Genomic DNA, 72,089 nt, shown 5'->3' with positions numbered 1-72,089 from the left:
TCCGATGCCACGCTACTGGCCGGGCATGACAGCCTTTCAAGGGCAAATTCAGCTAGTTGGGGCCAAAGGTCAAGTTTCGTTGCCCAGTAGTCAAGGGGATTGTCTACCTCGGTTGGCAGGGTGCTGTCCAAGTAGGCCTAAGCCTGTTGTTTGAGGTCCTGCTCCAGGTCCACCTGATGCTGCTGCTGCTGCTGCTGCTGCGGCTGGTTAGTAGTTTCCTCACTGCGCTGGTGAAGAAAGCTACTCATCATCGACTGCAGACTGAGGCAGCCGCTGCTGGTGGAGCTGCCACTGCTCCTACCACCCCACCCCTCCCCTGCTGCCATGGCAGCGGAACGCGAGCGCACAGGGCCCACAGTGTCTGAGGATGGACGTTGGCGCAGACAGGCAGAGACCAGCTGACTACATAGGTGGTTTTTATAGTACGTTATTTTGGCCTCCCTCTCAGCAGGTGTGAAAAAGGCCACCATTTTTGAACGTTAGCGAGGGTCCAACAAGGTGGACAGCCAAAAGTCATCCCTCTGTCTGATGGTTATGTTAGGAATGGACTGGCCAGCAATGGTGGGACTCACCTGCCTTTTGATCTGCAGTACCAGGGCTGGCCAGCGGGTGCTCCCAGCAATCAGAGACTCAACCTTTCAGCCAGCTAACACCTGGAACTGATGATACTGGGGTATTTAAGGGATGGCCAGACTTGCAGACTCTGCCTTGGTGTTGTGTTTGTCCTGGGCCCTGTATCTGTCCTGCATCCTGTTTCTGTTCCTTTGCTGACCCTGATCTGAACTGCTGCTGACTTCTCCTGCTCTGATCCTGGCTTGTGACCCTGACCACCCCTCTGTCTGACCCTCTGTACCTCGCTGCTTGCTACCTGCTGAACCTGGCCTGTGACCCCGACCATTCTCTGCTTGCTCCCCCCGTACCTACCTGCCCAATTGATATTGACCCGGCCTGCCTGACGACGCTTGCTTGTATGTACTGTTATCTGTGGGTGGTTGGTTTGGTTTGTTTGCACTGTAGTATGTTTAGTATTGCCCTGCGTTTATGTTTGTATGGTTAGTGTTAATAAATTATATTGTTTATCACATTTCTGAAGTCTGCGTTTCCCTGCATCAGTCACACACCTCTGGTCATACCTGGGAGCCCTGACATTACACCAAGGCCAATCCTGACCAGAAGTGGCTGCACAGGGAAGCCATCTTGGCTTGTTGATGGGAAGGATGGATCTTGATGAGGTTGAGTATTTATATCTGCTAGTGTTTGATGACAGGGAGTATGCTGATCAAACTCTGAAGGAGTATACCCGGGATGAATTGCTAGAATGTATACGGCTCGCTCATGTTCTAGTAGATCAGGGCACAGTGTTCTCTGAGGTGCAGCCATTGATTGAGGTTTGTGCAGAGTTGGTTTCATCTGGTTCCCCCGAATGCAGGGATGAATTTTTGCCACCATTTAGTGCAGACCAGGTAGAGTCCCTGGTGTGGTTATTAGAGGATGATGTGGGTTACCTTTTGGAGCGTTACTCCACATGTTCACCACAGACACTAAGAGATTGTATCAACGCAGTGCAGTCATTGACCAGACAGACTTTGTGTAAGCTCAGCTTTGTTCAACCCCTACTGCAGACATGGACAGATTTGTTGCACCCAGCCTCAGTCAGCTTACAAAGACCCAGTCCTGCTTCTAACTCTACTCCTGTATTCCCACCAGCTCCTCCTGCCCTGCTATCTACCGCATGTCAGTACCCTGTTCCCACTCGCTGCACCTATCCTGCCTTTAACCCTGTAAAAGAGCCCTCTGTAGCAACTGCTCCCTCTCCTGTTCCATCCTCCAGTTTTTCTCTGTCTCCAGGTGCTCCATTCGTTTGCAGACCTGCGTTTACTTGCAGTGCTCCAGTAGTTAAAACCAGAAAAAAGCGAAAATTCTTTCCAACCAATACCATCCTGCCAGTATCCAAACCGGTGAGCCTGCCTTCCGTGACTCGGCCTGAAGCCTCTACTCGGCCTGAAGCCTCTACTCGGCCTGAAGCCTCTACTCGGCCTGATGCCTCTACTCGGCCTGATGCCTCTACTCGGCCTGATGCCTCTCTTCAGCCGGATGCCTCTCTTCAGCCGGATGCCTCTCTTCAGCCTGATGCCTGCATTCAGCCTGATGCCGCTACTCAGCATGATGAACTGATCCAGCCCGACGATCCTATTAGGCCAGTTGACTCGATGCCCGCTGTTGATCCAGATGATCCGGTACCTGATCCAGTGCCCGCTGTCGTGCCAATTGACTCAGAGCCCGCTGTCATACCTGGTGACCCGGTGCCCACTGCCTTGCCAGATGACGCGGTGCCCGCTGGCAAGCCAAATGACCTGATGCCTGGTGACCCAGTGCCCGCTGTCATACCTGGTGACCCGATGCCCGCTGTCGAGTCAGACGATCCAATGTCTGACCCAGTGCCCGCGGTCATACCAGTTGACTCGGAGCCCACTGCCTTGCCGGATGACGCGGTGCCCGCTGTCGAGCCAAATGACCTGATGCCTGGTGACCCAGTGCCCGCTGTCCAGTCAGACGATCCAATGTCTGACCCAGTGCCCGCGGTCATACCAGTTGACTTGGAGCCCACTGCCTTGCCAGATGACGCGGTGCCCGCTGTCGAGCCAAATGACCTGATGCCTGGTGACCCAGTGCCCGCTGTCCAGTCAGACGATCCAATGTCTGACCCAGTGCCCGCGGTCATACCAGTTGACTCGGAGCCCACTGCCTTGCCGGATGACGCGGTGCCCGCTGTCGAGCCAAATGACCTGATGCCTGGTGACCCAGTGCCCGCTGTCCAGTCAGACGATCCAATGTCTGACCCAGTGCCTGCGGTCATACCAGTTGACTTGGAGCCCACTGCCTTGCCAGATGACGCGGTGCCCGCTGTCGAGCCAAATGACCTGATGCCTGGTGACCCGATGCCCACTGTCCAGCCAGACCATACAATGTCTGACCCAGTGCCTGCGGTCATACCAGTTGACTCGGAGCCCACTGCCTTGCCAGATGACGCGGTGCCCGCGGTCGAGCCAAATGACCTGATGCCTGGTGACCCGATGCCCGCTGTCCGGTCAGACGATCCAATGTCTGACCCAGTGCCCGCGGTCATACCAGTTGACTCGGAGCCCACTGCCTTGCCAGATGACGCGGTGCCCGCTGTCGAGCCAAATGACCTGATGCCTGGTGACCCGATGCCCGCTGTCCAGCCAGACCATACAATGTCTGACCCAGTGCCTGCGGTCATACCAGTTGACTCGGAGCCCACTGTCGTGCCTGGTGACTCGGTGCCCGCCGCTCCGCCTGGGGGCCCGAGACCTGTTGCTCCGCTTGGGGGTCCAGCGCCCGCCGCTCCGCCTGGGGATCCGGCGCCCGCCGCCCCGCCTGAGGGCCCGAGACCTGTCGCTCCTCCTGGGGGTCCGGCGCCCGCCGCTCCGCCTATGGGCCCGAGACCTGTCGCTCCGCCTGAGGGCCCGAGACCTGTTGCTCCGCCTGGGGGTCCGGCGCCCGCCGCTCCGCCTGGGGGCACGATGCCTGTCGCCCCGCCTGGGGGCACGGTGCCTGTCGCCCCGCCTGGGGGCACGGTGCCTGTCGCCCCGCCTGGGGGCCCGGTGCCTGCCGCCCCGCCCGGGGGCCCGGTGCCTGCCGCCCCGCCCGGGGGCCCGGTGCCTGCCGCCCCGCCCGGGGGCCCGGTGCCTGCTGCCCCGCCCGGGGGCCCGGTGCCTGCTGCCCCGCCCGGGGGCCCGGTGCCTGCTGCTCCGCCCGGGGGCCCGGTGCCTGCTGCTCCGCCCGGGGGCCCGGTGCCTGTCGCCCCGCCCGGGGGCCCGGTGCCTGTCGCCCCGCCCGGGGGCCCGGTGCCTGTCGCCCCGCCCGGGGGCCCGGTGCCTGTCGCCCCGCCCGGGGGCCCGGTGCCTGCTGCTCCGCCTGGTGGCCCGCTGCCTGCTGCTTCGCCTGGTAATCCGATGTGCCTCTGCCCGGAGTCCTGCCCGATGTGCCTCTGCCCGGAATCCTGCCCGATGTGCCTCTGCCCGGAGTCCTGCCCGATGTGCCTCTGCCCGGAGTCCTGCCCGATGTGCCTCTGCCCGATGTGCCTCTGCCCGGAGTCCTGCCCGATGTGCCTCTGCCCGGTGTGCCTCTGCCCGGAGTCCTGCCCGATGTGCCTCTGCCCGGAATCCTGCCCGATGTGCCTCTGCCCGGAGTCCTGCCCGATGTGCCTCTGCCCGGAGTCCTGCCCGATGTGCCTCTGCCCGGAGTCCTGCTCGATGTGCCTCTGCCCAGAGTCCTGCCCGGTGTGCCTCTGCCCGGTGTGCCTCTGCCCGGAGTGCCTCTGCTCGATGTGCCGCTGCCCGGAGTCCAGCCCGGTGTGCCGCTGCCCGGAGTCCTGCCCGGTGTGCCAGTCTTTGCTATCCCGCCAGTTGCCAGACCCGGGCGGTGGAACATTTTGCCCAGCTAGGACTGTTTGGAGCGTCCTGAGGCCGCTCCTTGAGGGGGGGGTACTGTTAGGAATGGACTGGCCAGCAATGGTGGGACTCACCTGCCTTTTGATCTGCAGTACCAGGGCTGGCCAGCGGGTGCTCCCAGCAATCAGAGACTCAACCTTTCAGCCAGCTAACACCTGGAACTGATGATACTGGGGTATTTAAGGGATGGCCAGACTTGCAGACTCTGCCTTGGTGTTGTGTTTGTCCTGGGCCCTGTATCTGTCCTGCATCCTGTTTCTGTTCCTTTGCTGACCCTGATCTGAACTGCTGCTGACTTCTCCTGCTCTGATCCTGGCTTGTGACCCTGACCACCCCTCTGTCTGACCCTCTGTACCTCGCTGCTTGCTACCTGCTGAACCTGGCCTGTGACCCCGACCATTCTCTGCTTGCTCCCCCCGTACCTACCTGCCCAATTGATATTGACCCGGCCTGCCTGACGACGCTTGCTTGTATGTACTGTTATCTGTGGGTGGTTGGTTTGGTTTGTTTGCACTGTAGTATGTTTAGTATTGCCCTGCGTTTATGTTTGTATGGTTAGTGTTAATAAATTATATTGTTTATCACATTTCTGAAGTCTGCGTTTCCCTGCATCAGTCACACACCTCTGGTCATACCTGGGAGCCCTGACAGGTTATTATTCGGCTGTCGCTACGCAAGCAACCGAGCATGCTATGGGCCATTTGTGCCAAGGAATGCGAGGGACTCCCTGCCTCCATCTCCACAGCATACTGCCACGGTGCGTCTGGGTCCTCTGTCTCCTCCTCCTCCTCCTCTACCAGATGCTCCTGCTCCTCCACTCCTGTCCGCTGAGTGGAAAAACCACCCATTTCACTCAATAATTCCTGAGCACCAATGTCCTCCTCTACCTCCTCCAGGGGTCATGTGGCGTTGAGATCTGTGCGCCACGTCTACCGCACCCTGACCAGCCATTGTTAACAGCATTTGTTCCAGGACGTGCAACAGAGGAATGACGTCGTTCATCCCATAGTCCTGCCGACTCACGAATAGCGTGGCCTCCTCAAAGGGCCTGAGCAAGCGCAGGTGTCACGCATGAGCTGCCAATGGCTGACATCTAAGTTACACAGGGAGTACCTTTATCCGCTTTTAACATCAGGAAATCGGTGATGGCCTTTCGCTGTTCGTAAAGGCGGTCTAACATATGTAGGGTTGAATTCCACCTTGTTGCAACGTCACAGCATGAGGAGTCGGTACGGGGGCCCATGGCAGATTATGTGCCTGGCAGCAGCAATGGGAGGCCCGTAATCTGCCAGCACCCTATGTAAAAAAATTCAACACACCAGCAGTGTGAGGAGACCTGAAAGTGGCACATGGCAGAGTGTGGCTATGGAGACAGCAGCAATGGGAGGCCGTACAGGGACCCATGACACACTCTGGACTTGGCAGCAGCATGAGGAGGCGGTATAGGGGCCCATGGCAGATTAGGGGCCTGGCAGCAGCTATGGGAGGCCCGTAATCTGCCAGCACCCTATGTCAAAAAATTCAACACACCAGCAGTGTGAGGAGACCTGAAAGTGGCACATGGCATGAGAGACTGTGGACCTGGCAGCAGCATGAGGAGGCGGTATAGGGGCCCATGGCAGATTAGGGGCCTGGCAGCAGCTATGGGAGGCCCGTAATCTGCCAGCACCCTATGTCAAAAAATTCAACACACCAGCAGTGTGAGGAGACCTGAAAGTGGCACATGGCATGAGAGACTGTGGACCTGGCAGCAGCATGAAGAGGCGGTATAGGGGCCCATGGCAGATTAGGGGCCTGGCAGCAGCTATGGGAGGCCCGTAATCTGCCAGCACCCTATGTCAAAAAATTGAACACACCAGCAGTGTGAGGAGACCTGAAAGTGGCACATGGCAGAGTGTGGCGATGGAGACAGCAGCAATGGGAGGCCGTACAGGGACCCATGAGAGACTCTGGACCTGGCAGCAGCATGAGGAGGCGGTATATAGGGGCCTATGGCAGATTAGGGGCCTGGCAGCAGCTATAGGAGGCCCGTAATCTGCCAGCACCCTATGTCAAAAAATTCTACACACCAGCAGTGTGAGGAGACCTGAAAGTGGCACATAGCAGAGTGTGGCGATGGAGACAGCAGCAATGGGAGGCCGTACAGGGACCCATGACAGACTCTGGACCTGGCAGCAGCATGAGGAGGCGGTATATAGGGGCCTATGGCAGATTAGGGGCCTGGCAGCAGCTATGGGAGGCCCGTAATCTGCCAGCACCCTATGTCAAAAAATTCAACACACCAGCAGTGTGTGAGGAGACCTGAAAGTGGCACATGGCAGAGTGTGGCGATGGAGACAGCAGCAATGGGAGGCCGTACAGGGACCCATGACAGACTCTGGACCTGGCAGCAGCATGAGGAGGCGGTATATAGGGGCCTATGGCAGATTAGGGGCCTGGCAGCAGCTATGGGAGGCCCGTAATCTGCCAGCACCCTATGTCAAAAAATTCTACACACCAGCACTGTGTGAGGAGACCTGAAAGTGGCACATGGCAGAGTGTGGCGATGGAGACAGCAGCAATGGGAGGCCGTACAGGGACCCATGACAGACTCTGGACCTGGCAGCAGCATGAGGAGGCGGTATATAGGGGCCTATGGCAGATTAGGGGCCTGGCAGCAGCTATGTGAGGCCCGTAATCTGCCAGCACCCTATGTCAAAAAATTCTACACACCAGCAGTGTGAGGAGACCTGAAAGTGGCACATGGCAGAGTGTGGCGATGGAGACAGCAGCAATGGGAGGCCGTACAGGGACCCATGACAGACTCTGGACCTGGCAGCAGCATGAGGAGGCGGTATATAGGGGCCTATGGCAGATTAGGGGCCTGGCAGCAGCTATGGGAGGCCCGTAATCTGCCAGCACCCTATGTCAAAAAATTCAACACACCAGCAGTGTGTGAGGAGACCTGAAAGTGGCACATGGCAGAGTGTGGCGATGGAGACAGCAGCAATGGGAGGCCGTACAGGGACCCATGACAGACTCTGGACCTGGCAGCAGCATGAGGAGGCGGTATATAGGGGCCTATGGCAGATTAGGGGCCTGGCAGCAGCTATGGGAGGCCCGTAATCTGCCAGCACCCTATGTCAAAAAATTCTACACACCAGCAGTGTGTGAGGAGACCTGAAAGTGGCACATGGCAGAGTGTGGCGATGGAGACAGCAGCAATGGGAGGCCGTACAGGGACCCATGACAGACTCTGGACCTGGCAGCAGCATGAGGAGGCGGTATATAGGGGCCTATGGCAGATTAGGGGCCTGGCAGCAGCTATGGGAGGCCCGTAATCTGCCAGCACCCTATGTCAAAAAATTCTACACACCAGCAGTGTGTGAGGAGACCTGAAAGTGGCACATGGCAGAGTGTGGCGATGGAGACAGCAGCAATGGGAGGCCGTACAGGGACCCATGACAGACTCTGGACCTGGCAGCAGCATGAGGAGGCGGTATATAGGGGCCTATGGCAGATTAGGGGCCTGGCAGCAGCTATGGGAGGCCCGTAATCTGCCAGCACCCTATGTCAAAAAATTCTACACACCAGCAGTGTGAGGAGACCTGAAAGTGGCACATGGCAGAGTGTGGCGATGGAGACAGCAGCAATGGGAGGCCGTACAGGGACCCATGACAGACTCTGGACCTGGCAGCAGCATGAGGAGGCGGTATATAGGGGCCTATGGCAGATTAGGGGCCTGGCAGCAGCTATGGGAGGCCCGTAATCTGCCAGCACCCTATGTCAAAAAATTCTACACACCAGCAGTGTGAGGAGACCTGAAAGTGGCACATGGCAGAGTGTGGCGATGGAGACAGCAGCAATGGGAGGCCGTACAGGGACCCATGACAGACTCTGGACCTGGCAGCAGCATGAGGAGGCGGTATATTGGGGCCTATGGCAGATTAGGGGCCTGGCAGCAGCTATAGGAGGCCCGTAATCTGCCAGCACCCTATGTCAAAAAATTCTACACACCAGCAGTGTGAGGAGACCTGAAAGTGGCACATAGCAGAGTGTGGCGATGGAGACAGCAGCAATGGGAGGCCGTACAGGGACCCATGACAGACTCTGGACCTGGCAGCAGCATGAGGAGGCGGTATATAGGGGCCTATGGCAGATTAGGGGCCTGGCAGCAGCTATGGGAGGCCCGTAATCTGCCAGCACCCTATGTCAAAAAATTCTACACACCAGCAGTGTGTGAGGAGACCTGAAAGTGGCACATGGCAGAGTGTGGCGATGGAGACAGCAGCAATGGGAGGCCGTACAGGGACCCATGACAGACTCTGGACCTGGCAGCAGCATGAGGAGGCGGTATATAGGGGCCTATGGCAGATTAGGGGCCTGGCAGCAGCTATGGGAGGCCCGTAATCTGCCAGCACCCTATGTCAAAAAATTCTACACACCAGCAGTGTGTGAGGAGACCTGAAAGTGGCACATGGCAGAGTGTGGCGATGGAGACAGCAGCAATGGGAGGCCGTACAGGGACCCATGACAGACTCTGGACCTGGCAGCAGCATGAGGAGGCGGTATATAGGGGCCTATGGCAGATTAGGGGCCTGGCAGCAGCTATGGGAGGCCCGTAATCTGCCAGCACCCTATGTCAAAAAATTCTACACACCAGCAGTGTGAGGAGACCTGAAAGTGGCACATGGCAGAGTGTGGCGATGGAGACAGCAGCAATGGGAGGCCGTACAGGGACCCATGACAGACTCTGGACCTGGCAGCAGCATGAGGAGGCGGTATATAGGGGCCTATGGCAGATTAGGGGCCTGGCAGCAGCTATGGGAGGCCCGTAATCTGCCAGCACCCTATGTCAAAAAATTCTACACACCAGCAGTGTGAGGAGACCTGAAAGTGGCACATGGCAGAGTGTGGCGATGGAGACAGCAGCAATGGGAGGCCGTACAGGGACCCATGACAGACTCTGGACCTGGCAGCAGCATGAGGAGGCGGTATATTGGGGCCTATGGCAGATTAGGGGCCTGGCAGCAGCTATAGGAGGCCCGTAATCTGCCAGCACCCTATGTCAAAAAATTCTACACACCAGCAGTGTGAGGAGACCTGAAAGTGGCACATGGCAGAGTGTGGCGATGGAGACAGCAGCAATGGGAGGCCGTACAGGGACCCATGACAGACTCTGGACCTGGCAGCAGCATGAGGAGGCGGTATATAGGGGCCTATGGCAGATTAGGGGCCTGGCAGCAGCAATGGGAGGCCCGTAATCTGCCAGCACCCTATGTCAAAAAATTCAACACACCAGCAGTGTGTGAGGAGACCTGAAAGTGGCACATGGCAGAGTGTGGCGATGGAGACAGCAGCAATGGGAGGCCGTACAGGGACCCATGAGAGACTCTGGACCTGGCAGCAGCATGAGGAGGCGGTATATAGGGGCCTATGGCAGATTAGGGGCCTGGCAGCAGCTATGGGAGGCCCGTAATCTGCCAGCACCCTATGTCAAAAAATTCTACACACCAGCAGTGTGTGAGGAGACCTGAAAGTGGCACATGGCAGAGTGTGGCGATGGAGACAGCAGCAATGGGAGGCCGTACAGGGACCCATGAGAGACTCTGGACCTGGCAGCAGCATGAGGAGGCGGTATATAGGGGCCTATGGCAGATTAGGGGCCTGGCAGCAGCTATAGGAGGCCCATAATCTGCCAGCACCCTATGTCAAAAAATTCAACACACCAGCAGTGTGAGGAGACCTGAAAGTGGCACATGGCATGAGACACTGTGGACCTAACAGCAGCATGAGGAGGCGGTATATAGGGGCCTATGGCAGATTAGGGGCCTGGCAGCAGCTATGGGAGGCCCGTAATCTGCCAGCACCCTATGTCAAAAAATTCAACACACCAGCAGTGTGTGAGGAGACCTGAAAGTGGCACATGGCAGAGTGTGGCGATGGAGACAGCAGCAATGGGAGGCCGTACAGGGACCCATGACAGACTCTGGACCTGGCAGCAGCATGAGGAGGCGGTATATAGGGGCCTATGGCAGATTAGGGGCCTGGCAGCAGCTATGGGAGGCCCGTAATCTGCCAGCACCCTATGTCAAAAAATTCTACACACCAGCAGTGTGAGGAGACCTGAAAGTGGCACATGGCAGAGTGTGGCGATGGAGACAGCAGCAATGGGAGGCCGTACAGGGACCCATGACAGACTCTGGACCTGGCAGCAGCATGAGGAGGCGGTATATAGGGGCCTATGGCAGATTAGGGGCCTGGCAGCAGCTATGGGAGGCCCGTAATCTGCCAGCACCCTATGTCAAAAAATTCTACACACCAGCAGTGTGAGGAGACCTGAAAGTGGCACATGGCAGAGTGTGGCGATGGAGACAGCAGCAATGGGAGGCCGTACAGGGACCCATGACAGACTCTGGACCTGGCAGCAGCATGAGGAGGCGGTATATAGGGGCCTATGGCAGATTAGGGGCCTGGCAGCAGCTATAGGAGGCCCGTAATCTGCCAGCACCCTATGTCAAAAAATTCTACACACCAGCAGTGTGAGGAGACCTGAAAGTGGCACATGGCAGAGTGTGGCGATGGAGACAGCAGCAATGGGAGGCCGTACAGGGACCCATGACAGACTCTGGACCTGGCAGCAGCATGAGGAGGCGGTATATAGGGGCCTATGGCAGATTAGGGGCCTGGCAGCAGCTATAGGAGGCCCGTAATCTGCCAGCACCCTATGTCAAAAAATTCTACACACCAGCAGTGTGAGGAGACCTGAAAGTGGCACATGGCAGAGTGTGGCGATGGAGACAGCAGCAATGGGAGGCCGTACAGGGACTCATGACAGACTCTGGACCTGGCAGCAGCATGAGGAGGCGGTATATAGGGGCCTATGGCAGATTAGGGGCCTGGCAGCAGCTATAGGAGGCCCGTAATCTGCCAGCACCCTATGTCAAAAAATTCTACACACCAGCAGTGTGAGGAGACCTGAAAGTGGCACATGGCAGAGTGTGGCGATGGAGACAGCAGCAATGGGAGGCCGTACAGGGACCCATGACAGACTCTGGACCTGGCAGCAGCATGAGGAGGCGGTATATAGGGGCCTATGGCAGATTAGGGGCCTGGCAGCAGCAATGGGAGGCCCGTAATCTGCCAGCACCCTATGTCAAAAAATTCAACACACCAGCAGTGTGTGAGGAGACCTGAAAGTGGCACATGGCAGAGTGTGGCGATGGAGACAGCAGCAATGGGAGGCTGTACAGGGACCCATGAGAGACTCTGGACCTGGCAGCAGCATGAGGAGGCGGTATATAGGGGCCTATGGCAGATTAGGGGCCTGGCAGCAGCTATGGGAGGCCCGTAATCTGCCAGCACCCTATGTCAAAAAATTCTACACACCAGCAGTGTGTGAGGAGACCTGAAAGTGGCACATGTTTGAGGCATGATTCATGGCGGATTTAGTCAGTTGTGTCAGGAACTGGTGGTTTGAAATCCAGACTAATCCACGCCTGATTCATTTTCACAAACGTGAGTCTCTCCACACTTTGGGTGGACAGTCGTGTCCTCCGCGGAGTTACAATACCTCCTGCCGCACTAAACACGCGCTCCGATGCCACGCTACTGGCCGGGCATGACAGCCTTTCAAGGGCAAATTCAGCTAGTTGGGGCCAAAGGTCAAGTTTCGTTGACCAGTAGTCAAGGGGATTGTCTACCTCGGTTGGCAGGGTGCTGTCCAAGTAGGCCCAAGCCTGTTGTTTGAGGTCCTGCTCCAGGTCCACCTGATGCTGCTGCTGCTGCGGCTGGTTAGTAGTTTCCTCACTGCGCTGGTGAAGAAAGCTACTCATCATCGACTGCAGACTGAGGCAGCCGCTGCTGGTGGAGCTGCCACTGCTCCTACCACCCCACCCCTCCCCTGCTGCCATGGCAGCGGAACGCGAGCGCACAGGGCCCACAGTGTCTGAGGATGGACGTTGGCGCACAAAGGCAGAGACCAACTGACTACATAGGTGGTTTTTATAGTACGTTATTTTGGCCTCCCTCTCAGCAGGTGTGAAAAAGGCCACCATTTTGGAACGGTAGCGAGGGTCCAACAAGGTGGACAGCCAAAAGTCATCCCTCTGTCTGATGGTTATTATTCGGCTGTCGCTACGCAAGCAACCGAGCATGCTATGGGCCATTTGTGCCAAGGAATGCGAGGGACTCCCTGCCTCCATCTCCACAGCATACTGCCACGGTGCGTCTGGGTCCTCTGTCTCCTCCTCCTCTTCCTCTACCACATGCTCCTGCTCCTCCACTCCTGTCCGCTGAGTGGAAAAACCACCCATTTCACTCAATAATTCCTGAGCACAAATGTCCTCCTCTACCTCCTCCTCTTCTTCCTGTCCTGCCCCCACAGGGGTCATGTGGCGTTGAGATCTGTGCGCCACGTCTACCGCACCCTGACCAGCCATTGTTAACAGCATTTGTTCAAGGACGTGCAACAGAGGAATGACGTCGTTCATCCCATAGTCCTGCCGACTCACGAATAGCGTGGCCTCCTCAAAGGGCCTGAGCAAGCGGCAGGTGTCACGCATGAGCTGCCAATGGCTGACATCTAAGTTACACAGGGGAGTACCTTTATCCGCTTGTAACATCAGGAAATCGGTGATGGCCTTTCGCTGCTCGTAAAGGCGGTCTAACATGTGTAGGGTTGAATTCCACCTTGTTGCAACGTCGCAGATCAGGCGATGATGTGGAATTCCGTTCTGCCGCTGCAGCTCAAGGAGGGTGTGCTTTGCGGTGTAGGAATGGCTGAAATGCATGCAAAGTTTACGTGACATTTTAAGGATGTCTTGCAGTGGGATGGTGGATTTTAGGAACCGCTTGACAACCAGATTGAACACGTGAGCCATGCATGGCGCATGGCACAACCTTCCTTGACGCAGAGCAGACACCATGTTCTTTCCGTTGTCGGTCAACATGGTTCCGATTTTCAGTTTGCGCGGAGACAGCCATCTGTCTATTTCTCTGTTCATTACACTCAGAAGTTCCTCCCCTGTGTGACTACGTTCGCCAAGGCATACCAGGTGCAGAACAGCGTGACACCGTTGCGCCCTGCACATGTGATATGCCGGTCGGGTAATGGGACTTGGCACGGGGGTGGCGGCTGAGGACACGGCGGAAGAAGAGGTGGTAGAGGCGGACATCTTTGCCGGACCAAGGACGTGCAAACGTGGAGGCAAAAGCGGCGTGACCTGTCCAAGTTGCTGGTGCGGCTGTGACGGCACCACGTTCACCCAGTGGGCCGTAAATGACATGTACTGTCCCTGACCGTAGTTACAGCTCCACACGTCGGCGCTGCCGTGCACTTTGGCAGAGACCGACATGCTCAAAGACTGGCCCACCATCTCTTCTACATGTGAATGCAGGGCTGGCACTGCCTTTTTGGCAAAGAAATGACGGCTTGGCACTCTCCACCGCGGCGCGGCACAAGCCATCATTTCTCTGAAAGGTGCTGAGTCCACCACTTGGAAAGGGAGGGACTGCAGCACCAGCAACTTGGACAGGAGGACGTTCAGCTTTTGCACCGTCGGGTGCGTGCTCGCAAACTGTTGTCTCTTGGAAACGGATTCCAAGAAAGACTGCTGACGGAATCCGTGAAGAGGAGTAGCAGGAGAAGGAGCATCTGAACGAGCGGAAGATGCCAACGAGTGACAACTCCCCTCAGCAGAGGTGTTGGAGCCTTGACTGGCTGATGGAGGGCGATTGACGTCGGGTGACGGAGCAAGTAACAGAGCGGGTGATGGAGCGGGGGCTGGGGCGGGCAGAACCGCCGTATCTTTATCACGGTTTTCCCAGGCCACCAAATGGCGACGCTGCATATGCTGCCGCAACGCTGTAGTCCCAACATGGGCCCCCTGGCCACGCTTGACTTTCTGGCCACATAGTCGACATACGGCTACGTTTACTTCCTCGGGCGGCTTGACGAAAAATTGCCACACTGCCGAGTAGGAAACTTTGCCCCCGATACTCCTCACTGGCTGACTGCTGCTTCCTCCGTGCACACCGGCACCACTACTGGCCGTGGTGGTAGGCTGCAGTGGAGCTGGTGCTCTACTCCGTGGCCGTTTGGCTCCACTGACACTGCTTCCACTGACACTGCTGCGACCCTGCTGCTGTCTCCTGGGCAACCCACCGACTGTTTCGCTCACTGCCAAGCTGCCACCCTCTTCTCCTGATGATGCGGAAGAAATTGCCTGATGACGACGAGGCTGCCAAGTGCGATCAACCTCCTCATCATCAAGTAGGGTCTCCGCCTCACTACTAGCCCCCTCGGCTGCGTCTGGGTCAGGAGACAGACCTGTCTCTAGACCGGCTACCGGGCCACTCTCCTCGCCACTACTTCTTCGCCTAGCTGCTGAAAAGGCGGATGTCTCCCCCCATTCCTGACCGCCCTCTGTTAGCTCTTCCTCACTGTACAGTGGGGCTGAGCCCACAGCATGCGATACTTCGCTTGGTGAGGGAACACCAAAGGACAGGGGCAGGTAGAGGACACGTGATTTCAGTGGGCTTGGTCCCGGGCCATGCCAACTAACGGTTGTGTCTGACGTACCCACCGACCGTTGGCTGTAGGTGTCAGAGGTGACCTGGGAAGAGGAAGACGACCGAGCCAACCAATCGATGACGGCAGGGTTGTCGGTGGAGACACGACCGCTGGATGACACCGGGAGCACTGGCCTCTGGCTGCGAATAGTGCTGCCTCGACCCCTTCCTCTGCTGCCACGTCTGCTCGCTCCTAAAACATTGCCTCCTCTGCCACTCCTCTGCATGTTGTCTGACATACTCTTTAATTAAACGATTATGTGTCCCTGAGTAACAATTCTGTGTCCCTGAGTAACAATTCTGTGTCCCTCAGTAACAATTCTGTGTCCCTGATTAACGTTTCTGTGGCCCCAAGTAACAGTTCTGTGGCCCTCAGTAACAATTCTGTGTCTGTGCGAGTAACAATTCTGTGTCTGTGCGAGAAACAATTCTGTGGCCCTAAGTAACAGTTCTGTGGCCCTCAGTAACAGTTCTGTTTCCCTGAGTAACAATTCTGTGTCTGTGCGAGTAAGAATTCTGTGTCTGTGCGAGTAACAATTCTGTGGCCCTAAGTAACAGTTCTGTGGCCCTCAGTAACAGTTCTGTGTCCCTGAGTAACAATTCTGTGTCTGTGCGAGTAACAATTCTGTGTCTGTGCGAGTAACAATTCTGTCTGTGCGAGTAACAATTCTGTGGCCCTAAGTAACGGTTCTGTGGCCCTCAGTAACAGTTCTGTGTCCCTGTGTAACAATTCTGTGTCTGTGCGAGTAACAATTCTGTGGCCCTAAGTAACAGTTCTGTGGCCCTCAGCAACAATTCTGTGTCCCTGATTAACGTTTCTGTGGCCCCAAGTAACAGTTCTGTGGCCCTCAGTAACAATTCTGTGTCTGTGCGAGTAACAATTCTGTGTCTGTGCGAGTAACAATTCTGTGTCTGTGCGAGTAACAATTCTGTGGCCCTAAGTAACGGTTCTGTGGCCCTCAGTAACAGTTCTGTGTCCCTGTGTAACAATTCTGTGTCTGTGCGAGTAACAATTCTGTGGCCCTAAGTAACAGTTCTGTGGTCCTCAGTAACAATTCTGTGTCTGTGCGAGTAACAATTCTGTGTCTGTGCGAGTAACAATTCTGTGGCCCTAAGTAACAGTTCTGTGGCCCTCAGTAACAATTCTGTGTCTGTCCCTGAGTAACAATTCTGTGGCCCTAACTAAAGTTTCTGTGGCCCTAAGTAACAATTCTCTGGCACTCAGTAACAATTCTGTCTGTCCCTGAGTAACAATTCTGTGGCCCTAATAACGTTTCTGTGGCCCTAAGTAACAATTATCTGGCACTCAGTAACAATTCTGTCTGTCCCTGAGTAACAATTCTCTGGCACTCAGTAACAATTCTGTCTGTCCCTGAGTAAAAATTCTGTGGCCCTAAGTAAAGTTTCTGTGGCCCTGAGTAACAATTCTCTGGCACTCCGTAACAATTCTGTCTGTCCCTGAGTAACAATTCTCTGGCACTCAGTAACAATTCTGTCTGTCCCTGAGTAAAAATTCTGTGGCCCTAAGTAAAGTTTCTGTGGCCCTGAGTAACAATTCTCTGGCACTCCGTAACAATTCTGTCTGTCCCTGAGTAACAATTCTCTGGCACTCAGTAACAATTCTGTCTGTCCCTGAGTAAAAATTCTGTGGCCCTAATTAAAGTTTCTGTGGCCCTAAGTAACAATTCTCTGGCACTCAGTAACAATTCTGTCTTTCCCTGAGTAACAATTCTCTGGCACTCCGTAACAATTCTGTCTGTCCCTGAGTAACAATTCTCTGGCACTCAGTAACAATTCTGTCTGTCCCTGAGTAAAAATTCTGTGGCCCTAAGTAAAGTTTCTGTGGCCCTGAGTAACAATTCTCTGGCACTCAGTAACAATTCTGTCTGTCCCTGAGTAACAATTCTCTGGCACTCAGTAACAATTCTGTCTGTCCCTGAGTAAAAATTCTGTGGCCCTAAGTAAAGTTTCTGTGGCCCTGAGTAACAATTCTCTGGCACTCCGTAACAATTCTGTCTGTCCCTGAGTATGAATTCTGTGGCCCTAACTAGCGTTTCTTTGTCCCTAAGTAACAGTTCTGTGGCCCTGAGTAACAATTCTGTGTCTGTGCGAGTAACAATTCTGTGGCCCTAAGTAACAGTTCTGTGGCCCTCAGTAACAGTTCTGTGTCTGTGCGAGTAACAATACTGTGTCTGTGCGAGTAACAATTCTGTGGCCCTAAGTAAAGTTTCTGTGGCCCTCAGTAACAGTTCTGTGTCTGTGCGAGTAACAATTCTGTGTCTGTGCGAGTAACAATTCTGTGGCCCTAAGTAAAGTTTCTGTGGCCCTAAGTAACAATTCTCTGGCACTCAGTAACAATTCTGTCTGTCCCTGAGTAACAATTCTCTGGCACTCAGTAACAATTCTGTCTGTCCCTGAGTAAAAATTCTGTGGCCCTAAGTAAAGTTTCTGTGGCCCTGAGTAACAATTCTCTGGCACTCCGTAACAATTCTGTCTGTCCCTGAGTAACAATTCTCTGGCACTCAGTAACAATTCTGTCTGTCCCTGAGTAAAAATTCTGTGGCCCTAAGTAAAGTTTCTGTGGCCCTGAGTAACAATTCTCTGGCACTCCGTAACAATTCTGTCTGTCCCTGAGTATGAATTCTGTGGCCCTAACTAGCGTTTCTTTGTCCCTAAGTAACAGTTCTGTGGCCCTGAGTAACAATTCTGTGTCTGTGCGAGTAACAATTCTGTGGCCCTAAGTAACAGTTCTGTGGCCCTCAGTAACAGTTCTGTGTCTGTGCAAGTAACAATTCTGTGTCTGTGCGAGTAACAATTCTGTGGCCCTAAGTAACAGTTCTGTGGCCTTCAGTAACAATTCTGTGTCTGTGCGAGTAACAATTCTGTGTCTGTGCGAGTAACAATTCTGTGGCCCTAAGTAAAGTTTCTGTGGCCCTAAGTAACAATTCTCTGGCACTCAGTAACAATTCTGTCTGTCCCTGAGTAACAATTCTCTGGCACTCAGTAACAATTCTGTCTGTCCCTGAGTAAAAATTCTGTGGCCCTAAGTAAAGTTTCTGGGGCCCTGAGTAACAATTCTCTGGCACTCAGTAACAATTCTGTCTGTCCCTGAGTAACAATTCTCTGGCACTCAGTAACAATTCTGTCTGTCCCTGAGTAAAAATTCTGTGGCCCTAAGTAAAGTTTCTGTGGCCCTAAGTAACAATTCTCTGGCACTCAGTAACAATTCTGTCTGTCCCTGAGTAACAATTCTCTGGCACTCAGTAACAATTCTGTCTGTCCCTGAGTAAAAATTCTGTGGCCCTAATTAAAGTTTCTGTGGCCCTAAGTAACAATTCTCTGGCACTCAGTAACAATTCTGTCTGTCCCTGAGTAACAATTCTCTGGCACTCAGTAACAATTCTGTCTGTCCCTGAGTAAAAATTCTGTGGCCCTAATAACGTTTCTGTGGCCCTAAGTAACAATTCTCTGGCACTGAGTAACAATTCTGTCTGTCCCTGAGTATGAATTCTGTGGCCCTAACTAGCGTTTCTTTGTCCCTAAATAACGATTCTGTGGCCCTCATTAACAAGTCTGTGTCCCTGAGTAATGGTTCTCTGTCCCTAAGTAACTTTTCTCTGTCCCCAATTATCGTTTCTGTGGCCCTAACTCTGTCCCTGTCCCTAGTACAGAGCGGTCTGCCTCTGTTCAATAACTGCAGGCAAATGAAGAATTCCAAAATGGCCGCTATTTATAGCTCGACCATTACACAGTGCTGGCTGGCTGGCTGCTGATTGGCTGATGCGATCACATGTAGTTGAGGAATGCATTATGGGTCAGCGCGCCTTGTCTGCGCGCCTTCCCAGACATCCCCGCTCCGTCGCCGCACATGTCAGCCGCCATTTTCTGAAAAATTTCGATTCGCGCGTCCGAATTAGGCTATTTTTCGGATTCGGCACGAATCGAAATTTTTCCGATATTCGACTCGAATTCCACTTTGGATACTTCGATTCGCTCATCTCTATATGCAATAATAAATGATAATAAAAAATCAATAATTATAATAGGTGAATATAAAATATCTGATCATGAACCGCAAGAAAAATCAAGTCCTGTAATGGTGCTCCCTGTGTTCCCAGTGCATATGGTATAAATGCGCACTAACCAGAGGCGTATTAAAATACGCGGTGTGTAAATATCAAGGGGGATGTCGTGACGTCACTCAGCCAGTGCCACATGGAGGCCCGGTGGCCATCTTTGAATTTGGATGGTCAGTCACTTGTATTTATCTGATGCTGCTGCGATTTATATTTACTTCTGTGCTCATCGTTTTTGGCAATAAAATCTTCTACATAATTACTGCACTGTGAATACTTCCCTTGGTGTCTCCCTTAAGGAGCTTTCAATTTTCAGAGCCCTGCTGTGATCCACCTACCAATCCCAGAGAGGGGAACGACCTGTAATCCAGGATTTTTCACCTGCATATCCCTTAAAGGGGACCTCTGGCACTCCAGATCCATCTTCATCATATGAGGGCGTTTCATCTTCACCATCTCCAGTTCCAGTCCTTATCCTGACCAGAGAGAGGGGGGATCCTCATGATATTTACACACCACATATTTTAATACGCCTCTGGTTAGTGTGCATGTGTGTTTGCAGACTGCCTGCAGATAAAGCATTAAGGTGTGTAAGCTAGCAGATCTGCAGCCAGAAATCTATGTGTATCCATGCCTAGAAAATCAGTCTGGTGGAAAAATGTTAAGTGGTGGCAAGCTACTCTAAATCACGTGTCTGGTGTGTGGGTGCATGTGGGGCAGTGGAACAAGAAAAGAGAGCCAGGATTCCAGCACAAAGACAAGGCTGGGGAATCTCATAGATATATGTACATTGCCTGGCTGCCCCCCCCCCCCCCCAAACTCTTAGAGTGCACCAGATTGCAGGTAAGATTTGTATCTGCCTTTTTGTGGCCCATCAGCTTGACAGGGGTGAAGTGTCTCTCCCGTGCTGATCAGAGGTTTAATGGGCTTTGAAACTATCACAGCTAGTTTTACCTGCTCAAAATAAGCTCTTTTTTACATTCTGCCTCTGTTAATAAATGTCCTCACTGTAGTTAGCAAGTCTTGTCCTTGACATTTGGTAACAGTCATGGGATTTTAGAGCATGCATGTTTTTGTGTGGCTGTTACCCAGGTCCAGACTGGAGGACTTGGGGTTCTCCTGACAATCTGCCAATGTGCTGGTTGAATGCTAAGGACAAGTATCTGCTGGCTGGCCTCTTATACCTGTAACCTTGGTACCCTGTCTGTGACATGATATGTTATATATATATATATTATATATAACAGTAGAATCTCTCTCTGGTTTTTGCTGTTGTTTTCTGGTCCCATTAACACCCATGTATTGCTCTGCTGTTACAGGAAAAGTGAAAAGAAGATTTCACTGCTTCCCCTTTCTCTTCAAAATGAAAAAAAAAATGGTTTGGCTGGAACTGAGCTTTACTAAGCGCTATGAGTAAGTTATTTTGATGAGAATTAGCACATCAGCTTGCAGACCTGAGACAGATCAAATGTTTAAAGATCGTAAAGATCTGACTTTAACACATAACATTTTTAATGGCGATTATGACTTCTGTCTATGGGAATGTAAATGATCTCATGCCTACCCCCCACCCCCTCCTCCCTCCATTGTCTCTAAGTTTGATAATGGAGTGTCTTCTCCAGGCTCCATTTCTGTAGACAGGTAACTGGGCATTGCATCCCATGTCCCAACTCAAGGCCTCTTTTAACTGTGTTAGGTGAGCATATAGGTCATCCAGGCTCACATCTATCACACATGTCACCTCACTTGTTTTGGATTCACATTTGACACTAACACCAAGGTACAGCTCGAGAAGCAGAAATAACTTGAAGCTCAAGAACTTCAATATGAACTTCCCTTGGTTTTATCACTAACTGTCTATTAAGCAGGAGAGCAGAGCATACTGAAGTGTCTTTACTAACTGACATCCTAGTAGCATTTGTATGTCAACTTAAAGGCAGTATCAGATCACACACAATGCCCATGTTGAACTTCCCAAGTTCCACCTGAAACCAGATGGACTCCTTCCTAAGTAGAAAGCATACAGTTCACTGCAACCACTAAAACATGTAAGTAGGTTGAAACACTGGTTAGTGAGACAGCTGCTCCCCAGGCTGAGAAGTAAAGAGTTGACCCTGTTTCCTGAATGTTCTGCTTGGCTCTGCCTCTCTCCCTGTTAATAAAAGGGGGTGCTTTGACCAGACACACAGAGCCTGCTGCATGGGAAAGAAGACACAGACAGCCAGCAAGATGTAAGAGAGCTGTTGCCTCATGTGAAGCCAAGTCTGGAGTCCAGCTGTTAGGTCCCGGTCCTGTTTCCAGATGATTGCCTGCCTGCAGGAGCTGCTCACCATCTCGGGAGACTGTTGGGACCTGTAGTCTTCCCTAAGGACATCAGCTGTCAGATACTGCCAAGACACAACCAAGCATTGTATGTAGGTGTGCTGGGGAAGCCACAAGCCTGAGTTAGAGATTATGGTTGTTAGGGAAAGACTTTATTTTGTTTGAAGTTGTAATGTTCAGAACTTTCAGTAAAGCTTTGAAACTTCTGCTTTGCCTGGTATGAAGTTCTTACAGAGGTTTAATGCAAGTAACCAGCTCGCACTTGTAGTTTCCAGCCTGGGTCAGAAAGTACATTGGGATATGAAGACAGCAAGTGGTTACAAAGGCTAATGGAAGTCTAATAAGCAGCCTGTCATGAAGCCTGTACCTGTGAGAGGTGGGAAACTTCTTGTACTGGGGATGTTGCTTGAAGTGGGGATGTTGTTGTCAGCATTATCTCCCCTGGCGGTCCATCTCCTAGAGCAATGGGAGCAGATCAACGCTCAAAAGTCTCCAGCCTGGACACAGGTGTGAGAGAGCAAGAGTTAAATGCATGCATGGAGTCAGCACTAGGTGCATGGCAGGCTCCATTACATTACTGGTAGTGAGGTAGCAGAGATATGCGCTGTCCTTCATAGATGCAACAAGTGACAGTAGTGGTATACATTGACATGGGTTCAAGAGAGTTAACTAAAGCTCAGTCATCTGTTCAAGTGTACACAATGTATGGCTATCTTTGAGTTAGAGGTCCACCTTAAGGTTGAGTTATCCCTGAAAGCAACCTCTGTCCTGATCCATGGCATTGGTGTACATGGCACAAAGAAGAAGTATCCCATGTGCAAGGCAGTGACCCTTTTCTAGATGCCCAGAAGAATCCACCCAGGGTAGCCCCCCCCTCCCATGTGACCCATATTTGGCACCCAATGAGGAGGGAAACATGGAGGAAGTGTCACCCTCCTGCTCTACAAACATATGACTGAACTACAACACTCTATATGCAGTCCTTTTATCACTTTTTTCCTCACTGCATTAAGCACATCTACAATTCAGTAATAAGTCATAAAATGTCTCTAGAACCAACAAAAAACATTTTTATTCTTGCAAAATAAAAAACATAAACCCCTTCCTCCTAGTATTCTCTGACAGACAATGGGAATATTTTTTTAACAAATATTCATTTGTTGGCAGATGGTCTAATTAACTGTCATTGAAGCATTTGTATTAGGCCACAAGTATAGAAAATTGTCTGAGCAGCAGGCCACAGATCTCAAGGCTGACAAACCAAAGGATCAGAGACACAAAATACAGAATACAATCCAAAATGTATAAAAACATATATAAACATCACCTTTTTTCAGAATAAAACTAAATTTTATCAGGAGACTTGCCTAATCAAACAACATCTTGATAACACTGAATTATTATTTTTTTTATCCTGACTATCAACGAGTACATTTTATTTTTCCATAGCAGAATTCCAGTATACTCATTGTATAACATGTCAAGTCAGGTATATTTAAGCACAACTAAAAATTGAATGGTACATTTTTTGAACCTTGAGAAAAGATAATGACTACCTGCCAATTCAGCCAAATCCTACTGGGCAACTGTGTAATGACTGCCGCAGTCGTACAAAATGAGTTGGCTTGTGACCAATTTATCTCAAAGTAATTGTGTGAGCTGTCACCAAAATGTATTGTAAACGTAAATTCACTTTTCATGTTAAACAACAATTGGCCAATTCCTTATTACAATAAAGTGCATCTGTCATATACATTTGGTATAAAGCTAAACTTTATATACGGTAATCATGTCTGTTATGTGTAACAAGAAGTTTCTAGGATGCTGTTTTACTGTATGAATAGATGAAAGTTTGCAATAACTTTGTCAAAAAGATGCTAATGTAACATACAGACAGAGCTAAAAAAAAACACAGGACATTATCGGGGCATAGGCAAACTGGGTTATCTAGAGTGCTGCCAGTTAGTGAGGTTTACAGAGTGGAATAAAAAAAAAATGTAATCTTATATTTAGGATCAGGCAGTATTGCAAGAAATAATTTGTGAAAAGTATGCAAGCTTTGTGTGTCAATATGAACCAAATCTTTGCAAAGTGTCCACAGTCGCAAAGGAAAGATTGAAGGGTGACCACTGGGACACCACAGCCGCAATTCCAAAACATATTAGAAATACTTAACACATATAGGGTGGGACTTTTAAGATGTCAACAATACAAAAGAGCAAATATTTAGAAACATAATCCTATTCTAACATGCATCACTGGTTAAAATGCAACACTATGAAAAGGACTGATGATCATCGCTACTAACACATCTAACCAGTTGTTGCATGGTTTGCCTATTTATACATTAGCAACATAGTAAAATGCATGTCTTTCATGATTAATCAGTCAGTAAAGCTGGTCAATAGTTTCTTCAACACGTTTCATGTTGAGTTTTATCAGGAAGAAATCCTATATAAATGTAGATGTACTGCACTCATTCAAGAAGGACCAAAGAATGTCGCAGAACACATCTCTCCTTGTACCCAAGGGGTTCAAAGGTGAACCACAGGGAGAGAAGACAGAGTAAAATGCCTGCTTTAGTAATGTTGAATATACCTATATCAAAGGGGACAGAGAGAAAACTAAAAGGGGAACCAATGATCCACACATCAGTTATCATGTAAAAGGTAGCAATGTAGCTGGCTGATAGTACATAGCAGGAAAATCTAAATAACTACCCTGGTAGCAAAGTATGAGTATAATGCCTTAATGCTTACAATCACTCTTGTCAGTCTTGTATGGTTTGTCCCAACTCCTGTACCTGTCTCCACCCTTGTAACTACCACTTCTGGACAGTTTAGTCTGCTTAAAAATGTGCAGAAAAATATAAACAAAAAAAACCTTCATATACTGAATACTAATGTTACAGGTATTAAAGTGGTTGTAAACCCGTACACATACCCAGTGAAGTGACTGGCCTCACGTCATACACAGAGATGAAACAAATCCTCTTAAATAAGCTGTACCTGTTTATCTGCAATATTCTTTCCCATACAGGTCAAAGGCTTTTCCTCATCTCCAGGCAGGGATCTGGTATCACGCACTACACAGCATAAACCACAGGACTCAGTGTAATCTGAAAACTGAGTGGAGAGAATGGACACACCTCCCTCTACACACTGACCTAGGAAAACATGGACAGCTAATCCTATTAATCACTTGCCATATTTAGGGGTAGGTGGGTGGTGGGGGTGTATCCCAAGATTTTCAGGTGTCAGCTCATGCAGAGAGAAGTGGCTTATGCAGATAGCAGAGAAAGGAGACAACAAAGAGAAATTACATTTAGTGCTTTGGATTGCACACTATAGAAGGATATGCTTTGTTGATTTTTCATGTATGAGGTTTACAACCTCTTTAACCCCATAAAGATAGATGTATACCATAACTGTGTCACATTTCATTGCTAAAACACTGTGTATTTTAGCTTTCAGATAACTTCCCAATATCAAGCCAAGTGAACCTATGTGTAGTGCACACGTTATCTCAACATATTTGTTTCTTCCTCACATGATATATTTTTTCGCAAAATTCTGAAATTGGCACTTATAACGTAGAGTCACAATTAGAGGTCTATTTTTATGTTTTGACACAACTTTCTCAAGGGATTCTCAGGTTTTTCCAAATGAATCCAATTAGAAAAACAGAAGAATTCTGTGAGAATCATGTGTGAATACCTTTATAAATAGGCTCCTTAAAGGATAGGTTCATCTTTGGGAACATGGGGTGGAACATGTAACATGTTTCCAATCCTGCAGCTGCCGCCTGACCCTGCCTTCCCCCCAACAGCAGTATGGGGAGAAGCTCCCCGTACAAGCTGTCACTTTTTAGAAACTCGACCGCCCATACAGCAGCATCACTCATTCATAGTGTTCTTTGAATAAATGGACTACAAGCCTTGACAGCCTTAGCAGCTGTGGGCTTGTAGTTCTCAATGAGTATTCCTGGCCGAAGTATTGGCTTACTCATACAGGATGTACAAGCACACAGATGCATTGACAGTGTGCAGGAGACCTGCATGGCATCAAAGATCTGTTGATTACCTGCAAAAAAAATGTGAATTTATTATTTTTTGTAAAAAGGTGAACTTATCCTTTAATGTGTTCCATTGCAGTAGTCAATGGGCTTTTTAAGCAGGGCCTCAAAAACTAAGCCTGTGGGAGGAAAGGGGCCAAAAATCTACAGACCTTACATGGTTATGTTGCACTTGTACCCAACTATGATATGAAATACATGTGTTCAGACTGAGAAGTTGGCAGGATAACACGGCACTGTGAAGTAAAGACAGGTCCAGAGGCGGACTGACAAATCATGGGGCCCCCGGGCAATAGGGGATCATGGGGCCCCTGTGTCCTTGCCCAAACTCAAAAAAGCCTATGAAAAAGGTACCAGGGGCATCTCATGGGGCCCCCTACTGACCCCGGGCCCTCGGGCAGTGCCCAAATTTCCAAATGGTCAGTCTGCCCCTGGACAGGTCTATGGTTGGAGGATGAAAGAAAGGCATTTTGCAAAGAAATTCAGTGCCCTGTCATGTTAAAAGATGGTGCTCATACATTTCACAAGTTATTTAGTGCAGTATCACCTTTAACTACTTGCCCTCTGGAAGATTTGCAACCCTTCCCGACCAGGCAATTTTTTCGTATACGGCTCTGGTGTTACTCTAACTGACAATTACGCGGTCATGCAACGCTGTACATAAATTAAATTTATGTCATTTTATTTCCCACAAATAGAGCTTTCTTTCAGTGGTATTTGATCACCTTTGCGGTTTTTTGTTTTTTGTTTTTTTGCGCTATAAACAAAAAAAGACTGACAAAGAAAAAAAAAACACAATTTTTTTTACTTTTTGCTTTAAAACATATCCAGTAAAAAGTTATAAAAAATAAAATAAATAATCAAACAAAATTTCTGCATACATTTAGGCCAACATGTATTCTGCTACATGTCTTTGCTAAAAAAAACCCCAATAAGTGTATATTAATTGGTTTACATGAAAGTTATAGCTTCTAAAAATGATGGTATATACTAGAATTTTTGTTTAGTTTATTTTAAACTAATAATGGCAGCAATCAGCAGCCTATAGCGGTACTGCGGCAAGTATTCTGACACTGGGTGGGAACTGTCTAACTGCCACTGACAACTCCAGTGATACTAATAATGTGATCGGTGCTAATAAAAAGCAGTGACACTGTACTAATGACACAGAGCAGGAAGGGGTTAACATCTGGGGCAATCAAAAGGTTAACTGTGTGTTAGGGAGTGTTTTTATTGTGTACTATGTGCTGTTTTACTAAGGAGACCTGCTGCTTTCTATCTCTCTGCTGTGCAGAAAGACAGAAAGCAGCACGTCCATGCTGACAGGAGAGAGACCTGTGTTGCTTACACACAGATCTCTCCCCTCTCAGCTTCACCAATGATTACTGAGGGATTGACATCCTCAGGAGCCAATAGCAGAGCAGATAGGGTGGCACACACATGCCCTCTACCCAGAAATGCAAAATCACATATATTCACTTGATTTTGCACAGCGCAGCTGGTCTGTAGCAGTACATCTGCTATGGGCTGGTGGGAAATAATATATAAATATATAATATAAACAATATATAATATAAACATATGTATATAAATAAACATTCATAAACTTTGCTGTGTCTTTCACATGAAATATGCTATATCATTCAGTGTGGGGCAGAAACAAGGGGTGGAGCCTAGGATATAATATATAGTGTATTTATATACACCAATCTGCCTTAACTTCATGACCCTTGACAGCTTAAGTGAATGACACTGATTATCTTGTGACAATGGCATCTGAAAATCGGTGTGATATATAAGCCAGCAAAGTAAACTTATTGTCCCTAAATGTGATCTGTTGAAAGTAGAAAAATGGGCATCACAGTCTCTTGTGCATGGGACTGCGTATCCACAGAATGGTCAGAGTACCCATGCTGATCCATGTCCACAGTCAAAATCATCTACAATGAGCATGTGAGCATCAGAATTGGTCCATGTAGCAATGGAAGTAGGTGAACTGGTCTGATGAATCATGTTTTCTTTTACATCATGTAGATGGCCAGGTGGGTGTGCATCGCTTACCTGCTGAAGAGATAGCATCCGGATGCAGTATGGGAAGTAGGCAAGCCAGCAGAGGCAGTGTGATGGTTGGGCAATGTTCTGCTAGAAAACCTTGGTCCTGCCATTCATTTTGATATTACTTTGACACATACCACCTAACTACACATTGTTGCTGGCCAAGTACACCCCATGGAAACAGTAAACCCCGATAGCAGTGGTCTCTTTTAGCAGAATAATGTACACTGCCACACTGAAAAATAGTTCAAGAATAATTTGCAGAACACATCGAGTTTGAGGTGTTGACTAGACCTCTAAATTCCCCAGATCTCGGTCCAATCGAGCATCTATGGGATGTGCTGGAAAAACAAGGCTGATCCATGTCCCCACCTCTTGATTTACAGGACCTAAAGGATCTTCTACTGACAGCCTGGTGCCAGATACCACAGCATACCTTCAGGGGTCTAGTGGCATCCACATCATGACAGGTCAGGACTGTTTTGGTGGCAAAAAAGGAACCTATAATATTAGATGGGTGGCCATAAATGTATGGCTAATCAATATATATATATATATATATATATATATATATATATATATACTGTATATAGCCAGGTGCTTGGTTAGAACAGAAAGTGATTTTGGGCACTATGCTGCAGTGTTCTCTGTGCTCCCAATGGACTTCAGTGGAATGGACTGACATGCAAAAGGAGCTCAAGTGCCTTGATGGTTGGCAGTATTGAATTATGGGAGATGTGAAACTTTACTATGGCAGTCTATGGACCATTGGATTCCATTGGGAGCCAGGTATAAGGGGAAAGAGAGGTGTATTTTCTCAGGCTGAATACCGAGAAACCATTTGGCACAGGGTATGCATCGCTGCTCCTGTGTGCACATCAACCTGCCACAACCTTGCAGCCATATTCTTAGGACTGGAGTCACTTGAAGCAGATCCAGAAGATAGGTGACATCTGAACAGTGAGACCCTATTGCTATATTTTTGGGACTGGTGAGAGGACATTGCTGCTATTAACCAGTTGCTGATAGCAGAGACTGAGCACATAGGGACGGCCCATATAACTAGCAGCATTATTTACTACATGTAGACATAACTAGGACTGTACTCATGTGCACCACTGTAAAGACTGGGCCATAACGCTAGCCGGCTGAAGAATTAAGGCTAAAGATTTCTCATTCAGATAGTCTCTTCACAAGGACTTTGTCTATTGTCCTTAGTAAGAGGTACCCCTTTTTAAAGTAAAATTTCATTGCTGCCATTTGTATAGAGTGCCTACTGTTTAAAGAAGAGTTATCGCAGTATTGATTATCTTTGCTGTTACTCTTCTATTCCATTATTTATTGCTCATTACCAGGTTTACTCTAATTTAGCTGCATATAACTCGATTCTATGCCGCTATAGGCTAGTGAACCAGGGGCGGACTGACCATTTGGAAACTCGGGCACTGCCCGAGGGCCCAGGGTCAGTTGGGGGCCCCTTGAGATGCCCCTGGTACCTTTTTCATAGGGTTTTTTGAGTTTGGGCAAGAACACAGGGGCCCCATGATCCCCTATTGCCCGGGGACCCCATGAGTTGTCAGTCCACCCCTGTAGTGAACTGTGATTGACCAAATCCTTTAGTTATTCATTTATGTGTATACTGCTATTTACTGCAAACCATGACATTGGGTTCATTTATCACTAACCAGTCTGATGTTTGCTTTTCCATACTGAACCTTAGTTGTGTGCAGGATATCTATATTTGTGCTCCTGGCAGCATTGCAGTATCCATTTGCCCAGCCTGGTATGGGCTGCGTTTGCTCTCAGAGTAAAGGCAGAAGAACAGAGAACCCAATCTATCAAGTTGCTCCTCTGGGGTTAGAACTAAACACACACCCACACACATAATATTTAGAGGTGGACAGACAATACAGAACATTAAAATGAAGGACCAGGGAGATCTACAGTATGTTGGTGAAAGCTATGTGAGCACTTCTGCTTTATTAGATATTAAAGCATATCTAAGCTCAAAAATATAAAGGTAATATATTGCAGCTTGACAGCTCTTAGTTGTGGTGGCTGCATTAGTTTTAATTTTTTTAAGCCAAGAATAATATTTGCTATTTAGGGCTTGAATACATGGATTTTTTACATTAGAATTGATTTTGTCCAAACACAAGCCAATAGGAATGCAAATTTAGCCTGACGCAACTTAGGAAAAGTGCAGCTCAAAAGGGCCTGTAATGTTACTCAGAGCATATCAAACTGATCTCAATGCAAGTTGAAGACATCGAAAAGCTCAGAGTATTTGCTTGCCTAGATAAGACTATAGTTTATAGTGTAGTAGCCACTATTCATGTATTTTCTACATAACAAATCAGATTCTCATTGAAAATTACTTTTATTGGACCAGTTGCACCTGTAGCAGCAACAAGTCTCTTCTTAGGAACAAATTGCCAGTGGCTCTAACAATTAAATAATTAGCTACAACATTGGCCATCTGACATCATGGTGCTAAAAATCATCATCAGAAATAAACAGGATCATTAGATAACCCTGTGTGACACTGAACTGACTGCAATCTAAACCAAAAGCACAGAATAATTCCTGCACTCAAGAAACAATAAGCATTCATAATCCATAGCAACAATGACTTATTAATGTTACTTCTAGTCTGCAATGCTACACAGCATGCAAAATGCATCAAATAATGGTAACATGCATTCTTGATGAGAGCTGTGAATGGAGAATGTATTCTTGCTTGGACAAATGTAGGTTATTATTAAGGTTTTTGCATGACAGGTTTGTTGTGGTTCATACAGTTGCAAGAAAAAGTATGTGAACCCCTTGGGATTACGTGGAGTTTTGCATGAATTGGGCATAAAATGTGCTCTGAACGTCATCTAAGTCACAACAATAGAAGAACACAGTCTGCTGAACATAATACTACACAAACATTAGATGTTGCCAAGGTTTAATTGCACATAACATGTAAATATTCACATTGCAGGGAGGAAAAAGTATGTGAGGCCCTAGCTTAATGACTTCTCCCAGAGCTAATTGGAGCCAGGAGTGAGCCAACCTTGACTCCAATCAGTGTGATGATATTGGATGTGTTGCTGACAGCTGTCCTGCCCTTAAAAAACACACACCTGTTTTGGGTTTACTGGTTTCAAGAAGCACTGTCTGATGCAACTCTACTGCACGCTGGACAGACTGCAAGCATACACCCTGGGAAACCAACCTCTCTTACATACCTGAGTCCCACTCCGTGTACCTTTATATAATACGTGCCCTCTTCTCCTTATCCTATTACTATCCTCTGTTCCCAAATCTCATTTCTTTACCCCTCTGCTCCACCCCAAAACTTGTACATCTCCTCCTCATTGCTATCATCTCCCTACTATTGCTCTCATCACCTCCCCAAAATGCCTCTTCCACTCCTCCTTCTCATTTTCCTCTCCTCCGTTCCCAAAATGCATTCACTATATCCCTCTGCTCCTCCCAAACACTTGTATATTGTGTCCTCACTGCTTCCTTCGCCCCTCTACGGCACCCACCACCTCCTCCTATTACTCCACTCTCTCACTGACCCGAACACCTCCCCTAGTAGTTTCTCACGCTCCTGCACATCCCGCTCCCATGCCACCTTTCTCACCCTTCTCCTCCTCCTAACCGCGGGGGACATCTCCCCGAATCCTGGCCCTCCACCACCTCCCTCACCCGCACAACACCCTCCTGCCTCCACGTCCCACTGCAACCCCCGCAACTTAGTATCTGTCCCCCTGCTCCCTAAAATCTCCCCCCCCCATTTTCATGTGCACTCCTAAACGCCCGATCGGTGTGCAACAAGCTTACCGCCATCCACAACCTCTTTGTTTCCCGCTCCCTCAACCTCCTGGTGATTATGGAAACCTGGATCCAGGCCACTGACTCTACCTCCCCTGCTGCACTCTCCTATGGAGGTCTCACCTGGACCCACTCACCCAGGCCTAACGGTCGTAAAGGTGGTGGGGTTGGTCTGCTCCTGTCACCGCAGAGTGCCTTCCGAATCCTCCCAAACCCCCCCTCCCTATCCTTCTCCTCCTTCGAGGCTCACTGCGTCCGACTATTCTCCCCAACCCCCCTGAAGATTGCTGTAATATACCGGCCTCCTGGATCCATATCCCGCTTCCTGGATGACTTTTCCTCCTGGCTACCCTTCTTCCTCTCCACCATCATCCTTGGGGATTTCAACATCCCTGTCAACCTCGACAACCCGGACACATCCCATCTCCTCCACTTAACCTCCTCCTTTGCACTTGCACAGTGCATACAATCCACCACCCACTCCAAGGGTAATATCCTTGATCTTGTCTTCTCCAACCGCTGCGCTGCCCACAACCTCACTAACACCCCCTTCCCTCTCTCTGACCACAACCTGATTACCTTCTCTATCTCCTCATCCTCCAACGCCTACCCCTCCAAATGTCACACTACTACCAGCCGAAACCTCCGCAACCTTAACTCTGCCCCCCCTCCACTCTGCAGCTGATCAACTCTATGACAGCATCCTTCCCCTGTCCTGCCCTGACTTGGCTATGACCGCCTACAACAACGCGCTGTCAACAGCCCTTGACTCACTAGCACCTTTAACCACACGCAACATCAGACCCCGACTGCTCCAGTCCTGGCAGACTGATCACACCAAAACCCTCAAACGACACAGTCGTGCCCTGGAGCGACTATGGCGCAAAACCAAATCCCAACAAGCCTTCACCTGCTACAAATCTGCCTTCCACACCTACACCTCCTCCCAAACAAGCCAAACAAGCCTACTTCCTGACCCTCATCAAGTCCCTCTCCTCCAATCCTCGCCGACTCTTCTCCACCTTCAACTCTCTACTCTCGCCACCCCCACCTCCACCCAGCACCTCACTCACTGCCCTTCAGATTGCCAATCACTTCAAAAAAGAGATTGACACAATTCGCAAGGACATCGCCGCAACTCACACGCCCTCTCAACCCGTCCCCTCTCACATGGCTACCCCCTCATCCCCCTCCCCCTCGACATAACCCGCAGGGACTTCGTCGCTGCTCAAACTCCCTCCAACCCCGTTCCCCCTCACTCAGCTACCCCCTCATCACCCCTCTCCCACGGCCCCACCACTGCTCTGATCCCACTTCCACCCCACCCTACATTCCTCATACTGAAGCCTCCCCAACACTCCGCACCTTTGACCTTACTACCATTGAGGAAGTTTTCAAGATCCTCTCTGATGCCCTCACCACTTGCCCCCTCGACCCTATCCCCTCACAAATCCTACGACCTCCCTCCCCCTCCATCCTACGCTCCCTCACCCACATCTTCAATCTCTCCCTCTCCTCTGGCACTTTCCCCTCCCCTCTGAAACATGCACAGATCACCCCCATACTTAAAAAGCCCTCCCTGGACCCCAATGACCCAAACAACCTCAGACCCATCTCCCTGCTCCCACTTACATCTAAACTCCTCGAGCGCCTAGTCTACACCCGCCTATGCTCTCACCCCAACAACAAAAACCTCCTCGATCCCCTACAGTTCGGCTTCTGTCCCCTACACTCCACCAAAACGGCCTTACTCAAACTCTCCAATGACCTGCTAACCGCCAAAGCTAATGGCCACTATTCAGTGCTCCTACTCCTTGACCTCTCTGCGGCCTTCGACGCAGTCGACCACCCCCTCCTCCTCAAAAAACTACACTCCCTTGGCCTCAGAGATTCTGCTCTCTCCTGGCTCTCATCCTACCTGTCACAACGCTCTTTCAGCGTTACCTTTAATGCTACCACCTCCCCCTCACTCCCCCTCTCTGTTGGGGTCCTTCAAGGCTCTGTCCTCAGGCCCCTTCTCTTCTCCATCTACACCTCCTCCCTTGGCCAACTCATACACTCTCACGGCTTCAACTACCACTTCTATGCCAACGACACACAAATCTATCTCTCAACCCCACACCTCACCCCCTCGGTCTCCGCCCGAATCACACACCTACTGAGCGACATATCAGACTGGATGTCGCTCCACTTCCTTAAACTGAACCTCTCCAAAACCGGAGTTTCTTGTCTTCCCCCAGCCCGGACACCACCCCCCATTGACTTCTCCATCACATCCAACAACGCCACCATCAAACCTGCCCCGCAGGCCAGAGTACTTGGTGTCATTCTGGACTCCAACCTATCCTTCCAGCCCCAAGTCCAATCTTTAACAAACTCGTGCAGCCAAAATATGCGCGTTCCTAACTCCAGAAACCACTAAACAGCTCATCCAATCCCTCATCATATCACGACTTGACTACTGCAACTCCCTCCTCACTGGCCTGCCTCGCCGCTGGCTATCCCTGCTTCAGTCGTTCCTGAATACGGCTGCCAGACTCATTCACCTTTCCAACCGCTCCGTTTCCGCCACTCCCCTCTGCCAATCCCTTTACTGGCTTCCAATTGCGCAATGGATCAAATTCAAAATCCTAACACTGACGTACAAAGCTGTCCACCATACTGCCCCGAACTACATCACTGACCTAATATCCAAGTACCGCCCAGCACGCACACTCCGCTCCTCACAAGACCTCCTTCTCTCTAGTTCCCTGGTCTCCTCCTCCCATGCCCGCCTCCAGGACTTCTCCAGGGTGTCACCCATCCTCTGGAACTCCCTGCCCCAACCCATCAGATTATCACCTACTCTCCTCTCCTTTAGGCACACCCTGAAAACCCATCTCTTCAGGGAAGCCTACCCCACCCCCTGCTAACTTGCCGACCTCCTACACTCTTCATACAACTCCATCCCCCACATCTATCTCCTCCTGTGCCACCATCCCCTCCCTCCTAGATTGTAAGCTCCAAAGAGTAGGGCCCTCAATCCCCTCATGTTTTGCATTGTATTGTATTGGTATTGTTCTGTCACATGTTCTGTCCCCCTTTGTAATGTACAGCGCTGAGCGAACTATTGGCGCTTTATAAATACTGTATAATAATAATAATAATAATAATGTGAACCATGCCTCGCAGAAAAGAGCTCTCAGAAGGCCTACAATCAAGAATTGTTGACTTGCATGAAGCTGGAAAGGGTTACAAAAGTTTCTCCAAAAGCCATGATGTTCATGTGTCCACGGTAAGACAGACTGTCTACAAATGGAGAAAGTTTAGCACTGTTGCTACTCTCCCTAGGCGTGGTCGTCCTGTAAAAATGACTGCAAGAGCACAGCGCAGAATGCTGCATGAGGTAAAGAAGAATCCCAGAGTGTCAGCTAAAGACCTACAGAAATCTCTGGCACATGCTAACATTTTTGTTGACACATCTACAATAAGGAAAACATTAAACAAGAATGGAGTACATGGGAGGACACCACGGAGGAAGCCATTGCTGTCCAAAAAGAATAATGCAGCACATTTGAAGTTTGCAAAAGAGCACCTGGATGTTCCACAGCACTACTGGCACAATATACTGTGGACAGATGAAACCAAGATTGAGTTGTTTGGGAAGAACACACAACTCTATGTGTGGAAAAAAAAAGGCACAGCACACCAACATCAAAACCTCATCCCCACTGTAAAACATGGTGGAGGGAGCATCATGGTTTGGGGCTGCTTTGCTGCCTCAGGGCCTGGACAGATTGTTGTCATTGATGGGAAAATGAATTCCAGAGTTTATCAAGACATTTTGCAGGAAAACATACGACCATCTGTCCGCCAACTGAAGCTCCGCAGAGGATGGGTGATGCAACAGGACAATGACCCAAAGCATACAAGTAATTCAACAAAACAATGGCTGCAACAGCACAGAATACGCCTTCTGGAGTGGCCCAGTCAGAGTCCTGACCTCAACCCGATTGAAATGCTGTGGCATGACCTTAAGAGAGCGATTCACACCAGACATCCCAAGAATATTGCTACACTGAAACAGTTTTGTGAAGAGGAGTGGTCCAAAATTACTCCAAATCGTTGTGCAGTTCTGATCTGCAACTACAGGAAACGTTTGGTTGAGGTTATTGCTGCCAAAGGAGGGTAAACCAGTTATTAAGTCCAAAGGTTCACATACTTTTTCCTCCCTGCACTGTGAATGTTTACAAGTTATTTGCAATTAAACCATAGCAACATCTAATGTTTGTGTAGTATTATGTTCAGCAGACTGTGTTCTTCTATTGTTGTGACTTAGATGACGTTCAGAGCACATTTTATGCACAATTGTAAATGGATACTGTGCACTGGTGCACATTATTGATCTTTGTACTTCTAAACCAGTGGTCTCCAAAATGTGGCCCTTTGCTCGCCTTAATCTGACCCTTGCAGCACTATTCCTCCCACTGATGCAAGGCACTACTTCTCCCACTGACACCAACAATGGGGCATAATTCTTGTCACTGACACCAACAATGGAGCACTTTTCCTTTCTCTGATATCAACAATGGGGTACTATTCTTCTCACTAATACCAATGATGGAGCACTGTTTACTTTCATTGATATCATAGCATTTTTTATTCACACTGGCCACAATCCAGGCCCCTCAAAGTCTGCAGGACAGTAAACTGCCCTTTGTTTAGAAAGTTTGGAGAACCTTGCTCTAGACCAGTGGTGGGCAACCTTTTTTTTCAACTGAGCCAAATCTCGCCAAAACCATGATTGAAATTTATTTTGAGAGCCACATTTTTAAAACTGAAAATACATAGGATGGTACACTGTTTTTAGTTTCAATAAGTTTTTATAGTAATTCATCCTCCATAGTAATTCATCCCCCATATAGTAATTCATCCCCCATATAGTAATTCATCCCCCATAGTAATTAATCCCCCATATAGTAATTAATCCCCCATATAGTAATTCATCCCCCCTATAGTAATTCATCCCCCATATAGTAATTCATCCCCCATATAGTAATTCATCCCCCATAGTAATTCATCCCCCATATAGTAATTCATCCCCCATATAGTAATTCATCCCACATATAGTAATTCATCCCCCATAGTAATTCAGCCCCCATATAGTAATTCATCCCCCATAGTAATTCATCCCCCATATAGTAATTCATCCCCCATATAGTAATTCATCCCCCATAGTAATTCGTCCCCCATATAGTAATTCATCCCCCATATAGTAATTCATCCCCCATAGTAATTCATCCCCCATATAGTAATTCATCCCCCATAGTAATTTATCCCCCATATAGTAATTCATCCCCCATATAGTAATTAATCCCCCATATAGTAATTCATCCCCCATAGTAATTCATCCCCCATATAGTAATTCATCCCCCATAGTAATTCATCCCCCATAGTAATTCATCCCCCTATAGTAATTTATCCCCCATATTAATTCATCCCTCATATAGTAGTAGTAAGTAAGTAGCAAGTAGTAAGCCAAGTCCCCCCTGTGCCAATTCACTTACCTTTGCTCCGCGCGTTCCTCTCGCCGTGTTCCCGCGCCGTTCCGGTCTTCAGTGCGTCTTCAGCCTAGCTCCTCTCACGTTCATCACGCTGCCCCGCCTACACACATCCTGACAGCCAATCACTGGCTATCAGGATGTGAGTGGCAGCGAGACTGGCCAATCATTGCATTTGAGCGCGCTGCCCTGGCTGTTTTTTTTTTGGATCACGCTGCAGAGTCCCTGTCGCCCGAGAGGAGGGAGGGGAGCGGGCGCCCGGCACACAAGAGCCGCATTAAAGCGTGTAAAGAGCCGCATGTGGCTCGCGAGCCGTGGCTTGCCGACCACTGCTCTAGACAATTGTAATATTCATGTTGGTTGCAGAAGAGCATCTAAAGACTGTGTTACTTGGAAGGTGTTTTCCCTACACTGTGAACATTCTCCTGTTGGGATGGGACCAAACAAGGTAAACCAGTTAGTTCAATGACAACACTGAAGTCAGCACAAGGCACCGCTACACTAAAAAAAAAACAGAGTTGTATAGGCCAGTACAGTCTTTCTGGTCTAGTGATGGAGGGACATTTGGCAAGTGTCAGATCTAGATGTCAAGGTGGTCTAAAGGTACCCTATGCAGTAACACCAGTTGACTGCCTGAATTTACATCTTCCTCCCTGATCAGACCCAATCAAAATGGTTATGCATATCTATAGCAGCCAATCAAAGTTAAGTTTATTGCAATCAGACATTTGAAAGTTGAATTCCAATTGGTTGCTATGGGTCATGTCACCTTGCACATGATACTTTACCTTCTTATATGGTTTAGGGTTGAACTGGATGGACTTTTGTCTTTTTTCAACCAGACTATGTATATATAAAAGTAGACACAGGCCTATCCATAGTTACATAGTTAGTTTAGTTGAAAAAAGACAAAATTCCATCTAATTCAACCAATAAAAAGGGAAAAAATGTATACAGTCCTATATACAGTACATAATCCTATACCCACAGTTGATCCAGAAGAAAGCAAGAAAAACCCAGCACAGCATGATCCAATTTACTCCAGCAGATGAAAACAATCCTTCCTGATCCACCAAGAGGCAATTGGATATTCTCTGGATCAACTTTACCTATAAATGTTAGTATCCAGCTATATTATGTGCATTTAGGAAAGAACCCAGGACTTTTTTGAAGCAAACTACTGAGCTGGCCAGAACCAGCATATTTTCAGCCATTACTGTGAAAAGATCCTTTCTGTAGTTGGAGATTAAACTTCTTTTCCTCCAAACATAAAAAGTGCCCCCGTGTCCTCTTTAATGACCTTAAAGTGAATAACTGTACACCATGGACTTCTTTTCTTTTTATCACAATTTGTTATGGACTATTAAGATAAATATATATTGTTTTTGCACATAAATGTTTTGCACAATATTCTTATATACAGTGGGGCAAAAAAGTATTTAGTCAGCAACCAATTGTGCTCCCACATAAAAAGATGAGAGGCCTGTAATTGGCATCATAGGTAGACCTCAGCTATGAGAGACAAAATGAGAAAAAAAATCCAGACAATCACATTGGCTGATTTGGCTGATTGGCTGAAAGAATTTATGCGCAAATTATGGTGGAAAATAAGTATTTGGTCACCTACAAACAAGCAAGATTTCTGGCTCTCACAGATCTGTACCTTCTTCTTTAAGAGGCTCATCTGTCCTGCACTCATTACCTGTATCAATGGCACCTGTTTGAACTTGTTATCAGTATAAAAGACACCTGTCCACAACCTCAAACAGTCACACTCCAAACTCCACTATGGTAAAGACCAAAGAGCATGTCGAAGGACACCAGAAACAAAATTGTAGACCTGCACCAGGCTGGGAAGACTGAATCTGCAATAGGCAAGCAGCTTGGTGTGAAAAAATCAACTGTGGGAGCAATAATTAGAAAATGGAAGACATACAAGACCACTGATAATCTCCCTCGATCTGGGGCTCCACGCAAGATCTCACCCCGTGGGGTCAAAATGATCACAAGAACGGTGAGCAAAAATCCCAGGACCACACGGGGGGACCTAGTGAATGACCTGCAGAGAGCTGGGACCAACGTAACAAAGGCTACCATCAGTAACACACTACGCCGCCAGGGACTCAGATCCTGCAGTGCCAGATGTGTCCCCCTGCTTAAGCCAGTACATGTCCGGGCCCGTCTGAAGTTTGCTAGAGAGCATTTGGATGATCCAGAAGAGGATTGGGAGAATGTCATATGGTCAGATGAAACCAAAATAGAACTGTTTGGTAGAAACACAACTCGTCGTGTTTGGAGAAGAGAGAATGCTGAGTTGCATCCAAAGAACGCCATACCTACTGTGAAGCATGGGGGTGGCAACATCATGCTTTGGGGCTGTTTCTCCGCAAAGGGACCAGGACGACTGATCCATGTACAGGACAGAATGAATGGGGCCATGTATCGTGAGATTTTGAGTGCAAACCTCCTTCCATCTGCAAGGGCATTGAAGATAAAACGTGGCTGGGTCTTCCAACATGACAGTCATTCCAAACATACCGCCCGGGCAACGAAGGAGTGGCTTCGTAAGAAGCATTTCAAGGTCCTGGAGTGGCCTAGCCAGTCTCCAGATCTTAACCCCATAGAAAACCTTTGGAGGGAGTTGAAAGTCCGTGTTGCCCAGCGATAGCACCAAAACATCACTGCTCTAGAGGAGATCTGCATGGAGGAATGGGCCAACATACCAGCAACAGTGTGTGCCAACCTTGTGAAGACTTACAGGAAACGTTTGACCTCTGCCATTGCCAACAAAGCATATATAACAAAGTATTGAGATGAACTTTTGATATTGACCAAATACTTATTTTCCACCATAATTTGCAAATAAATTCTTTCCAAATCAGCCAATGTGATTGTCTGGATTTTTTTTCTCATTTTGTCTCTCATAGTTGAGGTCTACCTATGATGCCAATTACAGGCCTCTCTCATCTTTTTAAGTGGGAGAACTTGCACAATTGGTGGCTGACTAAATACTTTTTTGCTCCACTGTATATATTTTTGTACAAATTGGCACATCAATGGTATATGTTTTATGATAGGGGGTGTTCTATGATTTGTAAAATTTATTAAAATATGTTGATTTTTTTTTACATATATAACACTGTTATAGGGGTCCTTTGCATACAGCAGTTTATTTGTTTTGCACCTTAGTATTTTTTTCACTTTAGCATTTTTGCACTTGAGTATATTTACGGTTTGTATACCTACAATATCTTGGTATAAGCATATTAATAGGGTGTTGGGGAGCGCTGTTTAAATCTTTTTATTTAGTAAAGCTATACTAAATGTTTTTTTTTATAACAAACATGTCATACTTTCCTGCTCTGTGGTTTTGCACAGAGCAACCCAGATACTCCTCTTCTCGCATCCTCCGCCAGTGCTCTCCTGGCTCCTCCCTTATATTGCATGCCCCCACAGCAAGCAGCATGCTATGGGGGCACCCGAGCAGGTACACTCCTGACTTGCGGCTCTGCGTGTCCATTCACACACAGAGTCATGGCTCAACCCTGCCCCCTTTCCTGATTAGCTCACTGGCTGTGATTGACTGGAGTGGGAGCCAATGACTCCCAATGCTGCCTCAGCCAATCAGGAGTGAGAGTCCCCAGAGAACCGAGGCTCTCATGGACATCGCTGCATCGGGATGGGGCTCAGGTAAGTATTGTGGGGTGGGGGTGGGCTGGGAAGGGGAGCTACACACAGAAGGTTTTTTACCTTCATGCATAGAATGCATGTAGGTAAAAAAACCTTGAGCCTTTAGAACCACTTTAATTGCTTTATATTTTTCTAATATATAAGATCCATAATCACATATTAAAAGGTTGCAGGTAATACATCTGATACAACACACTATTAGTTTTGCTATATACCGTATACAGTATGTGCTCCTTACGGCATGCCTAACATCATTGCCTCATTACATATTTATTTACATCTATATATATTCAGTGGTGTATTTAGGTTTTGTGCTGCCCTAGGCAACACAAAAATTGGACCCCCCCCCCCCCGCCTAGTGGAGAGAGCCTGACACCGACCAACACCAGCTTTCCCCCCACCCAAAAGAGCCTTCCATTAACACACACACACCCCACCCCAGCAAAAGAGAGAACAACACTCACTTTCACAGCTCTGGACAGCCCTGGGAGCAACAATCGGGCTCTGCATATGTAATCAAGCAGTCCGCAGCCTCTCTCAGATCCCACCTGGTCCCCATGCCGCAAATATCCCTTCTTCCAGGGGGCAGCGCTGCCCCCCTAAAAATAAATGCCACCCTAGGCAAATGCCTTGTTTGCCTTGTGGTAAATATGCCCCTGTATATATTGCACTTTCAAGATCATACTGTATATAACAAAATCATGGCAACAAGTGAGTTGGCATCCCACAATGTGTTTCACACATTTGCCTTTTTATATAAGCCTAAATGCCCTAATATTTTAAAGAATTAGAAATGGTTTGTAAATTGCAAAATACATTTTTCTCAGGAAAAAGGTGATAAAAAGCAGTGTATGCAGCCATCAGGAGGTAAAAACGTTTCATTGTTTATGCAGGATTCAGAGTTGCAAGAAAGTGACAGTGAGACAAATCTCTCCATCTTCATTTGTCTCTAACAGTGTTATAGCTTTCACCAGCAAGGTCTGGTGGAATGAAAAGAAAGACCTAGTGACAGTCCGAAGAGCCCAGGGAAGTGTAGATGTGTCATGTTTTATGATATTTTTAATGGGCAACAGGATATTTATTTCAAAGATGTAATGGTTTGTTCAGGAAGAGTATGACACAAATGGTTATGGAGAGTTTACAAAAAGACTTTGTGAGCACTCCCTGACTGATCACTGTGTATATTGCTTAGAACTTCAGTATGTTATACAGGAATATACATAGACAATCACATTTATCAAGCTATTTCAAGGAGGTTAATTACTGTAAGGTCAGAAAAAGGGTAAGTTAGCGTAGCTAGGACTACAAAAGAGTGAAGACGAAATATTAACAAGAAAAATTGGATCTTTTGTGTCAGCAAGATATAAATCAAGCAAAAACACATTAAAAGTGTGAACACTAAATACATATAACAGTATAGATATTCTACATAAATCTGTGAATGGCGGCGATAGTTTCCTGCTATGAGACCCTATCCAATTTGCTTTATAGACACTCATTACATACATCTGTGGGCACCAAGTTACTAAGTATGTCCCTGCATATTTTGGCGCAGTGCTCAAAGTTACTTGCTGAACAAGGCCATCTTTGTTCCCCTAATCAGCATTATGGTACAACCCTAGGCTCCCACACTTCTCTTTACTCCCGTGTGGTTTGCTGTGGGAAAGACGAGGACTACGTTATTTACATCAACTGTACGAAGAGGGCTCGCTCAAATCTTTTGCACAATTATGAGTTACACATTCCTTCACAATGATCATTCCGCTATATACAGCTTAAACATGCGGCATAGGCCCAATTTGGTCTCCAGAATGTTCGCTTTAATAACTCAAGACTTGAACGAGCCTTCTTGCGTCCTGATCATATCGGGCTAATCTCTAATTATTATTCTTTGCTCATGGATGGCCATGACGCCTCTCTTTCTACTATGTAGAATAACTGGTTAAGAGATATCCCAGATCTTACCTCCAAAAACTGGCAGGAACTATTTGATATACACACACAGCCACAGTGATTTCTGCTAGGGATAAACTTATTCAGCTACATTACCTACAGTTGTGTTCAAAATAATAGCAGTGTGTTGAAAAAAAGCAAATAAAGCTCAAAATCCTTCTAATAGCTTTTATTTCCATACACACAAATGCATTGGGAACACTACATGTTCTATTCCAAATCAAAACATGAAGAAAAATATATCAAATTTGTGTTGTTCCTCTAAAAAAATTGAAGAAAAGTGAATATTAGAAAATAGCAGTGTTTGTATTCTTCTTTACAAACTCCAACATTCACTATATAAACTGAAAAATGTTTGAAGATTTTGCTTTCCTTTGAATCACTTAATGAATATTTTGTTGTATAAGCACTGTTTCTGAGAACTGCTGTACATCTGTGTTGCATGGAGTCACCCAACTTCTGGCCCCTGTGAACAGGTATTCCAGCCCAGGATGATTGGACTACATTCCACAGTTCTTCTCTATTTCTTGGTTTTGCCTCAGAAACTGCATTTTTGATGTCACCCCACAAGTTTTCTATTGGATTAAGATCCGGGGATTGGGCTGGCCACTCCATAACGTCAATTTTGTTGGTCTGGAACCAAGATGTTGCACGTTTACTGGTGTGTTTGAGGTCGGTGTCTTGTTGGAACACCCATTTCAAGGGCATTTCCTCTTCAGCATAAGGCAGCATGACCTCTTCAAGTATTCTGATGTATTCAAACTGATCCATGATCCCTGGTATGCGATAAATAGGCCCAACACCGTAGTATGAGAAACATCCCCATATCATGATGCTTGCGCAACCATGCTTCACTGTCTTCACAGTGTACTGTGGCTTGAATTCAGTGTTTGGGGGTCGTCTGACAAACTGTCTCCAGCCACGAGACCCAAAAAGAACAATCTTACTTTCATCAGTCCACAAAATGTTGCGCCATTTCTAATTAGACCAGTCAATGTGCTCTTTGGCAAATTGTAACCTCTTCAGCACATGTCTTTTTTCAACAGTGGGACTTTGCGGGGGCTTCTTGCAGATAGCTTGGCTTCACATAGGCGTCTTCTAATTGTAACAGTACTCACAGGTAACTTTAGACCTTCTTTGATCTTCCTGGAGCTGATTGTTGGCTGAGTCCTTGCCATTTTTTCTATTCTTCTATCCATTCCAATGGTAGTTTTTTGCTTTCTTCCACGTCTTTCAGGTTTTGGTTGCCATTTTAAAGCATTTGCGATCATTTTAGCTGAGCAGTCTATCATTTCTGCACTTCTTTATATGTTTTCCTCTCTCCAATCAACTTTTTAATCAAGGTACGCTGCTCTTCTGAACAATGTCTGGAACTACCCATTTTCCTCGGAATTTCAGAGAGAAATGCATGGTAACCAGCATGTACAACATTTTCTGCCTTCCTACCTTAAATAAGGGCAATAATTGCCACCTGTTTTTCAAAGAATGAATGACCTCACTAATAGAACTCCACACTGCTATTATTTTGAACATGCCCCTTTCAATTAGTGATTCAATTACACAGAATCAGCATCATGCATGTCATGACTGTTGGGTCTGTTGGATTTCTATTACTCTACTACACCTGCTAGTAAATTATTTGCCATGTAGAAATATCATTTCTACCAAAAACGGTGATTGATCAGGTTAGTGATGTCTGACTGCTATTATTTTGAACACAACTGTATATCTATATAACTGGCATTTTTCAATAAAACTCATTTTAAAAAAAAATCTGTGAAGGGCAGCTTTCAGAATTTTTAAAGCTGTTGAGGAAAATGCTAACTGTTTTACTGTCAATGAACTCAGCTACAGCTGGATAATAGAGATGAGGTTTAGGTTTGCAGCTAGTATGGATTTGAGGTGAATCCTGCAGGTTTGAGATTTCTTGTCCCATAGCAATATTGTCAGTGAATTGGAAAATGTTGCAAGAAAAGTTGACAAATTGCATAGGGAGAGATTAGGGTCAGTTAGTAAACTGTACTTCAGTTTTGATTGCTAATATGTTGGACAGTCAACCTCTATACTATAGAAAACTTTTTTTTCCACAAAACGTTTTATTGAGGAATAACAGGTACAAAGGATACAGGGAGGGATGGGGGGCCCAAAGGGCCATAACATCCAGTACTATCATAAAGGTACACAAAACACTTGCATAGAAAAACTTTTCCGTAAGAGATGGTCAGTACAGCCTCTATGGAGCAGCTACAATATGCATATTAAATGGCACAGTCGGGTTAAATTAAGTACCAACTATTGACCAAGTTAGCACTAAGGTCCCTAAAAAAGGAAAAAATAAATAAAAGAGGGGAGGATGGGCTGAGTGGATAGCATTATGGGCTGAGTCATGATCCCGATGCAAAATTGGCCCGATTGATAGAAGATGAGGCTCCATTTAAGCAAAAGGGCAGGGCAGAGCTTCAGGTGGATGTTTGGTGAAGCATGTGATAAATGGAGATGTCTAGGGCTGTTAACTTTCAAACTGCTCAAGGCAGATTCAGGTGGCCAAAGGAGGGACTAACAGCAAAAAAGGTTGGAGAGGTGAGCACCGAAGACAGGGGTAAGGGAGCAGACACAAAAAAGAAGGTACAGAGAGGACAGTAGGGCGGGGGGGTTACCTATCGAAAACTTTTTTTTTTGAGCCCCGATTCACATATATGCAAATTGGATGCATTTTGAACCACTTCACATGACATGTGAACCAATCCGGCTTTCTATGGAGCCAGTTAAAGTGTGACTTTAAAAAATGTTAGGTACAGTTTTCAGTCCAGTTCAGGTGCTATTTCCAGTGTCATTCACTTTAAAAATTTGCACCTGAATAGCACCTGAACTGCTGAACGAAATTGCTCCAGACTCTTTTTACAAATTGCACTGACCCGCACAAATATGAACCTGGTCTTAAGCTTCACTGTTGTTTTGGGGTGTTCATGAATTTTAGGTTATATTGTGTGATATTTGGGGGTTTCACTCAAGAATAGTGCATTCAATATTAAGTCCAATCCAGCTGTGAAATATGGTTTCAGAGCTTTTTGGCCCACAATTTAAAGCAACACAAACTGCAGGGTTACCCTTGACATAAAATAAAGTTATCCAGCCCCTGGCTACTGGGACTTTGCAGTACTAGAGTCTGTCTCTGCAAAAACTCACCATGTGTTCTCAATCAGTATTCTGGTTAATGAAAATGCCCATCTGGGCTGTACAGGCCCCTGCCTAAAGACACACCATCTCTCTCTCTCTCAGCTCCCTGTTGTACCTGTACACATCCTGACCTCCTGACTCCTGGGTGGAGGCCTGATTCATTGCAACTGCCTTAATTATAGAGCTGTGCACACTTGCAAAGTCTGTCTGCTGGTCTCCAGTAAGCCCTGGACACGGGGTAGAGTCTTCATACCTCCCAAAATCCTTCAAGGTGTCTGAACTCCAGGATCTAATTCAGGAGTTACCACTCCTTGAGAAAATTGTAAAACCAGTTTCTCTACTCAGAGTAGCCATCCTGGAGCCCCTCACCCTTTTAACTATCAGCCTACCGGGCCAATTTTGACAGTTCTCCTACATGTAAAAAATCTGTATTTTTTGCTTGAAAATGACTTACAACCCCAATATTATATATTTTTTAAGCAGCAGCCCTAACAAATAAAATGGTGGTTGTTGCAATATTTTATGTCACAGGGTATTTGCTCAGTGGTTTGTCAAACACAATTGTTTTGGGGAAAAATACACTTTAATGAATTTTAATGCACAAAGAACAATATAATACCAAAGTAAAATATAAAAGATGATGTTATGCTAAGTAAATAGATACCTAACATTTCACGCTTTAAAATCACGCTCGCTCGTGGAATGATGACAAACTACTGTACTTAAAAATCTCCATAGGCAACACTTTAAAAGTCTTTACTGGTTACCAGTTTAGAGTTACATGGGAGGTCTGGTAGTTATTGCTCCAGCTATAATGTTTGTGGCGATACCTCACATGTGTGGTACGAACACCATTTATATACCTACGATTGTGTGTGAAATTAACCCGTGCCTAAAAAATTATTTTAAAATTATTATATAATCCAAATAATTAATGCTGCTATTCATAAGGTAAAAGACTCACCAAACATAAAAATAATATTACAGAGCAAAAATTACACAAACAATAGTGATTTTATCAACAGTGATGAAACAATAATAAAAAAGTCCACTGTCCCAAATAAATGGTGATTCTGTGCTCCAATCAAAAAACCGGTGCCAAAAAAAATGAAACATGTTTCTTCAATAATATTCCCACACCATCCTTGATCACCTTCCGGTACAATCCACACTCACCAGATATGATGGACTCTTAGCTTGTATGGCTTAAGAGTCAAATAAGCTTTTATTGGTGAAGTGTGTTCCTGGAATGAACCAGATCAGAGCTGAAATGCTTGCTTGACAATCTCCAACGACCACCAAAAGGACAGATGAGATGCAAAAAGACAATGGGGACACTAATAGTGTAATACCGTAATACTCTTTAATTTAATTAAATCCAAAGCATTATTGAACTCACATTTCACAAGATAAAAAGAAGGCTTAAATGATGTAAAACTTTCCCACATCAATAGGTATTTAGACCGGCAACAATTTATGGCTCCCACATTAAAGGGTAGTGTCAGGAATGGACTCAGCACTGGTGGTGGGACTCACCTGCCGTGTGGGCTGCAGTACCAGAGCTGACCAGCGGGTGCTCTCAGCAATGGACTCAGCACTGGTGGTGGGACTCACCTTCCGTGTGGGCTGCAGTACCAGAGCTGACCAGCGGGTGCTCTTAGCAGACAGAAGCTCACAATCAGCCAAACCTGGGGCTGATTGCAGAAAGGTGTATTTAAGCCATGACCAGGCCTGTGCTCTGGGCCTTGGTGTATGTTTTCCCATGAGCCTCTGTACCTGGTATCCTGTGTTCCTGCTTTGTTGCTGACCCAGCTTGATTCTGACCTCTGCTGACCGTTTCCTGTTGAACCCCTGGCTTGCCTGATCATCCTTCTGCCTGATCCCCTGTACCGCGTTGTCCGTGAGTTACTGAACCCGGCTTGTGACCTTGACCATTCTCTGCCTGCTCCTTTTGGTACCTTGCTGCCCGCACGTTGCTGACTTGGCCCGTCTGACCACACTAACTACTCTGCCATCCATCCATCCTGCACGGATCCAGCCGTACCTGCACATACCTCTGGCGGATCCCTCTACCACTAGCAGGTGTACTCAGGGGCCGCGACCTGGTTCCTGTCTGCTCCAAGTCCATCCCCACCATCAGGGGCCCTGGTGAATAAGCAGACTGGGACTTAGACTCCGCGCCCTGGGGAATCCTGTCCTGGGGACCACTAGAGGTACCACCAAATGGTCATTACAGAACCCTACGGCCGGCCTGACCGTTCCACCTCTCCAGCCCTGACTACGCCTGTGTTCCTGCACCTACTAAGATTAGTGGAAGGTTGGTTTGTTCACTGTGCGTTTATATATATATATATATCTGGGTGGCTAATAATAAACTGTATTATACTGTACCTGAGACCTGCGTTTCCCTGTGTCAGTCCACACCTTTCTGGTCATTCCTTGATTCCTGACAGGTAGTAGACCTGCAACTGTACAGTTCCCACATCAATGAATATTAAGACCGGCAAGTGTGTGCTCCCCCATCAGCAGGTGAAAGACCAACAAAGATGGCTCCAGAGCGCTGCGGATAGCGTCCACTCCACTCACCGGATGTGATGTCACATAGCCTTCATTGGAATCGGAAACTACATTGACGCGTTTCACCTCTCCTCCAGGGCATTCTCACAGACAGTCATCTCCGGTTCTCAAGATATACTCAACCACTACTCCTCCCACCTTTGTGATTCGCTTCTCATTAATTACATCAACTTCACGGATGTTGATATAATCACTATTGTTTGTCTAATTTTTACTTTGTAATATTATTTTTATATACTGTACCTACATTTGCATTCACCTTTGTGTGCAGGCATGGATAGAAGGGAGCACTTTCATTTTTTTAAAATTTATTTTATTATTTATTTTATTGACTTTTTTTTACACTGTTTATAATTTTTTTTCAGCTTTATTGGACGGACAACGTCTCTTGTGATTACATGGACCATGACAGGTCTCTATGGAGAGATCTGAGGTCTATAAGATCTCAGATCTTACCTTTGGCCTCCAAAGCAGCTTAGCAGACACAAATCGGTCCAACTGGCTGCTTCACTGGCCAGTATACACAAAGCCGAATCCGGAAGTGACAAAATCTCTATCATTTCTGTGGTCAGCTAGTGGAACACCCAGTTGCAGTCTCTGTCTTCCCGGTGAGACAGGAAGAAGTCAGGGGGACCCACCACCTGTAAAAGCAATCCAGCTGCTATTTAGCCACTCAGATTGCTTTTAACAGTGCTCAGCATCACCATTGGAAAACACTGATACTGGGTTCATGGCTGCAGCCCTGAACCCAGTATCCCTTCTTCAACTAGAGGATTTACAGGTAAATCCTATAGTGTTGAATTGGCTAATGAGGCTTAAAGTGAAACTAAATTAAAATATATTAAATTAAATAAAAAAATACACAATTCTTTTAAATAACATGCCTGGGGGGATGCCCTAAACCTGGCTGTGTAGTGACCCACTTGTAGGATGTACTAAAACAAAAGTGACATAATTAATGAAAAAATATCCTAGTTACTTATTGTAAGGGGCACAGGCTCCATATTTTTCCATTGGACAGAATTTGCACTACTATTAAACTCTTCAGTTTTCTGTGGTATGCCACAAACATTGGCACTCTTAATGCATGCCTTAACCATTACATACACTTCAGCTTGGCACTACATACAGGGTTATGAGCCTGCATACTACTACAACCTGGGGGGGCACAGTTTGACCTGAACACCAGATTACCTTGTCCCGACATGTTTTACACTGTTTGTATTTAAAACATAGATGTAAAGGGTGAGTTCATATTTTTGCAAATAGTGAAAAGATAAACTAACTCCAAATATCCTGGCCACCCCTTCAGATCGCACTGCACGTAGCTGCCATGATGCCCTATGCTTTAGTTGTAGTGGTCTGCATGTCATACACTTATATACACAGCCGTGGAATGAGTATCCATCACTGGTTAGTGCAGTGGTGTATTTTGGATTTGTGCTGCCCTAGGCAACACAAGATTTGGCTCCCCCCATTGACCAACAATACTCCAGCACCCCCCACACCCACCCAAGAGAGCCTTCCACTATCACTGCCCCCACACACTGGCAACCCCCCCACCCCAACAAGAGATAAGACACTCACATTCACAGCTCCGGACATCCCCGGGAACAAGAGTCAGGCTCTGCATACACCATCAAGCAGCCCGCAACCACTCTCAGATCCCACCTGGTCCCCATGTTGCGTGTGTCCCTTCTTCCTTTGCTTCTTTTGGGGGACAGCACTGCCCCCCTGAAGAATGCTGCTGCCCCTCTGAAAAATGCCGCCCTAGGCAAATGCCTTCTTTGCCTTGTGGTAAATAAACCCCTGGGTTAGTGCAGTCACTGAGGCTGTGTACTGAGGTGTATAGATTTATTGGTTGCTTGGTTGATTGATAATTAAGTGTTCAATGCATGAAAGATTATATTGCATGGATCAGCTGAATTTACTACCTGTGAGTTAAAAAAACACTTTTTGCAACATTTTCTATGTAAAAGTAAAGTCACAAAGATGATCACACAGGTCATTTCTAGCTTCAGACTGGTATTATGTGTGAGATTTTATGGTGTCCCTGTGCAAAAATGATTTGTGGGACCCTTCAAGCCCAGCAGGACTAGTTGCTGCAGTGTGCCATTTTTCAAGGAATATTGAAAAACCTTTTTTATTCAGATTTAATGTAGTCAATTAATAATAAATTCTAATATTGTAAAGCGGCATATATGAAAATTTATAACAAAGTATTCTTGATGATAAATTCAATATTCTTCTTCAGTACAGCTAATTAGCCAAAAGCCATTATAAAGAATGTGTGTTCTAGTAAAATATTATTGATATCACTATTATAAATAATTTGTATTGCCACTTTAGAGATTACTTGATATACATGATCCCTATTCTACAACAGGGATTACTAATATGACTATTATAGTATATGATTTATGATACAACCTCAAATATCACTAGTATTGCCATTATAAATTATTACTAATCTAAAAAAATACTAATATTATTATAAGCTTACTAATATTTTCATCATAAATGATCACTGTTTAACCCTAGAGGTTACTAATATCATTATATTATCATTATTCTACTTTAGGATTACTAATATTGTCATTATAATCCATCAGTATTTTGCCTCAGGAATCACTAATTTTGCTAGTATAAATTATCAGTATTTCACCACAGGAATTAATAATATTAATAATATTATTCTAAATCATTAGTATTCTAGCTTAGGCACTACTAATATTTCCATTATTATTCATCAGTATTCCACCTCGGGAATTACTAATATCATCATTATAAACTATATCACTATCCTACCACTGGAATTGTTAACCACTTGCCGCCCACCCACAGTACATTTATTGAAGGCGGGCACAGGCAGGCTGGATCATGTACATATAATTCATCCAGCCTTTTCCAGGATAGGGGCACTCAGTGCACAGCTCCCACAAACGCTGTGTCCATCAGACACAGAGGATTGCAGCTCCCAGTACCTGGACACTTTTAGCAGCCTGGGGATCATGTGATCGCACAGAGATCACATCAACAAAGCTGAGATGAATGCATTTAAATGAATGAATATGAATTAATGAATCCCACAGCTATCACATCGTGCCTGGGCCAAAAAATAGCACCTTGAACCATGCGATTAGCAGGAGCCAATCACATATCACTAGTAATCACAGTTGTTATGAATGCAGCCCATTCATGACAGTTCAAAACATTGCTGTTACAGTTATCATCATTGTAACAGAAAATCAAAGTGTAAAACAAAATCCCTGATCTCACCCCTCCCAAGTAGTACAGCATTACTATGGTGACACAAGTATGTTAAAAAAATAGTAAGAAAAGAAAAAATGTTTAAAAAGTTTTTAAAAAATTGCATAATAAATTATTTTAAAAATGAATTGTGAAGGTCCGGGTGGTGTGGGAATGCAACTTGGTGAATATCCAAGGTTCCTAGGAAGCAGGATATGCCAGGAAAAATGGCATTAAATTGATATACAATGATTTTAAGAAATGATACACATTTTTAAATGTAAAAAAAAAGATGTATTGTTTTTAATGATGGATATAATTTATTTGTACAACCATTGGAGGTATAGTTAAAGTCCCATTTATTACAATTTTGGTTTAGTACTATATCATAGATGATACTCTCCAATGGTATTGGTAATGATAATACACCATTCCCCTACCTCTACTTAACTATTCCACTGGATGGCACTGCTCCAGAGGTACAGGCCACTGCTAGCCCCAGGGCGGATCTCCATAGCTTGAGTTCTGCAGTCTCACATCTACAGCAGCATTTAAATTTAATTTAGCTGGTATGTGAGAGTGAGAAACAAAGCAATACATAACAATACAATTATTTTGATTTATTACAGAGAAAATAGTTAAAAATATTGTATAGTTACTGGACAGTATATATGTAGCTTGGTTAGACCTCTTCTGAACAAGGCCTCTCTTTGTAACAAAACTGCCTGCTGTATTGAAAGCCCTCTAAGACAGCATACTGGCAAACCAGAAGCTTCAATCAGAGCTCCAAGCTTTGTCTTGTTGTCCAGTCTGGACACCCAGTAGTCTATGGGGTCCACACGTCAAAACATGTCCACATTAGCCCTGAACCCCAAGTGGCCTGTACTCATATGCTTGAGATGCTGCTTGTGACTACTGCTTGCAGTCAGGCTTGTCTGCTGCTTGAAAACATGACTTAAAAACATCACTGAGGTGGCTACTGCCACCACTGATCCTCCTTTCAAAGACTTGAGAATAGGAGATACATTATAGGAGTGGATCCCACCATTATCTGGAAAGTGGCCAACAGTTTCTTCAGCGGTGCCTCTTCTAAGTAGCGCACTTGTTGCTCCCTTTGAGATTGTAGCATGAGATCTGCCATTTTCTTGGCGTATCAGGGATCCAACAGGGTGGCCATTCAGTAATGGTCACCCTACTACAAGGACTGTAAGCTAGTTGCACACGCATTTCAGCATGATTGAGCTGAATCAGAACAAATTGTGGCCAGGAGAGGACCCCGAGTCCTTGTCTATGAGGACAACAGTGTCCTCAATGATCCATGTCTCACCCACGTACAACTCCCAAGACTGGGAAGGGGTGAAATGTTCCCTTGGAAGCCTGGCTAATTTCCTTCTAACTATTGTCCTTCTTGTACTCCTTCCCTGCCTTCTGATGCATTTGCCTCACAAGGATGGAGGCAATAGGGATCATGCTGGCTCTGAAACATAAAATCCTACTCTTCCCCAGCTGCATTCTTTCTGGCCATCAGTAACTGTACCCACTGTCCAATGTTTGATTACCTGTATATAGATATTTTATAGATTTGCATTTATTTTGGAATACTTTATGAAATCTTACAGGTATGTCTCAGTTTACGAATTTAATGCATTTTCCGGGATGTTTTGTATTGCGAAAACTTAGTAAATCGAAACGTGATTTTCCATAGTAATGCACTGAAAACCAATTAATCCGTTCTGGAGGTCATAAAAAAGTTTTTAAAAAATAGCTGTCCCTATAGGTCAGTGGCTGCTTTTAAATGTAATTACCGGCTTTTTTTTTCTTCACTATAGCTCAGAGAATCAGCTGTCACTTTCCCCTCAGCTAAAAGAAAGATAGTTTACATTTAGTATATTTCCCTGAGTTAAAAGAAACAATGTTTCCTGTTAGTTTGTTTCCGGAGATAAAAGAAATAAAGTATCCTTTAGCTCTGGGGAAAGTGACAGCTAATTCTGTGAGCTATAGTGAAGAAAAAAAAGCCGGTAATTACATTTAAAAATCGGCACCGACATACACTTCGTATTGAAATTTTTTTTTTTTTAAATTCGTAAACCGAGGCAATATTTTCAATGAATTTTCATTCATAAAGCGAAAATTACGTTAACCGAGGCATTCGTAAACCGAGGTACACCTGTAGTTAAATAGGATGAGCGCAGCATTCAGATCAGTAGTAAGCATATGTAATAGATGGGCACAAGAGGCTCAATTGTGATTCTGCACCTCAACATAGCTGTATACAACACTAAACCTGTTATTGGCTCATTTACAGATTAAATTTACAGGCTTTTTTGTAAATACAGTGTTACAATATTTTTTGATGCTTTTTTGTTAGTGCTTATGTGCAAATTAAAAAAGTGTCCTTTGATCTGACATAGTTTCAGCAAACTTGCAATTGTGGAAAAAAAGTTTCTTTTTTATCCTCTACTAATTAACTCCTTGCTCACCCTAAGCAGTTCATATTAGCTCCTTCCTTCTCTTAAAAGTCATTTGTTTGTAAATAACTATAACCAGAATCATACTAAACTTCATAATAACTTTTACCTTATAAAAGGGTAAAATCACAGAATCCAATTTGTATTTTGATGACTTATACCAGGGGTGTCCAACCTGCAGCCCAAGATGTGTAGGGATAGGGGTTTACCATCTCCTGTCTGTGGAACCCAGAAGATGTTACCAGTGCTGGGCAGAGGCTAGCAGAGCTCTGCCCTTTTGTCAGCACTTCAGGTTTGGGAATGGCAATCTCTGGAATTTCCACTGCTGATTCTTGGGCATGCTGCTGAACATGTTTTAGCAGTTGCCTGTATGCCCTTTCCAGATGCTGCTCTTTCATCAGCAGGTATTCCAGATCTAGTTCAAGCTCTGAGACCCCTGTGAGACTGAACATAGTCTCTCTGTCTTCTCGCAGGTCCTCAAGGGTAGGTTCTCCTTCATTTCCAAACACAAAATGATCTGTAAGGCTCTCCCACAGCCATCCAGGGCCACTAAAGTCATGTCCCTCCGGAGAGCATTCTGTTGTCACCCCTAAGTATTTCTGCTCTGCATGCCATTGCAGAGCCCGATATCAGTTGTCCAGCTCTATCTCCTGCTGGACCAGCCTGTCCAACTCAGTCACCCATTGCTCCTGGGGTCGCTCTCCACGGAATGGCATCCGTAACTTCCGTTGATCAATGGCCCATTCCCCTGGGGTTGGATAGCACTTGCCCTTGTCCATAACAGCAACCTGGAGGGCTCCACTCCAAAGCACCACCCAAATCCGCTGCCTGAGCTCCAGGTACTCATCCGCAGACACAGTCCTGGGGTATGTTGCAAGAATGATCCGCAGCAGCCCCGGGAACTCTGATGCCAGGTCCATATCTCCACTGGGGTGACCAACATCTACTTTCCTGATCTTGAATCCCAGAGGTGGCTTGGACATGTTCACAGCCAGGAAGCACAATCCCACTGCTTCCACAAATGTAATGGACCCCAGACACCCACGACTGGGTATCTCCGTCAAGAGGCTGCTTCTCAAGCTCTGGAACATGAGACCAGTGACTCAGGCTATTGTTACCCCAAGATCCAGACAACACCAGATTTGAAGTAAGCCAGAGGCAGACTAGTTTATTTGAACACAGATACAAGATATATACACTCAAGGGTCAATCCCCCCTCCCTGCATAACGACACAGGGTGGAGCAATCTACATTTAGTAACAAGAGACACACAGGTATTCAAACTTCACACCAGCAGACAGTCCCATCAGGAGGGAGGGCTGCTGGAGACACCCCCCCCCCCCCACTAAGCTAATACACATAAACACATACATCCCATAATAGTTTGCTCCTAAGCAAGACACACAATAGAACAACGGGATGCAACCACATGACATTAAACAATTCACAACCCCCCACCCCACCTATCTCCTAGACGTGTCTACACAATATTAGGACAGATCACCCTGTACCCCTAACAGGCACAGGGTGACTTACACATAAGAGGGATATGGGAAGCTGAGACAGGGGTCTCCCCACCTCTCTAAAGTGAGCTGGGTTCCATGGGTCCCCTACCCAAAGTGGCTCCTGTCACATGTTGATTTTCTGGGAATTGTTTGTAAAAATGCATTTACAATTAGCGAACACATGTGTATGAAGACAAACTTGACAGTGTCATTTTACTGGACTTTTATAAGTTTTATCTTCCCAAAGAAAAATATCCCACTCTTCACAATCAAGCTTTATTAATTGGTTTTTGGCAGCAGCTACATTTGTGAGCAACTATTTTCAAGGATGAAGCACACAAAGGGCAAAATTAGAACCAAAATATCTGGTGAGCACCTTGAGAATTGCTACTACATCCACCGAACCAGATATTGATGTGTTAGTTTATCAAAAACAGTGTCAAATATCACACTAGTTTTATGTTGCCCTCTTTTAATTTTAGAAAAAAAAAATTCCAAAAAACTGTTTTATTATTCAGATACTGTAGGTTCATTATCTGTACTAGATCATTAACTATTGGGTAACACAGTGGCTAAATGGTTAGCACTTCCACCTGGCAGTACTAGGGTTGTTGGTTCGTATCTCAGCCACAGCACCATCTGCGTGGAGTGTGCATGTTCTCCCTGTGTCCACGTGGGTTTCCTCCGGGTACTCCTGTTTCCTCCCACACTCCAAATATATGCTGATAGGTTAATTGGATCCTGTCTAAATTGGCCCTAGTATGTGTATGTATGAATTTAAGTTAAGGACCTTAGATTGCACACCCCTTGAGAGTTACTGACTGATGTGAATGTACAATATATTTTTGGGGCCCTTACTTTTTAATATATTTATAAAAGATATAGGGTCTGGGATTAAAAATACCATTTCAGTCTTTGCAGATGACACCAAGCTGTGCAGTGGAATAATGTCCTTAGAGGATGTCTCCAACTTACAAGCCGATCTCAATGCACTTTTTAATTGGGAAACTATGTGGCAAATGAGGTTTAATGTTGATAAATGTAAGGTTATGCACTTGGGGGCTAAGAATATGCATGTATCATACATACTGGGGGGGGGGTACAACTGGGGGAATCAATGGTGGAGAAGGATCTGGGAGTTCTGGTAGATCAGAAGCTTAATAATGACATGCAATGCCAAGCTGCGGTTTCTAAAGCGAGCAAAATCCTCTCTTGTATTAAAAGAGGTATAGACTCCAGAGACATAGATATCATATTACCCCTGTACAAATCATTGGTAAGACCTCATGTGGAATATGCAATTCAGTTTTGGGCACCAATTCACAAAAATAACATTGGGGAACTGAAGAAAGTACAGAGAAGGGCAACCAAACTGATAAGAGGCATGGAGGAGCTCAGCTATGAGGAAAGATTAGAGGAACTGAATGTATTCTCTCTTGAGAAGAGGAGATTAAGGGGGGATATGATCAACATGTATAAATACATCAGTGGTTCATATAGTGAACTCGGTGTAGAGTTATTCACCCTGAGGTCATCACAGAGGACGAGGGGCACTCTTTACATCTGGAGGAAAAGAGATTTAATCTCCAAACACGGAAAGGTTTCTTCACAATAAGAGCTGTGAAAATGTGGCATAGACTCCCTCAAGAGTTGATTCTGGCCAGCTCAGTGGATTGCTTTAAAAAAGTCCTGGATTCTTTCCTAGATACACAGAATATAACTGGATACTAACATTTATAGGTATAGTTGATCCAGGGAATATCTGATTGCCTCTCGGGGGATCAGGAAGGAATGTTTTCCCCTGCAGGAGCAAATTGGATCATGCTTTGCTGGGTTTTTTGTTTTCCTCTGGATCAACTCTGGGTGTAGGATTATAACTTTTTTTTTGGTTGAACTGAATGGACTTTTGTCTCTTTTCAGCCAGACTAACTATGTAACTATGACAATTCCTCTTCTTTCAATGTGGACCAGGAAAGTCAAAAGGTTAGATACCCCAGATATATACCCAGATCAAATGAAGAAACAAATTTTGATTATCCGAATGTTAGGAAAAAACTATTTTACCATGATCAATAATATTACATCTTACTGGTTCAACCAAGCTGTAAAACTCCTATCCCATTTGATTTTTTCATGGCTCAAAAAGTTTCAACCCCAGAAATGATGGACACCAGCTGTCATTATTGTGCTTGGCAAGGTACTGTACATTCTGATGTAGAGAATTTATCTCAGTTTGGGGATGGAGGATGCACTTTGGCATCTTTGTGTTGGGTGCCAGAGGACCTTTTCTCTGTAACTGTGAACACCCATTCAGCAGGCTGGAGAGATATCCAAATACATTCAAAGGCATACAGCCAATCAGTTTTACAAAAAAAAGCATGTTATTAAATAATACCCTTAGTAAATGTCTTCATATAATTGTATTGAATAGTGTTCCATTATTTGAACAATGGGAGCTTGGTATTACCTCCAGAAGGATCACTTGATGAAATAACAATACAGAAGGGACATTTTCTGACATGTTTGATCTGTTCTCTGTTCATTTTCCTCATGCTGCCTTCCTGACAAATGGTGCTTTTTCTGTTTCCAAGTTTCAGAGACTTCTGTCAACAGTCCCATGCGGATTGGACTTCTAATGACGATAATCTTTGGAATTAGAAAGTTCCACAGGTGCACTTTTTAAACAAAGAATTCACATCACAGACATAAATTACTTATTTAATCTGTGTTCACTTAGAAATACCTTTTAAATGGGATCCTTTTATAGAAAATGCTGTTGGAGTACTATTAATGCGTTTTTTTTTTCAGAATACTATGGTTGCCATACCCACCTCACTTCACATTCCATCTGTTCTTAAATTGTTCAGCTCCTCTAACATTTCTATTCATTCCTCAACTGTGTAAAGTGTATTAACTTAAGCCAATAATTAGGACTGCATGTGCTATATATTTTTGTCAGTAGTTATCAGTGGGATCGTGTATTATAATAAAATAAAGTATTTAAAGTCTTTGTTAAGAAATTTTATTTTGAGCAGTTATGTGAATATTTTAAAGTGAACCTGTATCCAGATCATGCCACTAAAGTATTTAAGAATTCTAAACAAGTAGTAATAGCACTTTAAAACAGGCCCTCATCTACAGTATTTCTTTATCTGTGTGCTTTGTGAAGAAACTAAAGATAAACTCCAGTAAAAATTTTTTTTATGGAATACAGCCCCACTAAAATAATATACTCTAATGAAGAGTATAGTATGTCCTGCTGTCTGCTGGTTACTGAACAAATCCTCCATTCACTTTTCACAGAATGTAGAGGTGTTCTATGAATGGATGAGGATGCATGAGGCTAAATCCTGTAATTTAACCACCCTTCTTCTCCCCTCATTCATTCTCAGAATGTCTGTAAATGCCTAAAATCAGCTAGGGATGGCAAAATCCCTCAGCGTTCCTGGTGGACACCATACGGCGTCCTCCCGGGCATGCGCCTGCAGAGCTGCGCAGCGGCACGATCTGTCACCGGCCGCGTACCTCGGACACGGCCGATGACAGATCTAAGTACCGGCCCGTTGCCTGTACCATGTGACCTGCTGTGACCAATCACAGCAGGTCACATGACAGTTGTATACAATGGATGGCTTCATTCATGCCATCCATTGTATACAAGTGTAGCTAGCTGTGAATGGTCACAGTGATCACATGCACAAGCTGGGCCAATCACAGCCCAGCTGTGTCATGTGATTAGTCATGGCCAAATCACATCTAAGCACAAAAAAAAAAACCCTGAATGAATCAATGTCATTCAGGTAAATGCTTGCTTATATCAAAGTAATTCTTTGCTATAAGCAAAATGTGTGAAAAAAAAAAATACTGATCACTTCCCCAAAGTAGTACAATGTTACTATGGTAACATTGTACTACTTTGGTCATAGTGAAATATGGAAAACAAATCTTAAAAAAAAAAAACAAATGTAATAAAAAAAATGTAAAATAATAAACAAATTAAAAAAAAAACTAAAACAAAATTATATTTTTTTTTTCTCATACTGTCACCAGTCAGTGTCCCTGATCACCACCATGCCAGTTATATGATGCTGCTGTACTGCACTGGTGACAGTATGTAAAAAAAAAAAGTGAAAATAATTTTTTGAATTTTTGAAAAATTATGACAAAAAATACAACTTCAAAAAACTCGCCATGCCTCTTATGAAGTACGTCGGACTGTCTACTTTGCAAAAAGTGGTCATTTGGAGGATATCTGTACTGTTCTGACATTCTTGGACCTCAAGAAATTAGATTGGCTCTCAGTACTTCAGGATTGATCAATATTCAGATCTATACCGTAGTTTGTGAACTCTATAACTTTCCTACAAACTAAGTAATACATCCTAATTTGGGTTATTTTCACCAAAGACATGTAGCAGAATACATCTCGGCCTAAATTTATGAAGAACACTTATTTATTTGCAAACTTTTATAACAGAAACAAAGAAAAACGTGTTTTTTTTCAACATTTTCAGTCTTTTTTTGTTAATTTAGCAAAAAATAAAAATTCCTGTGGTGATTAAATACCACCAAAAAAAGCTCTAGTTGTGTGAAGAAAATTATAACATTTTAGTTTGGGTACAATGTTGTATGACCGCGCAGTTGTCATTCAAAGTGTGAGAGTGCTGAAACCTGAAAAATGACCTGGGCAGGAAGGGGGCCCTGTATTGAAATGGATAAAGCTCTTTTACTGTGTACTAAAAATATGGTAATAATTTAATACCTGTATGCCTAAGTTGTAAGGGTCTTTTTATTTCCTGTACATTAGTGAATAGTGACATCTAACATTTCTGACATCCTCCTGGAAAAGCTATTTGTCTAGCTAACTCTAACCTCAACATTTTCTAAGTCTGAACAAGTGTTCAGCTAGTGAAGTCGAAGGGTGGTCAGAGCTCCTAGTCTTCCCTTGTTTTGATGACTCTGAAAGTACTAAAGATGCCGGATCATACAAAATAAACTAACATGTTCAAAAGGAGAAATCAGCAAAGGCAGCATATATACCTTGGAAAAGGTTTCTTTCTAAGTTGTTTGTAGAGTTCAGATCCATTTAGGTTTTTTCTGTGTTGCTTTTAACCAATTTAATACTGGGCACTTTCACCCCCTTCTTTCCCAGGCTAATTTTCAGCTTTCAGTGTTGTTGCACTTTGAATGACAATTGTGCAGTCATGCAACACTGTACCTATATGAAGTTTTGTTTTAGAAAGAGCTTTCTTTTGGTGGTATTAAATCACCACTGGAGTTTTTATTTTTTGCTAAAAATTGCTAAAACATTTTTTTAAAGTTTTTCTTAGCTGTTATAAAATTTTGTTAATAAGTAATTTATCTTCTTTACTGATGTGCACTGAGGAGGCTGCACTAATGTGCACTGATGGGAGTGCACTTATGTACACTGATGAGGCTGCACTGATGGGCAATGATGAAGTGGCAATGGTAAGCTGCATTGATGGGTACCGTTGAGGAGGCACTGATGGGCACTGATAGGCAGCACTGATGGGCACTGATATGCTACACTGATGGGCACTGATTGGCACTAATGGGGCTGCACTGATAATCAGGGGGTGCGCATCGGGCAGGGAACTGGGAGGCCATCCATTGACAACCACCCAGAACTAGATGAGCGCTCTGTAGCTGTAGTCTTTCAGGTTCACGTTATTAACCGCTTCCCATCCGCCCTATAGCAGAAGTACTGCTACAGGGCGGCAAGGGTGTGCAAACTTGCCGGTGTCTGGTGATTGCTGAGCATCTCCGACGGGGGGGGTTCCGCAGTCCCGCTATAAGTCGATGATCACCGCCATTACTAGTAAAAATTTAAAAAAATAAATAAATTCCAGTATATATACTGCCATTTTTAAATGTTATAATTTTCACGTAAACCAATTAATTTATACGTATTGAGATTTTTGTTAGCAAAGACATGAAGCAGAATACATTTTGACCTAAATTTATGATGAAATTAGATTTTTTAATTTTTTTTACTGGACATGTTTAATAGCAAAAAGTCAAAAATATTTTTTTTCTCAAAATTGTCGGTCTTTTTAAAAAAAAATAAAAAACACACAGGCAGTCAAATACCACTGAAAGAAAGCTCTATTTGTGGGAAAAATAGGACATAAATTTAATTTGGGTGCAGTACTGCATGACCACACAATTGTCAGTTATAATAACACAGCGCCGTAATGCAAAAAATGGCTTAGTCGGGAAGGGGGGTAAATCCTCTGGAGGGCAAGTGGTTAAAGTGGTTAATTTCCTTCTGAAATGTTTGTAAAATGTGTCTGAGCAATTTCTAAAATGTACCCAAAAAAATTATTTGCAGCCAACAGATTCCATTAAAAAGGGAGGCACTTCCGGTTCTGGCGCCATATGGAGTGGAGCTTAGCCGTCCCTGCTCCCATCGCCCTTCTCCATCACTGCAGTCCCACGCCTGCTACAACTCAGGGGTCACCCCCCCTTCCTGCCTACGGATTTGGGGGACCATATGGACTGCTTTGTGGAGCAGTCCCACACCCACTCCTCTTCTGTCCCCCACCTGTAACAGGGGGACACAGCGGCCACTGCAGCCAAGATGGCCACCACTTCAAGCACACACACTGACACAGAGGATCAGCAGAGCCCACAGCAGCCAGAGGCTCCTACTCTTCAGCCTCCGGACCCAACCTCACGAGTGGGCATTGCCCATGCAGTCATGGCACTCCTAACGCCTACTCTTATTGCAATGGTCGATAGTGCTATTCTTAAAGGGCTAGCACAGCTACATAAAGATCTCCATGCACAGGCTCAGCACATTACACAGATGGAAGATAGGATCTCCTCCAATAAAGACGACTCATTGGCTGTTTCTGCTGCAGTAACCTGACTCACCACGGTCCAAAGAGATCTGGAAAACTACTCACGGTGGAGCAATTTGCGCATCATAGGCCTGCCTGAGACATATTCTCCCTTCATGCTGATCAATGTATGTGGTACGTCCATTCCGGAGCATCTAAGCCTGCGATACCCCTCTGTGGTTGAAAGAGCCCACCGTATTAGCTCACCGTCCGATTCTTGCATGAAACCTAGGCCGGTGATTGTATGCTATCTGAACTACGATGACAAACAGGCCATCCTTCAGAAATTCTGGCGCACACATGCTTTATCTGTAGATGGGCACCAATTGCTCTTGTTCATGGACTACTCAATGGAGGTTATGCGACAATGTAAGGCCTTTCTCTGCGATCTGCTCCACTCTCTATCACAGGCCACCGGATGGAGAAAGGATATCCTTCACCTCACTGTCGGAAGCGGAGCAATACTTCAACAATACCCCTAAAGAAGCCATGGATCAAAGTCCTTCTTCTGCACCATCTTCCTCCTACCCCCCAAGGGGAAATTCTGCACCCTTCCAGAATCAACCCCCCAAGTCCCCAAAAGCCACTGCATAAACGGGTGGACTTTGGTCGGGCCAAAGACCGCTACGGTACCCACTGACCTATCTCATGGGATGCTATGTAATAGTTTTCCTTGTTTTTATGTGCCTTCTCAGGGACTATTTTAATTTGTCCTATAATGGCTATTGTTTGGTACTTGTTTGTCTTGTTTCATGCCTCCCCTGTGCCTATCCGCCCTGTACACCTATCCCCTTGGATGGGTGAAGAGAGTTCTCAGGTTTTTTTCCCCCTTTTGCCATTTCTCTTCTTTCCTCTACCCCCACTCCATTCTTCGTTGCATCTCTCCCCCCCTCCCTCCCCTCAACTCCTCCCACCCCCTTCCCCCCTCCCTTCCCCCCGTATATGTTGTTGTTAGTGGAGGATTGAGTGCAGAAGCTTCACTAGATTGCTCTATACGAAAAAAGTGAAGTTCCTGATTTACCTTGGGAGCCTCTCCCCATTTGTTAGAAAAGTTCAGCTCTTATTGTTTTGCCTTGTTGTCTTTCACTGTTGCATTTCCCTAGGTACTGAATATTGTTCTGATCAACCTGGACTCAGGGTGAAGCCTGGTGTGATTCTGCCTTATTGTAGGCCTTATCCTATTTTCATATTACGAAAGACATGGCTCCACCTGATGACCGGGATCACTTGAAGGTAATCTCATGCAATGTTAAGGGGCTACGTTCCCCAAACAAGCGTATGCAAGTACTAAGCCATTTGTACCATTTAGGGGCAGATATGGCTCTTTTGCAGGAGACACATCTCTCCACCAGCGATCTTACTTGTCTTTCAAGACTTTGGGTGGGTCAGGTGTATGGATCTCCGGCCATGGGCCGAAAAATAGGGGTAGCTATACTATTTCATAAAAATTTGCGTAACACTGTTCGCTCTGTTAATTCTGATTCTGAGGGTTGCAGACTTACTGTCCATATTACAATTGCCTCTCGTGACATTGCTATCTCCACTCTATACGCTACAAGATCTCCAGGACAAAACTTTTACCAGGGTTTGATATCATGGGCCTTACAAATTCCAGGATCCTGTCATATCCTGGGTGGGGACATCAGCACAGATATGCACAATGATATTGAAAAAAACAGAGATCATCCAACACGATGTCCCAGACAACTGCCTCAGTGCCCCCCCTCTACCGCTTTACCACAATCTATCAATATGCTTAATCTGCATGACGTATGGCGCCTCCAACACCTGACAGATCAGGAATACACATTCTATTCATCCCCTCATGACTTCTTTTCTCGCATTGACTATCTTTTTTTCTCACAGCCTCTCTTGTCCTTGCTACATAGAACAACCATTTCAGATATGGCCATTTCCGACCATTGTTCCATCCTATTACAGATGTCTGGGTTGAAAACTTAAAAATTCCTTAGCCCTTGGTGCTTCCCCGCTTATTTAACCAATAATTAAAACTTCAAGTCTCATCTATATGCGGTGTGGCAGGAATTTGTGGACACAAATGGAGCACATTTAACCAATCCTAACCTATTCTGGGAAGCTGGGAAGGTGTTCCTTAGAGGGTGCATAATCCCCTATACCATGCAATATAAGAAATGGCCCCAACTGCTTTACCAACAGGTGAGAGAATCTCTTTGTCAGGCACATATTGAGCTCTCCCTCAATCACAAGCACAAGAACAGGCTGAATTATCAATCTGCCAAACAAGCCTTCGATTATTGGCTGAACACTAGGAAACAGCCAAATCGGCCTTTTCCACCTTAAAATTTTATAGATATTGCAATAAGGCAGGAAAGCTGTTTGCACGGCTTAGTGCAGGCCCTCTTACTCCCACTCATATATCTGTGCTCCAGTCTCCCGCAGGCAATGTTTTAACTCTGTCATCTGATATTAATGACCTTCTCATCACATCCTATTACACTTCTTTGTATTCAGAGGACCTGATTGACTCTAGAGCTGCTGAGGATTTTCTAGCCTCTATAAATCTCCCCAAGCTCTCTGGATCCCACCTAAGCACCTTAAATGCTCCCATTACACGAGACAACATTTTGCCACTATTAAACACCTAGCTAAAGCTTCTGGACCTGACGGTCTTAGTGGAGAATTCTATAAATTGAATATATAAATAAAAGTGGTAGAATCCTCAAACCCCTATCAACTAACCAATTCCAAAATAGAAACCACTTTCCACCCTAGAAAGTTGCACACATCAACAATATATATCTACAAGGAATCCTCCCCCCTCTAGTGATATAAACCCTACTCACTCAGAGATGCAAAAAACAATAATTCAAATAATCAGTGAATTATCCCATATGTGCTCTATATAACAGTGTCCAATTGGATTCCAAAAATTATAAAAAAATTGAAAAAGTGAAAAATTAATACAATGTCCCACTCAAAGTCACTCTTTGTATTGTTTGAAGATCCTCACAAGACAGCTCTCACTCAGATCCTCAAAAAAATCAAAAAAAGCTCCACATAGTGCATTATCAATAAGGTATATATAGCACTCCACACGTGTTTCATATAAGTGCAAAACGTAAGAAAAACAACCACAGCAACTTGTGTCACAACAGTGATGTGATATACTCAGTGTATTCGCTACAATGGTGTCAAAATTCTCATGCTTATATATTATATACCCTTACCAAAAAACAGAATCTCAAGAGCGTTTATAAGATACAATTTAGTCTCCTTGTCTCCACTCTCCAAACTCATCCCCTCCTGGTATCATCAGCCAGTTCCCTGGTCACTCCGATCCATCCAGGAAACAAGGGACAATAATAGTGTAAATCCGCAAAATATCTTTAAAATATACTTTAATATATCAGCTTACATGTATACAATGACAATCGTGCATTTCCAAGAAAGACTCCCCTGCCTGGGGATAGCCACGCAGCTCCTGGGTGGATGTTCTCACGATTCCCCACTCCAAGATGGCCGCCGTATTACTTCCGGTTCCTGCTATTGTACGTCCAACGTCACACCCCCTGACGCGTTCAACCCCTTTTCAGTACTAGCTGCCAAATTTCCACCTTCTGGCATCGAGTTCTTTGTTACATTAAACATCTCTCTCACCAAAGACCCTATGCTCTGTCTCTGCAATCATCAAGATCCCACAATGTCGGCAAGTCTTAATGCTCTTCCTCAGTGGATCCATATTTGTTTATTGGTAATTCGCAGAGCACTCATGCAGACTTGGATACAGCCAAACCCCCCACAGCTTAAGATGGTAATACAGGCATTAACTGCCCTATTTAATCTGGAGAAGCTGGACACCATTACTCAGAATTGTAAGTCTACACGTCGCTTCATCTCTAGATGGCGGCACTTCATGGAATACTCCTTTACTCCTGTGGAACTAGCCACTCATATGGAACCTTTTCAATATTCAGTTTGGTATCTCAAAGCTCAGCTTAGCAATACATTGGGCAAACTACGATTGTCCTACTCCTCTTGTAGCCCCACCCCACAGCTCTCTATTCCCCAGTTACACAATGGAGCCCATGCTCCTCCCTATGATTCTTAGCTCATACAACACTCTAAATTGTCTTTTTGATAGAGATGTTATTGTTCAGGCCTTCATAACCAAGCTTCTGTTCCTAGGTAAATGCTTAATTTTTGGAATTCGGCTTATGTTGTACTGATTTGTTGTGTCATTGATGTCTATTCGGGCACTACCTTTTGTTTCCATTACAGAAGTTGTACTGCCTTTTGTACTCACCACTCTTATGAACAATGGTTTACAGATTTGTATGTCAAGTTATTTTTCTACCAAGTGTATAAAATTCAATAAATATTGTTTTAAAAAAAAAAAGTGGGACTTTAAAGGCTCCTTACATAGAAAGGCAGTAGGAACACATTTAAGAAAATAAAATCATAAAATGTATTAGTCACAATAATTAGTGTACCATTTTGCCACTCAAAGGAGTCATACATAGTCCATATTATAGACTAACACTCAATGTACATGTGCAGTTTAGGTGTTTCACAGCCTAGCCTGGACCGCTGATTCTTCAGGGACAAATTCTGGAGGTATGTAAAATCTAGAACATCGGATAAAATATAAAAATACATAAAAATAATACTATCTACACAGAAAATGATATGTGACTTAAACCACAAGTTTACAATAAAGTGTTACTAAACCCACAACAGTAAAATCAGTCTGTATATGCAGTAAAGCATGCTTGTTATACTTACTGTAGAACCTAAGGGGTTAATCCTCTGTATTGTGTAAAAATGTTGTCTAAGTCTGACCTCTCTGGCCCTCCCTTTCTTACAGTGCCCTCCTCTTATCTCCTGATAAGACATATTGAGTGGAGACACTCTGAACATGCTCAGTGTGGTGTGTATTGCTAGAGGTTTTTTTTTCTTAGTGCATGTGATCAGCACTATCCAGACAGATGTCAGGGGTTCTGCATTCTCCTAGAGCAGAAAGAAAACTCCTCCTTACAAACCAGTCCTCAGCTGGACACTGATATACATCACAAGGCTGCTCTAACAGCTTATGAGAAAAGGTATTTAGCAGTTTATATTTGCTAAAATAATTTCATTTGCATGTTCTGTGCACTGTGGGAGACCAGGTATAGGGAATGCAGGGTCCTGGGTTTAGTAACACTTAAGCCCTACCGCAGTAATTAAAAGCATGCTAAAAAAAAATCTCAGTTTCTAAAATGCTTTGTGTTGCTTTTTCAATGACATTGACTTGTATGAGAAAGGAAAGTAACCAAATACCAAGGCAATTGACTTTCCCGAAGACAAATATTTGTGAAGTTCTGTTATTATGATTGTGCTCATGGCATACACAAGGCAACAGTCAAAAGATAATTAGTGTCTTACAGCTTTCATCTAGGTTTAGGTTGGCCACCGATGAATAGATCTTATGAGCGATTATCAAATCTACTTATAATTGAAATGATTACACTCATCTAAATTCTGCCCTGAAAGTCATTTACAACGTCCACAATTTTGAATTCAGCTCACGCATGCCGAAATAAATGTTTCTGTGTACTTGTGGAAAAATTACTGTTGGTTGACAGAGATTTACAGATTATTTATGAACACCTTTCATTCTGTGTTCGATGTTTGCATTGCTCGTGAAAATTGAACTATGCCTAGAAGATGAAGAAAAAAAAGTGGATGGTTAGAAGTGCTGGCATGATCCAACCACAGGAAGTCTATTTATTATAATAAATTCTTATTTAAATATGCATGTCTTAGATCACCCAAAAGTGTGTTTTTAAGATGGTGGAGATGGAGAGTGCATAACAGAAAAGGAAACAAAAGAAGTGGGAGCATAAAAGGATTACCTCGGCACTGACCCAACAGCAGAGACAAAATATTGTTTGACTGATCACAATTTACCTGAAACAGGGTGTCAGAAGTAATCTCCTGGCCTCAATAGTCTTATGAATCTTTCCCTGATTAGGCTGAAATTCTAATTTTTTTATCCAGAATCTTTGGGCACCCTTAGAAAGGCCCAACAGATACAAGAAAAACATTTAACATAGTTGTGTGTTCTTTCACAGATTCACAAATGTGGTGGGATATATATCCTTGTACCGCCGCAGATCACAACCCATTCAAGTTAATGGGGGTTATTATGCGGTTTCAAGCGGGTGACGGGGAGGTGATACACTCTTCCTTACTGCCTGTTAAAAGCTCTATGAAGAGCGATGTGAACATGGATCACTCTCTTGAGAGCAGTGCACATGTGAATGAGTCCTTAAGGTGACACTATGGCTGATGTGGTGGTGACCAGGGACACTGGAACTGATATGGCAGGGATCAGGTGGTGCAGCAGTAATCAGGGATACGGAGACACTTTGGTGCAGCAGTAATCAGGGATACGGGGACTGGTGTGGCAGTGATCAGGGACACTGACTGGTGTGGTGGTGACAATGGCTGGCAACACTGACATACATTAATATCAGAGCAGCCAGCAATTGTACCAGATCACCGCCCCAACAGTGGAATGTCACCATAGTGACACTGCATGTGCTATGGTGATATTATGTAAAAAAAATATTTTTAGAATTTTGTTTTTTTACATATTCTCACCAGAACAGTTCATTGTCACCATAGTGACACTGTACTGCTTTGAGGGTGATCTTTTTTTTCTTAACACTGTAATTTCTTACAACTGTCATTATGACAGCTGCAAGCAATAAAATCCCTAACGCAGTTTGTACAAAGACTGTCATTCATGCAATCTTTATTTACTACTGTGATCCCTGTGATTGGTCACAGGGATCACATGGCACAGGGCCAATCACTACTGCCCTATACCCTGATCTGTGATCCACTGGGTCCAGGGGACACAGTAATTACAGATCGCACTGCTGCTAGTGGGAGGACATACCCATGCATTCTCCCAGGATGATGCCTGTCCGACCTGGCCATATATGTACAGTTGCCAAGCAGGAAGTGATTAAGTAGGGTGTTTGTCACCAGTTCCAGACTTATATGTATGCATTGATGTGCAGGAAATGTGAGATACTGGTTAAAGTGTATTTCCACATGCACACCTCCACTCTGGATAGTGTCCGGACAAAGTCCTGGGGTGGCAGTTTTCAGGGGGGGGCGGCGCTGCACCCCGGAAGAAGTGGCAGGAGGAATGTTCTGGAGGATGCGTGGATGGCCGTCTGTAGGTTAGTTTTTTTAATCAGGTAGCGGAGGGGGTGGTGATGGGTAGTAGTGGTGGAGGGTGTTGGCGGGTGATGGGTTATTGCCAGGGGGTTGTGGGCGGAGGTGGCGGAGCAGGGGTGGACTGACAACTCATGGGGCCCCCGGGCAATAGGGGATCATGGGGCCCCTGTGTCATTGCCGAAACTCAAAAAAGCCTATGAAAAAGGTACCAGGGCATCTCATGGGGCCCCCTACTGACCCCGGGCCCTCGGGCAGTTTCCAAATGGTCAGTCCGCCCCTGTGCCGGAGTGTGGTGGTGACTAATTTTAGGTTATGTATTCTGGGAATGCCTGTGTTTGTGTCACTAACCTGCTGCACACTTTCCCCAGGATGTCATTCTTCTAATCAGTAGCTTTTATTGTCAGTATCATCTTCCCTACTTTGTACCCACTCTCCAAGACACTGCCATCTGCTCTATATTACAGAGTAATGCTTTGAGCATGCCCCTGACATTACCAAGGGGTATATTCATACAGCAGTTAATGGGACATTCTCCAAACATTCATTGTATTACACCTCACTGTGTATCTCCTTGGAGTGTGTGTTTTAAATTAAAGTGATCTGCCATGAATTTTTGGGGAATTTCACAATCACTACTTTAAAAATATGCCATCAAATTAATTTTCTGGTTGAATATGAATGTTTATGCAGGGAGTAGACTACTTTAAACTAAGCCTTATCGTGCAAGAACCATAGTGGCTGTTATTAAAAAACTATTCTATATGACCCACATCTTCCTTCATATGCAATCAACCATGAGGTGTCAGCAAAGGTTGCATCGATGATGGGATGGCGACAGGGTGCTGGTGGGGGGGGTGCCCAATTTTTGTGTTGCCTGGGACCGCTGACAGTGGGGCAGGGCATGCATTGGCTGCTTATGATTGTCTCAGTACAGGCGAGAGCTTCCTGGCGGGCTCGGTCAAGTGGGTTTAAACTAGAATCTGAACACACCCAAGGTCATCCCTATTGTCTAGCCAAGAGAGTATGATTCATAAAAGAATGACAAATCTATTTGCAGGCAAGACCGTTCACATACGTTAATTTCTACTGTGTATTTAGCTGTTTGTCTAGATTTTAACTTTAGATAAATGTATTTTTATATCTAAAATAGAAACTTCTTTCCTCTCCAGTTTAATCTCAAATGTGTTTTTGTATTTATTCATTAAATGTAATATTATCAAACTAAATAGTAAATAAATTGAATAAATCAAATTACTAGTATGCACCAAAAATAACATTACTGTAAGAGAAAGGAAAAGTCTCCACTTCTGCTTAGACTGTGAAACATAATCATTGTCTGGGTCACATCTAGCATTCTTTGGTTACCTATTCACCAGCAAAGTGAATTTGCTGATGGCAGCTAAATAAGTGCTGCACCTGGCAGATTAGTTTCTCTTTATACTGGAAAGCTTGAGTCTGGAGCCAGGAGGGGTAGTCTAGCAATCAGAAGTTTAATGTGTGTGTGTGTGCTCAGGTGCAGAGGCTATTGGAAAGGCAATCAATGAAGTGAGTAATCTGATCATGCGGTGTTTTTGATAAACACGTGTATCTACACCTGCCTTTTTAAGGTGTGCTGACTTGGGTCCAGATAGAGACATGTATACAGAGGATGCCTACAATGCTAGTTCATTATAATCCAAAGACTTTAAACGCAAGAAAATTCATGATATAAGCAGGACCTCTAAATTAAGCTCTTTAATTATAGTCTGTGCCATATGTTATTATAATCTCTGGTATTTTTAATGGGCAGCTCAAGACTAGGCATTTTTCCACATTTATCATTTTCCCATTACAGAGATCATTTGTGCACTGTGGGGGTAATGGCTCAGGCAGTGATATATTAGTGATAGGTTCTTCTTAGATAGTGAGTAGTTTCCAGTTGTATGACATGCTTGTTTTCAATGAAAGGGCAGATGTATTAATATTGAATGGACAGTAGAAAACGGGAGCCTTTGATTCATGTATTATGGACACAAGTGAAAATAAACCCTGGCCACATAAAAATCCACATTCAAAAGCATAACATATTACACTCGCCACACATACATACATATTACAGCTGGATGGTTCTGTTTACCAATGTTTAATAGCTTCATATAGACATCTCACTTTATCGAAATGTGAAGATAAAATTCTTTCATAAATGTTAGCATAGGTCGAAAACATTTCTTTTTTTTTTCCTTTTTTATGCTGTCTGTGTGTAACTGTACAGCTGTTCATTATGTTTATGTGTTAGTATGTTAGATTGTACAATCATGTTCTAAAATGACAATCTAAAAGTGAAGCTATCAGTAAATAAATTAGAAATAGTGTTTTCAGAGGGTATAAAGTGCACCTAATTAGAAGGTCAGCATCCCAGTGTCATAAAAAAAGCTCTTTATTCAATTTCCATCAGGAGTAAAAGATTTGAGGCACAAAACTACTGCTGCGGTTCA

The sequence above is a fragment of the Staurois parvus genome, unplaced genomic scaffold (assembly GCF_062004578.1).
Source record: "Staurois parvus isolate SC_StPar_1 unplaced genomic scaffold, SC_StPar_1.0 ptg000089l, whole genome shotgun sequence".
Taxonomy (NCBI): domain Eukaryota; kingdom Metazoa; phylum Chordata; class Amphibia; order Anura; family Ranidae; genus Staurois; species Staurois parvus.
This window is presented reverse-complemented; position numbering follows the sequence as displayed.